Below are 72089 nucleotides of genomic sequence, written 5' to 3' on the forward strand. Positions count from 1 at the left end.
TGCACGTGGAACTATAATATGTGTGAAAGTGTGGTGGAAGGTGTAATGGTACAAAAGTAGCTCCCCGATGTGACCTTCCTCACATTTGGGTGATAACACTTAGCAGATTTTTCGAAGCGCGAATTGCTCCGAAACCCTGATATATGTGGAGGGATGAATATGGAGAGTAATTTTGTATTGCACATTTTTAAGTAACACTAATAAATAGTCATTAAAAAGTAAAACTAATTAAAAAAATAAAGTATTAGATGAAATAAAATAGAAAGAAAAATAAAGAAAATGCCTGTTGGCGCACGGCAAAGAAATAAACGCACGGCAAAGGCAACGTTGCCGTGCAACCTAGCTGCTCGCACGGCAAAGGATGTGCCACGGCAATGCCCATCGCTTTTGCCGTGCAGTATTTCTTTGCCGTGCGGCGTGTTTGGTCGTTGCCGTCGATATTTCTTTGCCGTGCGCTGTCTTCAGTCTATGTCGTGCAGCGTTTCGTTGCCGTGCGCTACCTTCAGAGGTTACCGTGCAAAGTTCCTTTGCCGTGCGTGCTGGTTCCTGCCCACAGCAAAGATCTCTTTGCCGTGCATGCGCTCACGGCAAAGATTTATTCCACGACAACACCATTTTTCCAGTAGTGTTGGTTTAAGAAGCATGTTGCGCAAATTATTATTTTTTACTTGGCAACCAAATAGGCTTAATTTGGCTCTCTAAGGCATGTTTGAAAATCATAGGAAACCAAGCAATCTCCGAAATCTCTAAAAAAAGGCAACTTTCGGGAAGGAAAGGCAACCCTTTTTGCACATCATAAATGGCGCGTTGTGGTGTTAGAGAATTTCTAGGAAGTGGTCTCCCTGCTTATCATGTGTCATAAAGGGAAGCAAGGTGAGGATGAGGGTGGAGAGAGAAGGACAGAGAAGGGTGGGTTGTCTCAGGTTTTCACTTTTTTCTTAGATTTTTTTTTTTCAAAATGAAATATTTTGAGAATTGTAAGTCCAAATTATGAACCGTTTTCATTTTGAGATCCTCGCATCGAGATCTTCAAAACTAGCTCCATGTTGATAAGTTTCGTGAATTTTTTCTTTCGTACTTTCAATACTAGTATGGTTATAATTAGGGGTGTCTATATAAGTGTACTCGTGTTTGCACTGATATAATTTGATTTTTAATGTATTTGGTGCACTTTTGCCGTTTACTCGGCAATTGTACCTGCTCGTGTGTGTATTACAGAGTTTCGGACTCTAGCTTTGCGTTATTGTTTCATGTGTAGTTGTATCATTTGCGACTACTAATGATGCTTTGCTAACTGCAATTCTTGTTACATCACTTTTTTTGTTTCTGTTTTTCGATAGAAGTAGTTACAGAGGTGAAGCATAACTTACCAGCGGTATCGGGCTTGCATTGAAAGTAGGGGGTCATAGTCTCTGATGCCCTGTAAAATGACCATGAATAGGTCTCCTAACATCCAGTAGCGGCGCCGGAACATGTGCTTCTTGTACACCGGATCTGTGAGGTGGAAGTAGTCTTTGTACAGCCGGACATGCCCACCGACTCGGTTGCGCAGGACGTTGGCCCTCCTCCTCTTCATTGAGCCCCGGTGCATCGGTATATGCTTGGCATGGTGCTCATGGAGGATGTAGGCCGCAACAACCATGATCTGCTACATCTCGTAAAACTCCTCATCGAAAGAGGTGTGTCAATGCATTCACCGCGGAGCATCTCGAGCAACCGCCTGATGTGCATCTACAAAACACCAACACTTAATCAACATCAAGTCAAAATTACCGGAAATACGAGCTCCGCAAAAATTGGGGCCACACAAGCTACACTACTTGTGACTCGGTTGGGGAGAGAACCAGAGAATCGGGCTGCTCATTATGGGCTTGAAAAAAATTTATAAGAGGGTAAGATGAGTTAATAAAATAGTACTCCATTCAATTTATCATACTCTTGCTAGGTTTTGTTTTGAATCTAAAAATTCTTGTAACTGGGTCGATGAGCCTCGTACCTGCTGTATAGTGAGCAAAATGGAAGGAAATCCTATAGGACCGGGTCGTATAGGCCAAAGCGCTGGACCACCTTCCCAGAGCGACACGTAGCAAACTGAATCTCATTGCAATCCCAAATCCACTTCTTTCACCGCGATTCTGGTGCCTGCTCTACAGCCACGGGCACCATCGGCCGACGAGTCGTTCATGTTTCTCTCCCCGACGGTAGAAGATCACACTCCATGCCTCGGCAGTTCGCTTCCGGCGAAGGAGAACAAAATCTAGAACAAAAAATAACATAGAAACAACTTCTCATGGAGTGGCATCCAAAGAACGATTTCTCCAGCGAAGCAAGAATTGCGCAGCAAATCCGACGGGGCAAAACAAATCGGCCGGTCGGCCGGCAGTCCTACGAGCGGCGCCGCCGAGGGAGGCTCTAGGAAGAGCGCGATGGTTGCTTCACCCGGGCGAGATGCCAGGTCTCCTTGACCGAGGATGACCGGGGGAGAAGCAGGGTGGAGTGGAGCGCTTGGGACTTTGGGGGGTGATCTACATCCTCGCTGGTGGACTGTTATTGCGGGGACAGAACATGCCGACAGGGGAGTCCTTCGCAATGAGAGATGAGGATTTTTTTGACATGAAGAATTAGGGGCCGTTGCATTGAGATTCGGCGTGCTAGGTGTCGCTCGGGAAAGGTGGTCCAGCGCTTTGCCCTATATGACCCGGTCGTATAGGATTTTCTTCCGAGCAAACTACTAGACGATGTAATTGTGGCTTAATTTCTAATAAAATTGTCGTGGTGGCTTTGACTAAAAAAAGTTTCGCCGTTTTAACATAGACCAAATTAGTTTGGCACACATACCTTTTATGTTTTTGAGGGATTTGGCACACATACTAGGTGTAGTATGGATGGCATGTGGGCACCCACCAGCAAATTCCATCACGGCGAGCCCACAACCCACTTGTCAGTTTCGATATCGCTGGATTTGAACAACCCAAGCTAAGCTAATGATGACCTTCTCTTTCCCCACACAAAAGAAGCTGATCGGTCAGAAAAAGGTGAGATCAAGCCAAGTCCAAGAAAGCGCAAGTGCAGAACAGCAAGGGAGGCCGAGAAACCTCTCGAACATTCCAGATTCCCTCAAACCCTAGCTAGCTTGAACCCCTAGCATCCTCGCCCAATTAGCGCTGAACTCTTCCCGCTCGCTGCCCCCTCCACTGAACCCATTCCCGCCCATGGCTGAGGCGGCGGCGGCGGCGGCGGCGGAGGAGGGGGAGTACGTGAGCGACGTCGACGACTCGCCCGTCCTGGCGTTGAGGCGTCGCGCGGAGGCGAGCGACGACGACGACGACGACGACGACGACGACGACGACGACGACAGCGGCGGCGGCGGCGGCGGCGGCGGCGGCGGCGGCGGCGGCGGAAGTGGCTCGCCGCCGCCGTCGACGGTGGTCGTCTGCTCCGATTCCGACTCCGACGGGCAGGGCGCCGCCGAGTTGTACGGCGAAGACGAGGGTTCTGAGAAATGCCAGGGGTCGCAAGAGGATTTCGGCGCAGGGCGTAGTGGTGGTGGTGGAGATGCCAAGGAAGTGGCGGATGAGGGGAAGTACGACGACGAGGAGGAGGAGGAGGAGGCCCAGGCGAAGGGGGGAGCCGCAGCGGACGGAGAGGACAAGGCGAAGAAGGAGCCCTACGCCGAGCCGAGGATTGGTGCCTTCTTCATGCACGATGATCGCTTCCACGACAAGGAAAACCACAGCCGACCCCGCCACAGGTTCCAGCCTTTCACATCTTCCACTGGCTTGCTTCCTCTTCCGCGCGCTGTTCATCTGAATTCTCTGACAGTGCCGCTAGTTAGAAGCCTCTTCTGTACAGATCTGGCGTTTAGTTTCAGCCACGATTTTCAATCAAATTGACCCTCTTGAGTGAAAAAACACTGTGAAACATCCTAATGGGACCGCCTGCATATTTAGAGTGAGTGAATTGTTTCATCGCAAAAAATGGAGTTATTTCACGATTGTAGAGTAAGGTAAAGGGAAAATCATGTAATACTGTCTAGGTGGAACACGTATGCCGCAAAGTGCTGCTTGTTGTAAGAGCTTGAACATACTCCCTGTCATTGGCTGCTTGGCATACATGCTTGTCATGAAAAAATCAGTACAACCTTGTATCTAATTGCATTGTACAGCCTTGTATGTAATTGCATTTGTTACTCATTGCCATCGACTGCTTGGCACAGGTTCCTGGGCATTGGTAGTCTGAATTTGTCTCCCTTCTCCAATAGATATCTCCATCTATACTCACTACATATTTTGGCCCATAATGTCTGCCTAATATATACCTGTTATTAATTCAGGGAGTTTTTCGGTGGCCAAAAGTTAAGGCATCCGAAAGATGACAGTGTGTGGGTGCATGATCTGTTTGATGAGATAAATATCCATGATGTTCAGCATGACAATGTGCGTATTACGCCTTTCCCCCCTATCTATCTATTGTACAGTATTCTTACTGACTCTGTTGTTTTGGTGTGTACTGATGTTATACTTTTAGATAAGGAGGCCAACAATTCCTTTTGGACCATGGGCTGGTGATAGAACTCATGGTGTTAACCATGGTTATCTTGAAGGAACCAAATCACCATCATACTATCATGGTAACAGGGCAGACTACAAGTATATCCCAAAGAGCTCCCTTACTCGCTACGAAAGCAGCAACAACTATAACAGGTTTCCAAATGAAGCCCACACTTCCTATGACAATTCCAAGAACTACAGAAGTATTCCAAGAAAACTCCACTCCTACTATGACGATAACAACTTTGATAATGCCCGAAGAGAACCTCCTACCTATCATCTGAAAGGTATAGGTTATGCACCAAATGTTTACAGAGGGAAACCATCTAGGCCCTACCAACCTCACTGGAAGAGTACTTTTGGAATCTCTTCGGTGCAAAGAAATAGGTATATGGAAATTTATTTTCTCCTTCTGTTGCTATTACTTGCAGAATTTAGAACTAATGATACTGTCGTCTATGTCTGATAGGACATATTCCAGATCACAGAATGAAGAGGCTTGTTCCAGTGCAGGTGAGGGGAAGTGCTATTATCGGACTTCAGACTTGCAGAATGAGCAAGATATTCCTTTGAAGGAAAAACTCCCCTTGATTCAAAGAAGAAAAGCGCCGCCTGCAATTTTTAGTAAACTCTTCACAACCTCCGTTCATATGGCACATAGTTCTCTGAAAACACAATATCGTCCTGTTTTGGGGGTGAAGCCTTTTGTTCCATCTGGTGGGCATGAAAATGCTGTTGATTCTGGTAGTACAGTTTCCATAAAAGCCATGCCCAGCCTTGGTTCTCATTCATCTGTATCAACATCAAACAACTACAGCCAATATTCAAAATCCAGGGACCAAGGAGGTGGTTTGAACAATGGTGAGTCTGCAAAGAACAGATTTTCTTCAACTAGTCAAGCAACTGGATATGATACTGAATTCAGTGATGCAGTCTATCAGCAAAGGTCAGTTCAGCAACTCCAACCGAGACAAAGGGCATCTACTCAGATATTTCATCAAAACATTGTCAACAAAAACAACATTCAGTCTCATCCACAAGCTACATCGACAAGTTCAACTGAAGATGCAGAGACCAGTCCGCCTCCTGGATCAAAGAATTCTGAAGCACCTGCTGTGGTAATAGGGCAAACTGATAAGGAGGAACCAGTGAGTGCTTCTTTTTCGCATGACGGTGGTCAAGCTCTTCGTGACCAAGGGTTCCCTGGTACTCCAGCATCATTGCCAGGTGTGTATTGTTTTTTTAAAACATAAAGTGTAAATTGTTGGGATATATGAATTTAATCCTAAAGACGCAACCAATAGAACTTTGTTTTTACTCTGTATAATAATGAGATTAGTTCAATTTTCTCGATGGATGAATTAGTTTTAAACATCCTAGTGTGAATTTGACAACTCAAATGATTTCTTCTTTAATATTTGGAGCTCCAGAAGTGGATTAGTCTAGTTTTTCAATCCTAGCCTGGATGCTAGAGAACTTTAGGGGATATATTGTTTGGTCATTCCAGAATAAGGATTAGGTCTAGGTGTCATCGTACTTGCGGAGTTGTAGCCTTGTAGGTTCATACAGAGTCTTGGTTGGTATCATCTTTTTCTTGTGAGTATCATGCTATTGTTACCCTACGGGTTATGTTCTCATTGTCTGCACTGTTATATGATATATATAACGAGGTACTCTCTTGTTTGTTTTCTTCTGAAGTTCTGAAGTGTGCTTATTTGAGGCTATGGACTTGCACATCCTCAGTTATCCTAACTTTTCATTGCATTCTTTCTGTAGCTATGCAGTTCAGCGGCCAGCATCCTAACAGACCTGATATTCCTTCAATTGGTATGGCTTTGCCAGGAGTTTTGTCGCACCAACTTGGTGGCAATTCTGAGATGAATCACCTGACTTGGTGCGTGGTTTTTAATTTTCTATGAAGCTGTCGGAAGAACTATTGCTTCACTTTCTGATTGGTATCCTTAAATTGAAGCTGAAGCCCATTTCGAAATTTTGTACATAACTACTTAAAAAGTTATTGTCTAATTTCTTCATGAGGACAACAACTAATTGTGATTGGTATTGCTTACTGGTGCACACGAATGGGTTTAAAAACTTGTTGTCTTGTTAGTACTGTTATTTGGGCCAAGGTGCATGTCCTATAAATGGATTTCCTTCCCAGCACAATCCACAGTCAATACTTATTCGTGGAGTGCTGAAGGCTTGTTTGTGCTGGGTATAGTATCCAACATGGGCAATGTGCCTTCCTGTCATGTCCTTTCCTTCACATAGCAGCTGAATATGACAAAGCCAGGGGTCTCTAGGAAGAACATCAGTGTATGGAACTAGTTGGTTCCGAGGTAGTTATTGGCCAGATAGTTGGTCTGAAAATCAGTCTGATTCCATTTTATTGAAAGCTACTATTAAGAGCTGCTGCTACTCACTCTTTGCACTTGGACACACACACTCTCAACTCAAATTGAAAGTGGACACAAGTAGTTTGGTGCAGCTCAAGACTGCTACATTTTCTTCTTTCTTGCTTCCATATAGGGTGCCTCTTATATAGAGGTTTTCAGGTCGGTGCTACAGTGACCGACCTAGTACAGTAACCGACCTGCTACAGTGACCGACCTGCTACAGTGGCCGACCAAGTACAGCTAATGTCTAGATGGCGTTTTGCTGCTACAAGCAAAACCCAAACTGAACTAGTGCTGCTAGCTTAACTACTAAGCAACTACAAGATTATTTCCAACAATCACCCCCTAATCTTGGTGCCTGCACCTTCCTGCCACTTCATCTTGAGACGCGCACTTGGCTGCTTGATCCGCACATACCGGCCGCACGCACAACACGCTCCAACGCGCACAACGCCGCAGGCCTTCAACAGATCACCAACGCTCTCTGACGCACGACAAGCTAGGCACTCCCGCCACGGCCACGTACCACCTAGACGCGCACGAACACGCTGGTCGTCGACACCGCACGAAGTGGCTTATTTCCCCCCCAAGTCACAACCTAGTACAACGCCGGCTCGCAGTCGACGTTGGCGAGAAACGCCTTCTCCTTCCTGGGCTCGGGGCAGTCACGGGAAAAGTGGCCGCGAACGCCACAGTTCCAGCACTTGCCACGCCGTCCCCTCGCGCCTGAGTCCACGCTGCTCCCGCTGTCGTTGTGGTTGTGGCCACGGCCGCGCTGACGTCGTCGTACCTCCCACTGAGCGGCCGTGAGCAGAAGCTGGCCGTCACTCTGTTCGCCGACGCCCTTGGCTTGCGCGCGACGCCGTGAGCGTTCCTCGAACGTCTTGAGCCTGCCCAGCGCCTCCTCGAACGCCATCTCCTCCGGGTCACAGAACTGCTCGATCCCGGCCACCGCGTTGTACAGCCGGTCGGGAACGGTGTCGAGCAGCTTCTTCACCATGTCGGCGTCGCTGAGTGTCGAGCCGAGGCTCGCGTACCTTGCCGCCATGCCGCTGATCTTTCCGGCGTAGTCATCCAGCTGCTCCTCCTCCGCCATGTACAGCCGGTCGAACTCCCCTCGGAGAGTCGAGAGACGAGCAGCCTTGACACGATCGACGCCTATGAACCTTGTCTTGAGGCTATCCCACACCTCCTTCGCCGTCTTCTTCGTCGACACCGACATGAGGATGTCCTCTGACAGCGCGCCAAGAAGTTGTGCCCTCGCCATCTTGTTCTTCGCCGCGTCCACCGCCACGCCATCTGCCGGAGACACCGCCTCCCACACGCCCTGGGCATCAAGGATCGCCTCCACCTTGATAGCCCAGACGGTGTAGTTCGTCGGCGTGAGCACCGGGCAGGTCAGCGTCACCGAGCTCCCCCCGACACCGGCACCGTGCGGAACTAACGCCATGGCTCTGATACCAAATGAAAGCTACTATTAAGAGCTGCTGCTACTCACTCTTTGCACTTGGACACACACACTCTCAACTCAAATTGAAAGTGGACACAAGTAGTTTGGTGCAGCTCAAGACTGCTACATTTTCTTCTTTCTTGCTTCCATATAGGGTGCCTCTTATATAGAGGTTTTCAGGTCGGTGCTACAGTGACCGACCTAGTACAGTAACCGACCTGCTACAGTGACCGACCTGCTACAGTGGCCGACCAAGTACAGCTAATGTCTAGATGGCGTTTTGCTGCTACAAGCAAAACCCAAACTGAACTAGTGCTGCTAGCTTAACTACTAAGCAACTACAAGATTATTTCCAACATTTATAGGATCCTCACATTTGTTATTCAGATAGGTTAATGCGCTTGTTGGCAACTTTATGTAATGGGCTGACCTGACCTGACTATTTCTTTCACACAATTCTCTCTTCGCAGTTGAAAAAGGTTGGAGTATATATAACTGCAGTGTTTGGTTTACAACTTGTTAGCACTAGTTCTGTTCTGCCGGTTGCAGTTGGCCAGTGTTCAGTTCAGGCTAAATCTGTGGCACAAATTTTGAAATTTTAGGCACTTCTCATCCATTCTTGCCAAGATGTGGTTAAACCAGTTCAAAAAAAGATGTGGTTAAATCTTGGGATACTGACATTGAGGACTGTCATATTTTGACGCACCCACATTATTCTTGTGTGTATTACTGGGAGCACCTGTGGGCACACACATGGTGGCGTGACTGTGGTAGGCCGTAGGCATGGTTGTATACATGCTCCTTGTAGTTTCTCAAAATTACAGAATATGCCTGAGCTTTTAATCAATAGGTAGGAATTTAGTTAAGTGTAGCATCCATTTAACTATTGCTGGATTGCACTGTCTTATTCTTTATATTGGACGTAAACCCACATTTGATCTCTATTTGATTTTATATTATTGAAATTAGGCTGCCAACATTGTCTGGTGCTGCTGGGTCTTTTGGGGAAACATATCATCCTTGTTATCTTGGCAGTTATTATCCTCAACCTTCTCAACTTTCATCTTCATCAGTATCCTCAAGGTAAAATTCTAGCTTCATTGTCCTTTATATTACAGGGTTTCAGATTTCATGTTCGCCCCTGTGTAGTTGTATCATTTGCGACAACTAGATGGTGCTTTCCTAGCCGCAATTCCTGTTACATCAGTGGAGTCAGAGTTTAACATCTGAAGTGTGAAGAATAATACGTACCAAGGATAATGGTTTCCTGATCAGATAAATGCTAAGGGCCTCTTTGTTTGGGCTGGCTGTGACTGGCTGCGGCTGGCTGTGCTGCTGTGTAGGAAAGCTGCTGCGCGGAAAAAGCTGCTGTTTTGAGTTTTACTCTTTGGCAACTTAGCTGACTGTCTGGCTGTAAAATAAGAAATCGTTTGAAATAATATTAAATTAATAAGAACTTGTATTTATGTTGATTTATGTGTAATACATAATATATTGATCAATACATTAAAAAATAAATCACTATGAAATACCATGCATATACTGCACAAGAATACGTGCACTTAATAATTCATCCAACAGATCATTTTCCAAACTACATATTCATATCATTTCGCTAAATAATATATCCATCACAGATGTAACATTCTCCAAAAATACAAACACATCACATGTATTAGCATAATTCTACATCAATTAGCAATGATGATGGCGCATTCTAACTTAGGTCCCTCAGATTCCTCATTTAGGACACTCCAATCAGCAATGATGATGGCGCAATCTAAGAATGCTTTTGCCCACTGGCCTACCATTTAACAACTAGCTCCACGATCAATCAACCATCTCGGGAACGAGCTCAGATGGGACCTCACGTCGCGCCGTCGCGGAAATACGCCAGCGGAGCTCGCGAACGAGCTTGGACGGAAGGGATCTCGATGATCTGCGACGAGACGATGGCCGACGGTTGGCGATGTGCTGGACGGGAATGAGCTGAGGCCGCGATCGGGAAGATCTCGTGTAGGATCTGGGACGGCGGGAGGCAGGCGAGATTGGCGCGGGGATGAGGGCCGGCCGAGGGGAAGGCCGATCGCCGGTGGAGGAAGTCTGGTCGCCGGCGGGGAAGGCCAGAGAGGCAGGAGGTCGGGAGTGGCGGCGCGCACGCGAGGTCGGACACTGCCTGTGTCGCTCGTGAAGATTTGGATGGCTAGACATGGGAAAAAACTGTTGGGCATGTAGAAAAGGGAAGGAACGGGTTGACTGCATGGTGGCAGTTCAGCTGTAATTTCTAGAAACAAAAAGGGCAATCAATGATACCGGTTCGGGAGCTGAGGAAAAAAGCTCGGGAAGCACCTCCAACCCGTGCTTTTTCTTCTGTGTGCGAGGGAGATCTGCTTTGGCAAAAGCCTACCGCACAGCTAACCCGTTTGTTTCGTTTGTCCAGCTTTTTTCTATGGAAAGCACCTAAAAGCCCAAACAAAAAAGCCCTAAATAGCTTGGTGTTTTCAGTGTAATTGCAATAACAACATGCTTGATACACCTTAATCTCAGAGCTATTTTTTCCTGTATCATCTTGAGCTCTTTTAAGATGCTCCAGCTTGCCTTCCGGGATTTAAGGGGTGTTTTTAATCTTGACTGTTCATTGATCAGGGTAAATTTGGCCATATAATTTTGCCGTTTATGGCAAGGTTTGACCTGCTTTGTTCAAAATGAAAAGTTTCTATTGCATATAATTGCTCCCTAGTCAATATATGAAGGCACAATTATACTTTTTTTACGTGTATTTTGGTCAAGACTGAACGACCCAAGGGAACATCAGTATGTATGCATGATATATGTGTTACTACTTTGTATCAACGGCTGTACAAGGCTGTATTACTACTTTTGATTCATTTTGTGTTCTGTCAGAAAGGAAAAAAAAAACATTCATGAGTGTGAGGTTAGTCGATTGTGACATTCGTATTTGAATATCAGATCTAGACTATATGGAATGTTGCAAGGTTGTTAAAAATTGGTTCACAAACTCATGCATTACCTGTGTACATATATTTCAAATAAAATTATATGGATGGCGATTTACTAAACCTAGAAACTAATACTACTGTGGTCACTGTCTGGATCAAATGTATTGTGGCATTGCCTGCTTCCTTTTTTACCACGGGTAATTGACCTTTATAGCCCTGGTCAAAAGAACATTTCCTCCTATGAGGAAGATGGATGTGAACTCTTGGATCATGTCAAACGTACGGTCCACCTGTCCGGGAGCATCTTACAATTTTTCTATACTTTCGTGTTCCCTGTGCAAGTTGTACTTTTGTGACCTGCCTTCATGGGAACTCCAGTATACCAGTTTTAAAAATTGTATCGTGCACAGGAAGAGTCAGTATGGTTTCTTGGATATTGTTGGAAAATGGAAACTGGAGGTGGAAAGTCCTCTCCTTGGTTTACCGCTTGTTCCATTCTTTTCTAGGCACCAATGGCAAGCACACAAATTTTGCAAGTTTTTACCTTGTGTCTGGTGTATGTTTCTTTTCTCCATTCTGGCTAGTTTGTTCCAGATTCGAGGTTTTCTATCCATGTAGTACCTGGCAACGGTCTGACTATTTCAAGTCACATTCCATGATGTGTTTTCTTACTTTCTGAACTTTCTGAACTTGCATGTACTTACTCTCTTTTTGACAAATGATAACTAAGTATAGTAGAAGGACGATGAGTATCCATTGCCTGATCTGGGTTTCTTCTCTACGCAGAAACCATAGTGTGACTGGTGTTCCTGTTTCATTGAACTCCCATGAGATATCAGGTGAAACCACTAAATCTCCTTTTATGTTTTGTTTATTCTTTTAGTCTTTCTGATGTTTAAGTGGTTATTAGTACTCTGCTCTTATTCTCAAATTACATGACTTTATGTTTATTTTTACCTTTTTGGCAGAGGTTGTAGATCAAGAACTTCAGCAACGCAAGAACAAACCTCGCAGGTATGTTCAGATCATGAGAATTCATTAGGTCTATGGACCATGTGTTAATACCAAGTATACACGTTGACATCACTTGCAATTTTTCAGATACTCCGAGATGAGCTTTGCATCATGAACATAATGAGTTTGGTGGCAATCGAAGTGAATTGACAGAACCAGCTTTCAGTTGTGTACAACTACAACTAGCACAATCTATTGCCAGACTGCTCAATTAGCACAGCCCAGTACTTTGTCAAGTCCAAGTCCTGAGACCCTTGTTTTCTTCTCTGAAGCACTTCGTTTTACTTGCTGTAACAACATACACCAGGTATGCACATTTCTTTCTTTTGTATCCTTCGAGTAGCTGTGGTCTTGGAGTCCTAATGTGGAGCTGACATCATTATTTAGTGCACTTACTATAATTAAGAAAAGCAAGGGAAAGGCTCCCTAGAATTCCCTTCCCCAGACCCCACAATGTGTGGGAGCTTTCGGCACTGGGTACACCTTTTTTTTTGTGTGAATCTGAATGGTTTTATTATAGTAACACCTAGTAGGCTCTAGATGATGTGTTTACTGTTTAGGCAGTTGGTACTGTAACTTCCAAGGGAAGAAGGTTCTCCCTTTTCCTGTTTTGCACCATTGCATATTCATATTCCATTTTGTTTTTATTAGAACCATCTGTGACAAGTCAGGGAAGTTAGGCCCAAGTGTAGCCCAATAGGGGGTGCATGCATGAGCACATGTGGGAGAATAGTCTCACATTGCTCAGGGAGATAGAGCACCACCAGATGTAAAGCCAAGGGTTCCAAAGCAACTAATCATAGGTTAACCATTTTGCATGAGTTGGGAAAAATGCAAATGATCAGTTGCATGATAGTGTGTGGACAACCAAGGCGGGATTAGGTGTAAGCCTGTTTCGAACCCAGGCTGTCACACAATCAACCTATTTCGTATTGTATTCTGTCATGATTTAAACGGCTGTGTGCACCCTGGTTGTGTAGAGGCTGGATGTAATTGCTTATCAAAAGTAATAAAGCATCCTTTATCGAAAAAAATTCTGTCATGATTTGTCCAGCATATCATCCTTCTTTTTTTAGACCATAGCATCTCATTCTTCTTAAACTGCCCTAGGTTCATCAGTCACTAGGAAAAGCAATCTGTATTCTGAAGCATATGCATTTTGATTTTGCATTGTTGGTTCAGTCATATACTCTCCTATTAGGCCAGGATGCGGCATGCAGGGGCTACATTTAAGGGATATGTTCATTACTGTAAATCTGTAATAACGCTGCTCGTTGCAACCTTGGCAGGTTTGACTGTTTAGGTAAGCAAGTTCTTGTCGTAGCCGTATGCACTGGCCTGCACCTTGTAGATCGTGCTGGTTTTCTGGTACTCAAATTGTTAGGTGAGACCTTCGTGGTATACAATGCGCTATATTTTCCTTTTTTCTTTCTTTCTCATGCCACGGTATTATTGATTGCTAGGACTTTGGCAGGTCTCTCGCCATGATGATCCCGAGGTTGGCAGTTACTATTTGTGAACTCTTTGTCGTGGCCAAGAGTACTAGACTTGCTTCTGCTCTGCTCTTGTCTTGAAATTTCAGCTGTTTTGCTAGCGTGGCCTTTGTTTGAAACTTCTTACATCAATACCTTACAGTGGCAACACAAACCACATCTTCCATTACTGCTGTTCTTAGCATATCATCCGTAGTTAGTGGCACATGTCATGTATTCTTTTGACGGAACACATTTGTTGACGTATTCATGTGCTGATTATGGTCCTCTTTTCTTATGGGCTGCTGGGATATATAACTTGTTACTATGCGCTCCACTACTCTGAGTCTGGTTAGAACTACGGAAATTATCTCAGAACTGCACACAAAACCGGGAAGGGAGGAGGATCCTGCTTTGCCCATGCCAATATGCCATGTCCTCTTGATCCTACATCATTCCAAACAACAGGCACGTCGTCTGGCTTAGGACATGGCAAAGGGGTCCCCTGGCTTGTGAAGTGGGCATAGGCACTCAGGCAGCATCCTATCTGGCTTGAAGAGACAGAACAATGGCTTTTCTCGTGCGTCTGATAGAGATAGACCTCTTCACGAGGAAAATAACCTGCTATGGTGCTCCTATACCTTTTTGGGGTCTCGGTCGCGGGCGCGAAATTGGCCTTCGGGCCAAAACCGCCTGTTTATGTCTAGGGGTGCCCCTAGCGGCAAGATGCATTTTACCGTTCCCACTTTTTTCTTTAAAATAAAATAATTCATGCAGTGTTAAAAAATATAAAACATGAAAACATAAAAAAGCCATGGCATGCTAAAACCCTAGCCCTGGCCTACTCCTCGTTGTCGTTGGGCACCTGGGTTAGGTCGACAACGTCCAGGATCGCCCATGGCAAGTTCGGCAGCGGCGAAGCATATGCCGGTGCGGCCATCATTGGGCACCTGGCTTAGGTCGACAACGTCCAGGATCGCCCATGGCTAGGTCGGCAGCGGCGGAGCATATGCTGGTGCGGCCAGTGGTGAAGGTGGAGGTGGAGGAGCCGCTAGTGCCTAGTACTGGGGTGGAGGAGGCGGCACCGAGTACTGCTGCGCCAGTTGAAGGCCTCTTCCTTTGATAGGACTGGCGGCATGAGGTCGACGGCAATACCAGGGCTTCGACGGCGATGACTGAGGCATCTCCGATTTGAGGATGCCGAGCCACGTCATAGTGTCCTCGTTCAGCTCCTCATTTGTCTACCCTCCTGTTGCGCCATTTGGATCGCATGGAAGACGTTGGCGACGTAGTCCTCCGAGTCGTCTTGTGGCGGAGGCGATGGAGGCTGCGACGTAGGTGGCCGCAACGTCAACTCCCGCCGCGGCCATGGCGGCTGGCTGAAGTTGAAGTCCTTGTCGTTGAGGAACCCCGCCTTCCGCCGCTTGTCGAGCACTACGTGTCGGTGGTGGTAGCTGTCCCACATGGGGGAGCCGACGCTCGATCTCTGCTTCCCGCTACGGGCTGAAAAGCTGCACCAGCGGGATGGGCACCCGCGCCTTGCTGAGGCGCCACCCGCCAGGAAGGTGCACGTCGCCCCAACCATCACATGACGGAACGAAGAGGGACCCTAAACGGCCGCTTCTCCTTCACCGACTGCGACGGTTCTGCCTCGTGGTCGTTCTTCTTCTTGCCCATGTCGCAGCGGTGGCACAGTGTGTTGTCAGTTTGTTTGGGTGCAAGCGTGGCTAGGAAGGTGTGGGTGATGCTAGGATGCTGCCGTGGCCTTTAAGGACGGGCGGGCGCGGGACATAAAGGTTGTGCCATTGTCCCATTGATAGCGACGCAAAAGGCCAGCCGCCGCCCATTAGACCCGCCGCGGCCTCCGAATATGAGGCACCATTGATGGCGAAAGTTGCGGCACGAGCAGTCGCGAAAGCGATGCGCCCCGAAGCGATGCAGCCGAAGCAATGCGGTCTCATGCCCGCTGCTAGGCGGGCCCATGGAGACATAGTTTGAACATGTGGTTCGTCCACGTAGACAGACCGATCATTTAGGGTCGGACCGCACGGTCGCAAACTGGAGATGCCCTTACACTCACACTATTGGTCTGTTGGCTATTGCTGGTCACACATCGTCTCCGTGAAGCCCATACTTCTGGTGAAATGTCTTGCGTTTCATTTCACAGGATTGCATCCACATACAACTAGGGTGGTTGTGGCCCGGACATGCCTGGCGAGGGGCAGAAGATGCTGAAAACATGTCATAGATCGTGTTGGCTTCATAATTCAGGGATGGATCCACGCGAATTTTTTTTAAATAATACACATTTTTTTGTTTATTTCAGAAATAATACTCGGTTTTGAGATATTTCAGAAATAATACACTGTCGGGTTCAGGAAACCCGAAATTTGAAACTCGGGGTAGAGGAACCCGAAATTTCAAAAATCGGGGTAGAGGAACCCGACTAATCCTGTTTCCGCGCGAAAAAGAAGGAATTGGGGTAGAGGAACCCAAAATTTCAGAATTAGGGTAGAGGAACCCGAAATTTCAAAAATCGGGGTAGAGTAACCCGAAATATGTGGGAATCTCGGGGTCGCCTAACCCGATTCACTAATATCGGGTTTCTAAAACCCGATTCTTTCTTTTCCTTTTCTTTTTCCTTTTTCGCCCTCCCGCCAAAAGAATAAGTCGGGTTCCTCTACCCCGATTTTGAAATTTCGGGTTCCTCTACCCCGAGTTTTAAATTTCGGGTTCAACGAACCCGACGGTGTATTATTTCTGAAATATCTCAAAACCGAGTATTATTTCTGAAATAAACAAAAAAAAGTGTATTATTTAAAAAAAATGCGCTGGATCCACAACGGGGCAACGCAGATGGTACACCCCGTCCCTCTCGGGCAAGCGTACGGCCTCACCTGCGCCTCCGGCCAGCCAATAATTTCGTACCGGGCGGGGTCCGCCGGCCATGCATGTCTCTAGCTAGGGCCATTGCCACCCACCCATGAACCTTTCAGATAGAGATCGGCAGCAGAGTACAGTAGATTAGATGCACACACTGGGGCGCCAAACGGTTAAATCATGGAGGCCCGCCGCTGGATTCCCCGCCACGCCACCGTTGATCAAAGCTGGAAGCGATTATGATGCCGCGAATAGCTACAAAAACATGCCTGATTAATCAATCAGTCGAGGGGATGGAGCCCAGTCTGGATCCTGTCAAACCTAGTCGATGCGCATTACGCTAGCTTTCGGCAAGCAGATAGGTGACAACACAAGATGGGAGGAGCAATGGGAGATTCTTCTCTTTTCAGTTCATGCATTAACTAGCCAGCCTCCGGTGAAAGATGTACTTCCTCGTCCCACGAGAGTTCTCCGAAATTTGTTAGGTTTGGATGTACCTACAGTCCTACTACCTCTGGACGGATTTAATTGACGAGGCTCTACTAAGCGTGCAGGCCAATCTTGCTTCAATCCACGTCAATCTATTCCGACCGGAGGGAGTACACACTAAATAATGTCTAGATACATTCAAATTTTTATAAACCTTAGATAAATTTCATGGAACAGATGAATTACACCCGCATAGCAGGCCTACATTTTTGTGTGAACACATACACATATAGAGTGTATCTATATCCACACGGCCGAGAACCAAACCAACCCTCAGACTAAACAGGGCGTTGTCCGAGTGAAAAAAAAAGTTACAGAGGTCTCATCTACTTAACATCATGGAGGGACCCTCCCCCGTTGACCAACGGTTGTATCCACACGGTCAACTTAGTTAGTCGGTCAATTTACAGTTAGACCACGTCGAGGCCGATCTGCGTGAGCGAATCGCCATGGAGTTTGTCAAGTCTGCATAGATATAGTGACAATATGCAAGGCTGAATGGTCGTGCTTCGCATAAGTCGTGGCCTACGACGCGCTGTGGCATACGTCAATGGAGGTGATTGGATCGAAGGGCGTTTTATATCCCCCCGTGTGCCCTTGTTTAAACCCTTGCCCCCTCGGTCGGTGCAAGAGCAAAGCTGGATATGGTTTTCAATGGTAATTGTCGCCGTCTTGCTTCTCTAGCTATATATGTTGCCTTTCGCTGTGCTTACGTGCGTTGCCACATACATATTCCCCACCGAGCGGAAAGAAACAAACATACAGTACTGGTCACCGATGTGCACAAGTGAAAGACACGTATGCGGCAATCTGTGATGTCTAAACTAGCTGCAACTTTTCCATGTTTTTGGTTACTTGCTTCTAAAGGCCAGCCATCCATTGGCACGCATGATTGAGCTGTATTCTATGGTTATGCTTTCAGCTCAATGCGTATGTCCGCATGGGCATGGCGATTTGCGTGTGTGTGTGTGTGCATAATTCCACATTTCCACGAGTGCTAGTGCCAATAAGCAGGCACATTGTCACATGGAGCGCTTACCAGCTAGTCTGTCCCCTTGTCAAACCGGCGCATGACCCTGTCTTGCACCCAAACAAAAGCTATCTCTCTCTCTCTAATTGTATTCATCGGGAGTTGCTTCAGACTTTTGAGCAATAGCCCACTTTAATACCACCGCTGCTTATATATATTCTCCTCCCTTGCTTCATCCCAAGTGCTTTGGTAGGTCTGTTAGCTCAGCGCGCGTACTTGTCTCTTCTCACGCCCTTTTACATACGCACTTCTTCTTGGAGGGGTCTCTGCACTTTGCAGCAGCAGACCTTTTCTTCAGAGTTCAGAGAGAGTTCAGAGCTCAGAGAGTCCAGGGAGAGTTGAAAGAGAGATGGGGAGGAAGCTAAGCCTAGATAAGGTCCTGGATTGCTTCTCACTCTCCCTGTGCGCGAACGCCTGTGTCTGCATACATTCAGTCGAAGATGAGGAGGATGAGGAGAACGAGGGGATGGCCCTGGTGAGTGCTCAGCTCGATGAGATGGTGAAGCTCAAGGATTTCGGTGCTGGGGCCAAGACTCTTGCTTTCCATCTCGAGCCAAAGGTAAAGAATTTTAACACCCTATATGTCTCTGAGATACCTCTGCAGAGCATGTGGAGACTGCTAGTATTCACTAGCATAATATGTTTTTTCTGTTGTATCGGCGATGCAGACAGTGGAGCTCAGGGTGTCCATGCACTGCTATGGATGTGCGAAGAAAGTTCAGAAGCACATCTCCAAGATGGAAGGTACTTTTTAAATCTTTTTTGGGGTAGTGTTCGGATTCTTTTGATAGGCCCTATTGCCGAAAGTGTACGATCATGTTGTGGTACTTGCTATCTTAAAGGTCCTATCCTTTTACTCCCGACACCGAAATTGTAGATTTATACAACTGATGATCAAACCATAAACTTGGCTGATTCTTCACGGAGGGTCAAGTTGCCCAATTGTTCCTTCCTTGATTATCTCGTTGCAATTGCTTGCGAACTCACACAACATAGAGCAGTACTTCTACCTCGCATCTTATTCTAATTTTCTCTATGCCTACTTAATCTGCACGAACAGTGTAAAAATGATAGCTATCTTAGAAAAAGTTAAGGCTGGAATCATACTGGCAGGAATTGCTAATTCTGTCTTCCCTTCAACATCTCCTCATGTATGTTCATGCTTGGCACACATCCAAGTGTGCGTTTCCTATTAGGAGTATTTAGCTATAGAAAAAGGTCGTGTATTTTGTATTAGGATAACAAAGACAAGGATAGATCTCGAAGTAATCAATGACTGTGAAATGGCACGAATCTGTAGAACGGATAATATTTCAACGTACACCACATGGGTGTCTCCTCGGGATGCGAGCGGAGCATCGTGTCTGTAAGTTGAGAAGCATTTGGAGCAGAGATAAGACACGACCTGTCAGACGCAGGAAGAAAAAATGTGCCGGGGCAAGGCAGGCAGGTTGACCTCTGCGCGTCTCCAATCATTTTGAAATTTCAGTATACAGTTGGTTTTTTTTAAACAAATTTGACCCTTAGACGAAACTAGTTCCTTATCAAACCCTTGGCAAAACTATTTTAAAATCCAACCCTTCGTTCGGCGCCAAGGGAAAACAACACAGAAATATCCTTGGTAGTTCGGCGCCATTGCAATTGGCGCTGACCTTACTTCGGTGCCTTGTGTCTTGGCGCCGATGTGCTTCGGCGTCATTTTTCCATGGCGCCGACCTGCACAATTTTAGCTCCATTTTTTATGATGACGAATCTAGAGATTAGGTTTCAAAATAGTTTTGTCAAGAAGTCAGATGGCTAATTAGTTAAAATATACTACTTCCTCCCATCGAGATTCCCCACTCATTCTATCTATATGGAGTTTCAGATAACAAGTGTCCTGGTTCTAGTTCGTTTTAGTTTAAATTAAGGGTGTGAGAAAGACTCAGTACATGTGAAGCTCTACTAAACAGCCAGAGTTCGAGACGCACCACCTCCTATATCAAATATAACGGTGGTCCCTCCCACTGTTGGTTTCATATTTCAGTTTAAATTTAAGGTGTGACTATTTCTCAGTCGACTAAGAACTAACTTCGGTTTCAGTAAGATGATGTTATTAAATCTCAAGTCATGTTGTAACTCATGACTAACTCGAATTACGATGCAAATTAAATGGTGTAAGACTTAACCGAGCACGATGCTAGTTCTCAACTAGCAAATCCCTTAAATTTAAGTTAGAACCAGACACTTGATAGAGGGAGGGTGTACAACCGGCTATCAAAACACCAAAAGGGAGATCTACTCTGCTCTGCTCCTCGCTGCTTGGATCATGGTGAACAGTAAACGCAGCAATGTGTTCCACAAAGTATTTTGGTGATACATGTTCGCCACAGATCATTGGCAGCAGCCAGTGGGCATCCTCTGCTCCTAGTGAGTTGGCTCTCGTGTCGTTTTGGTCGCGCATGTAGGCGACCACGGGCCGATGCATACATCGCATTCGCATTTGCACATGTTGGTACTGTGCACATGTGCAAGTCTGCCTGCCTTTTCTGGGAAAACTTTAGGTGGCAGTGGCACCGCCAGTCGGTGGCCAAGATTTGGTACTGCTGTGGCATAATTGAGTTGGCCTTGTACCAGGTGGTATGCCACCACCTTCATCGTACGGCTCACTGTCGGAGCAACAATAAGAGAAGAAAATAGTTTCTTTGCATAGAAATGACACGGTAGATAGCGTCCATTGTTTTTCAGTAAATCGGACACCGATTTCTTAAACATGATGAAACTTGACAACATGAACTAGAAAAATGCATATGATCTAGCGTGCACGCTAGATTTGCAGCGCAATCGAAACTCAGTACCCCACATCCACACCCCTCTCCTCTATCTTGCTCTATCACTTTTAAGTAGATTAAATAGCTGTACTGCTGTAAGAATCTAGTTCAGTGAAGATCTGTTAATCAGCGAGTCAGGCAGTCAGCTGTGCCAGCTCCTACCATTTTTAACACTTCTTCCTTTCGTTCTTGTGTGTACAGGTGTATCATCATTTGAGGTCGATTTGGAGAGCAAGAAGGTGGTTGTGACGGGGGACATCACGCCCTACGAGGTGCTGGTGAGCGTCTCCAAGGTGATGAAGTTCGCAGAGCTGCTGGTGGCCCCCAACTCTCCAACTCCGAGTAGATAGATGATACTACTAGTATAAGGGGTGTGACATTATCCCATTGATCAAATCCGATGTATGCTCTGGTCGCCATCGATTTCGCGCAAGCTTAAGGCACGCGCAGAAGCAGCACGCAACACAGGCACGGCCGGGAAGAAGATTTGGTAAATTGTGCAGGAAACCAAGGAAGAAGGGCTGGTGGTTGATCGGTCTAACTGGTGTGGTGTTGGTACAATTGATCGAGTATTAATTTGGAGTAACAAACATGGTTGCCTTCGACCCCTTATAGTTAGGACATCTGGCAAAATGTGCCCCCCCCCCCCCCCCCCACACTCCATGGTTCTGAAAAATTGGAGCCGTTTCAGCTTTTTTTTGTTTTGATCCTGGTGGTTGATCGGTCTAACTCGTGTGGTGTTGGTACAATTGATCGAGTATTAATTTGGAGTAACAAACATGGTTGCCTTCGACCCCTTATAGTTAGGACATCTGGCAAAATGTGCCCCCCCCCCCCCCCCCACTCCATGGTTCTGAAAAATTGGAGCCGTTTCAGCTTTTTTTTGTTTTGATCCGTGAAGTTGCTCTTGTTTTTGCTATAAATACGTGTAGTTGCTCCAACTTTTCGTATAAATATGTGGGCTTGGTTCCGCAGAACATAAAAGCATGGATTGGTTGTTTATTTACGATAAGTGACCAAAATGTTACGCACATTTTATCTTTCTCCCCCTCCTCTCTCGGGCATGTTTCCCAATGCTCAGACTCTTCAACGATTTGACTTCACCGCAGCGTGATTCACGCCTGCCGCCACCGAATCAAGGCTGCCGGCAAACGAATCAACTTACATTCGGCCAGAGTCAAACTTGTCTGAATCATTCTTGCTGCCGCCGCGCAAAATCGCAAATCAAGTTGTAGCTTGTTGCCGCCGCCGATAGAAACTTGTTGTGTCCGCCTCAACCAACTTCGTCATGGGTGAGGCGGCGTGAGAGGTAGTGGCGGCGACAACAAGCTCCTGACGGTGGCAACAGCGAGCTACAACTCGATTTGCGCGACGGTGAGAACGAATCGAACAAGTTTAACTTCGGCTGAAGGTACGTCGACTCGTTCGCCGGAGTTCATGATTCAGTGGCGACAAATGTAAATCGCGTTGCGATGAAGTCAAATCAGTAGCAGTCGGATGTAAACAGCACAACTATAAAAGCGATACACTGCAGGACGCATCACAAGAGGCACCCGGTCCAGCACCATCATGTCCTCATCCTCGCCTACAGGCTCCTAACCTCGTCCAGCGCCACGTCCAGCCCTTCAACTCTGCATATAGATAGACATCTTGAAAAGTGCGTCAGCCGGGTTGGCGATTAGGGAGCCTTCAATAGCTAGTTTATTTCTAATATTCCAGAGAGCCCAACATTGGGTTGCAAAGGCAAACTAGGCTATTCTTTAAGATCTCCCGAAAGGCAATGAACACACCAGCCCCTGCCGGGTTCCAGTCCGCAACGGAAAGCCTTCTGTCACTCACAGGAAGACATAGGTAGTGTAACGGGAGCAGGCCTAATTTACAATTCAGGCCATCAGCTATCCTCCTTTTCTCTGGCTCTGTGACCCCTGTCACAATCGCCTCGCTCTTTGCAAAGTTAATCTTAAAACCTGACATATTTTCAAAACAGAGGAGGAGAAATTTGAGATTCGCTACACCCTGAGTAGACGGCTCAGGAAGGATCATGGTGTCGTCCGCGTACTGAAGATGGGGGACCCCCCCCCCCCCCCCCCCGAATCAGTAAGTGTCCTACCTCCTTGGCTCTGGAGATGATGGCAACCAAGGAGTTGACCATGAAGTCGAACAGAATTGGAGACAGCACACCTCGTGCATTTCTGAAGAAGGCCCTGACCTCCCCATTGACATTGACCGCAGTCCGTCCCCCGGACACAAGTTGCATCAAACGATTTACCACCAGTTCAGAGAATCCCTTTCTCAAAAGTACCTCTCTCAGGAATTCCCCAGTTGACTCTATAATATGCATTTTCAAAGTCTAATTTGAGGACCAAACCCTGAAGCTTCTTCACCCGAAGTTAATGGGCAATCTCATGAAGGGCGAGCACCCCTTCATGCAGACTTCTACGTTGGATGAAGTTTGTCTGACTCCTATCAATCGTACACTGAGCTACCGACATGAGGCGAATCGCATACGCTTTAGCTACAAACTTGAATATGACATTTATCAGGGCAACATGCCTCAACTGTTTAATGCAATCAGCCCCTTTAACACTCGGTATCAGCGAGATGATACCGTAATTTAATCTCGTGATATCGACCCTCCCCAGGGCAAAGTCATTCAGGATCTGTAGAATCGGTCCTTTCAAGTCCTCCTAGAACCTCTTGAAGAACAGAACCGGAATACCGTCCGGACCCAGAGCAGAGTTAGGTTGCATACTATCCAGCATCGCATCTAACTCCTTCGGGGTGAAGGTGACCTCGCAAGGTTCTCACCCTCTGAGATCTTTCCATTGCCCACCCAAAGATCGTGGTCTAGGGAAAAGGCCCTCTCTTCCCCAGAGGACCCCATCAGCCCTTGGTAAAAACTATAGACATGTTTCGCCAAGTCTGCTTGGTCAGAAAGCTCCCCGCTTTCTGAGATGAGCCGAGGGATCAGGCATTTCCGTTGATGGCCATTGGCGATGGCGTGGAAGTATGCCATGGAGGCGCTGTAGGATAACGTAGCATAGAAAACAAAAAATTTCCTACCGCGAACACGAAATCCAAGCCAAGATGCAATCTAGAAGACGGTAGCAACGAGGGGATTATCGAGTCTCACCCTTGAAGAGATTCCAAAGCCTACAAGATGAGGCTCTTGTTGCTGCGGTAGACGATCACTTGCCGCTTGCAAAAGCGCGTAGAAGATCTTGATCACGGCGCCACGAACGGGCAGCACCTCCGTACTCGGTCACACGTTCGGTTGTTGATGAAGACGACGTCCACCTCCCCGTTCCAGCGGGCAGCGGAAGTAGTAGCTCCTCTTGAATCCGACAGCACGACGGCGTGGTGTCGGTGGTGGTGGAGAAATCCGGCGGAGCTTCACTAAGCGTGCGGGATGTGGTGGAGGAGAGAGGGCCGCTAGGGTTTGGGAGAGGGGGGCGCCGGCCACTAAGGGGTGCGGCCACCTTGTGGTCTTTGGGTGGCCGGCCCCCTCCCCTTGGCCCCTCATTATATAGGTGGAAGCCCCAAGTGTTGGACTACAAGTCTCCGAATAAGACCCGAACCAAAAACCTTCCATGTGATAGGGAAACCTACCCAAGGTGGGAATCCCACTTGGGTGGGATTCCCCCCTTCCATGTGGGGGGTGGCCGACCCCCATAGGGGAGTCCACTTGGGACTCCTCCCCCTTAGGGTTGGCCGGCCATGGGAGGTTGAGTCCCTCCGGGACTCCGCCTTCCTTAGTGGTTTCTTCCGGACTTTTCTAGAACCTTCTAGAACCTTCCATAGAACCTTCCGGATCATTTTAAATCACATAAAATGACTTCCTATATATGAATCTTATTCTCCGGACCATTCCGGAACTCCTCGTGATGTCCGGGATCTCATCCGGGACTTCGAACAAATATTCGAACTCCATTCCATATTCAAGTTCTACTATTTCAACATCCAACTTTAAGTGTGTCACCCTACGGTTCGCGAACTATGCGGACATGGTTGAGTACTCACTCCGACCAATAACCAATAGCGGGATCTGGAGATCCATAATGGCTCCCACATATTGAACGATGACTTAGTGATCGAATGAACCATTTACATACGATACCAATTCCCTTTGTCACGCGATATTTTACTTGTCCGAGGTTTGATCATCGGTATCACTCTATACCTTGTTCAACCTCGTCTCCTGACAAGTACTCTTTACTCGTACCGTGGTATGTGGTCTCTTATGAACTTATTCATATGCTTGCAAGACATTAGACGACATTCCACCGAGAGGGCCCAGAGTATATCTATCCGTCATCGGGATGGACAAATCCCACTGTTGATCCATATGCCTCAACTCATACTTTCCGGATACTTAATCCCACCTTTATAACCACCCATTTACGCAGTGGCGTTTGATGTAATCAAAGTACCTTTCCAGCATAAGTGATTTACATGATCTCATGGTCATAAGGACTAGGTAACTATGTATCGAAAGCTTATAGCAAATAACTTAATGACGTGATCTTATGCTACGCTTAATTGGGTGTGTCCATTACATCATTCATATAATGATATAACCTTGTCATTAATAACATCCAATGTTCATGATTATGAAACTAATCATCTATTAATCAACAAGCTAGTTAAGAGGCTTACTAGGGACTCATTTGTTTGTTTACATAACACACATGTATCAATGTTTCGGTTAATACAATTATAGCATGGTATATAAACATTTATCATAAACATAAAGATATATAATAACCACTTTTATTATTGCCTCTTGGGCATATCTCCAACAGTCTCCCACTTGCACTAGAGTCAATAATCTAGATTACATTGTAAGGTACCTAACACCCATGGCATTCTGGTGTTGGTCATGCTTTGCCCTAGGGAGAGCTTTAGTCAACGGATCTGCTACATTCAGATCAGTGTGTACTTTGCAAATCTTTACTTCTCCATCTTTGATATACTCGCGAATCGAATGATAACGCAGCTTGATATGCTTTAGCCTCTTGTGTGACCTTGGTTCTTGTGCATTGGCGATGGCACCCATGTTGTCACAGTAGATGACTAGTGGGTCCAATGCACTAGGAACCACACCGAGCTCTACAATGAACCTCTTCATCCATACCGCTTCTGATGAAGCCTCTGAAGCCGCTATGTACTCCGATTCTGTTGAGGATTTCGCCACCGTGCATTGCTTCGAGCTTGCCCACCATCGCAGCACCATTCAATATAAACACGTACCTGCACCGTGACTTAGAGTCATCGGGATCGTTGTTCCAACTTGCATCGGTGTAACTTGTTACAACGAGCTCTTGGTCACCTCCATAACAAAGAAACATATCCTTAGTTCTTTTCAAGTACTTGGGATATTCTTGACCGCTGTCCATGTTCCATTCCCCGGATCACTTTGATATCTGCTAGTCAAACTAACGATGTGCTATATCCGATCTTGTACATAGCATGGCATACATGATAGAGCCCATCGCCGAGGCATAGGGGATTTGACTCATCCTTTCTCTTTCTTCTGCCGTAGCCGGACCTTGAGTCTTACTCAAGACCTTGCCTGGTAACATAGGTAAGAATCCTTTCTTACTTTCGTCCATTCTAAACTTCTTTAGAATCTTGTCCAGGTATGTACTCTGTGATAGCCCTATTAGACGTCTTGATCTATCTCTATAAATCTTGATGCCTAATATATACGATGCTTCACCAAGGTCTTTCATTGAAAAACTATTATTCAAATAGCCCTTTACACTGCTTAATAGTTCTATATCATTCCCAATCAATAATATGTCATCTACATATAATATCAGGAATGCTACAGAGCTCCCACTCACTTTCTTGTAAATACAGGCCTCTCCATGACACTGTATAAACCCGAAGTCTTTGATCACCTTATCAAAACGTCGGTTCCAACTTCTCGATGCTTGCTTCAGTCCATAGATTGAACGCTGAAGTTTGCATACTTTGTCAGCATTTTTAGGATCGACAAAACCTTTGGGTTGTACCATATACAACTCTTCCTCAATGTCTCCATTGAGGAACGCCGTTTTGACATCCATCTACCAAATCTCATAATCGAAAAATGCAGCTATTGCTAACAAAATCCTCACAGATTTTAGCTTCGCTACAGGTGAGAAAGTCTCATCGTAGTCAACACCTTGAATTTGTCGGAAACCCTTTGCGACAAGTCGAGCTTTATAGACAGTAATATTACCATCAGCATCTGTTTTTCTCTTGAAGATCCATTTATTCTCGACAGCCTTTCGGCTATCAGGTAAGTCTACCAAAGTCCATACTTTGTTATCATACATGGATCCCATTTCGGATTTCATGGCTTCTTGCCATTTGTTGGAATTCTGGGCTCATCATCGCTTCTTCATATGTCGCAGGGTCTTCATCATTGTTGTCCACAATCATGACATTTAGACAAGGATCATACCAATCAGGAGTGGCACGTTCCCTTGTCGATCTGCGAGGTTCAGTAGTTGTCTCATTTGAAGTTTCATGATCATTATCATTAGCTTTCTCTGTTGCCGGTGTAGGCGGCACAGGAACATCTTCCGCATCGCGCTACTCTGATCAACGAGCAGAGATTCTTCAATCTCATCGAGTTCTACTTTTCTTCCAGTCACTTCTTTAGTGAGAAATTCTTTCTCAAGAAAGGTTCCGTTCTTAGCAACAAAGATCTTGCCTTCGGATCTGTGATAGAAAGTGTACCCTATAGTTTCCTTAGGGTATCCTATGAAGACGCATTTCTCCGCTTTGGGTTCTAGCTTGTCCGGTTGTAACTTTTTTACATAGGCTTCGCAACCCCAAACTTTCAGGAACGGCAGCTTAGGTTTCTTATTAAACCATAATTCATACGGTGTCGTTTCAACGGATTTTGATGGTGCTCTATTTAAAGTGAATGCGGCTGTCTCTAATGCATAACTCCAAAATGATAACGGCAAATCAGTAAGAGACATCATAGAACGAACCATATCTAAGAGAGTTCGATTACGACGTTCGGACACACCGTTTCGTTGTGGTGTTCCCGGCGGTGTCAATTGTGAAAGTATTCCGCATTTCTTTAAATGCATGCCAAACTCATAACTCAGATATTCACCTCTGCGATCAGATCGTAGAAATTTAATCTTCTTGTTACGTTGATTTTCTACTTCACTTTGGAATTCCTTAAAGTTCTCAAAAGTTTTGGATTTATGTTTCATGAAATAGATATACCCATATCTACTCAGATCATCTGTGAAGGTTAGAACATGACGATAACCACCGCGCGATGCTACACTCATTGGTCCGCACACATCGGTATGTATGATTTCCAATAAGTCAGTAGCTCGCTCCATAATACCAGAGAATGGAGTTTTAGTCATTTTTTCCATTAGACATGCTTCGCATCTATCAAGTGACTCAAAGTCAAGTGATTCAAGTAATCCATCGGTATGGAGTTTCTTCATGCGTTTCACTCCAATATGACCAAGACGACAGTGCCACATATAAGTAGAATTATCATTCAATTTAATTCGTTTAGCATCAATGTTATGTATATGTGTATCACTACTATCGAGATCTAACAGAAATAAGCCATTCTTTTCAGGTGCTCGACCATAAAAGATATTATTCATAAAAATAGAACAACCATTATTCTCAGACTTGAATGAATAACCGTCTTGCATTAAACAAGATCCAGATATAATGTTCATGCTCAACGCGAGTACAAAATAACAATTATTGTGGCTTAAAACTAATCCCGAAGGTAGATGTAGAGGAAGTGTGCCGACAGCGATCACATCGACTTTGGATCCATTTCCAACGCGCATCGTCACTTCATCCTTTAGTAGTCTTCATTTATTCTTTAGTTCCTGTTTCGAGTTACAAATATGAGCAACCGAACCAGTATCAAATACCCAGGTACTAGTACGAGAACCAGTAAGATAAACATCTATAACATGTATATCAGATATACCTTCTTTCTTCTTCTTGACAAGGCCGCTCTTCAGATCCGCCAAATACTTGGAGCAATTACGCTTCCAGTGTCCCTTCTCCTTGCAGTAATAGCACTCAGCATCAGGCTTAGGGCCAGTCTTAGGTTTCACAGGAGGCATGGCAGCTTTCTTGCCACCCTTCTTGAATTTTCCCTTAGACTTGCCCTGTTTCTTGAAACGGGTGGTCTTGTTGACCATCAACACTTGGTGCTCTTTCTTGATCTTAATCTCAGCAGATTTTAGCATGGAGAAGAGTTCAGGTAACTCTTTGTTCATGTTCTGCATATTGTAGTTCATCACAAAGTTCTTGTAACTAGGTGGCAGTGATTGAAGGACACGATTAATCCCCAGTGTGTTAGGAATCACTATTCCCAAGTCACTGAGTTTCTTCGCATGCCCGGTCATGGCAAGCATGTGCTCACTAACGGAGCTGCCTTCTTCCATCATGCAGCTGAAGAAGTGTTTCGATGCTTCATAGCATTCCACGGCCGCATGAGTTTCAAAGATAGTCTTCAACTCATTGATTAACTCATGTGGATCGTGGTGCTCAAAACGTTTTTGAAGATCGGCTTCTGCATCGCATAGGATGGCACACTCGAACTTGAGAGTACCGAGTTTTCCGAGTCGCGTAAACATTCTTTACTTCATCGGTTTCAGTTTCTGCAGGAGGGTCACCTAGCGGTGCATCAAGCACATATTGCAGATTTCCGCCATTGAGGAAGATCCTCACATGACGGAACCAGTCAGTGAAGTTGCTACCGTTGCTCTTAAGCTTTTCTTTCTCTAGGAACTGGTTAAAATTGATTGAGGACGCCATATCTACAACATATTTGCAATAGTTTAGACTAATGTTTATGACAAATTGAGTTCAAATTTTTAATTCAACATAATTAAAAAACTAGGTGAACTCCCACTCAAAACAATATCCCTCGCATTGTCTTAGTGATCACACGAACCAAATCCACCACACCAAGTCCGATCATCACGAGACAAGATGTAACTTCAATGGCGAACACTCAAAGTGTTCATCATATCAATCATATGATTCATGCTCTACCTTTCGGTATCACGTGTTCCGAGACCATGTCTGTACATGCTAGGCTTGTCAAGTCCACCTTAGTATCCGCATGTGCAAAACTGGCTTACACCCGTTGTATGCACTTGTTGAATCTATCACACCCGATCATCACGAGATGCTTCGAAACGACAAGTCTTGGCAACGGTGCTACTAAGGATGAACACTTTATTATCTTGATATTTTAGTGAGAGGGATCATCTTATAATGCTACCGCCGCGATCTAAGCAAAATAAGATGCATAAAAGGATTAACATCACATGCAGTTCATATGTGATATGATATGGCCCTTTTGTCTTTGCGCCTTTGATCTTCATCTCCAAAGCACGGACATGATCTCCATCAACAACGGGCATGATCTCCATCATCGTCGGCGAAGCACCAAGGTCAATGGCGCCGTCTTCATGATTGTCCTCCATGTAGCAACTATTACAACTACTTTGAAATACTACTCAACATGAAATTTAAAGACAACCATAAGGCTCCTGCCGGTTGCCACAATACAATAATGATCATCTCATACATAGTCATCATCACATTATGGCCATATCACATCACCAAACCCTGCAAAAACAAGTTAGACGTTCTCTAATTTGGTTTGCATATTTTATGTGGTTTAGGGTTTTCGAGTAAGATCCAATCTACCTACGAACATGAACCACAACGGTGATACTAGTGTTGTCAATAGAAGAGTAAATTGAATCTTCACTATAGTAGGAGAGACAGACACCCGCAAAGCCACTTATGCAATACAAGTTGCATGTCGAGCGTGGAGCAAATCTCATGAACGCGGTCATGTAAAGTTAGCCCGAGCCGCTTCATCCCACTATGCCACAAAGATGCAAAGTACTCAAACTAAAGATAACAAAAGCATCAACGCCCACAAAACCATTGTGTTCGACTCGTGCAACCATCTATGCATAGACACGGCTCTGATACCACTGTAGGATAACGTAGCATAGAAAACAAAAAATTTCCTACCGCGAACACGAAATCCAAGCCAAGATGCAATCTAGAAGACGGTAGCAACGATGGGATTATCAAGTCTCACCCTTGAAGAGATTCCAAAGCCTACAAGATGAGGCTCTTGTTGCTGCGGTAGACGATCACTTGCCACTTGCAAAAGCGCGTAGAAGATCTTGATCACGGCGCCACGAACGGGCAGCACCTCCGTACTCGGTCACACGTTCGGTTGTTGATGAAGACGACGTCCACCTCCCCGTTCCAGCGGGCAGCGGAAGTAGTAGCTCCTCTTGAATCCGACAACACGACGGCGTGGTGTCGGTGGTGGTGGAGAAATCCGGCGGAGCTTCGCTAAGCGTGCGGGATGTGGTGGAGGAGAGAGGGCCGCTAGGGTTTGGGAGAGGGGGGCGCCGGCCACTAAGGGGTGCGGCCACCTTGTGGTCTTTGGGTGGCCGGCCCCCTCCCCTTGGCCCCTCATTATATAGGTGGAAGCCCCAAGTGTTGGACTACAAGTCTCCGAATAAGACCCGAACCAAAAACCTTCCATGTGATAGGGAAACGTACCCAAGGTGGGAATCCCACTTGGGTGGGATTCCCCCCTTCCATGTGGGGGGGTGGCCGACCCCCATAGGGGAGTCCACTTGGGACTCCTCCCCTTTAGGGTTGGCCGGCCATGGGAGGTGGAGTCCCTCCGGGACTCCGCCTTCCTTAGTGGTTTCTTCCGGACTTTTCTAGAACCTTCTAGAACCTTCCATAGAACCTTCCGGATCATTTTAAATCACATAAAATGACTTCCTATATATGAATCTTATTCTCCGGACCATTCCGGAACTCCTCGTGATGTCCGGGATCTCATCCGGGACTTCGAACAAATATTCGAACTCCATTCCATATTCAAGTTCTACTATTTCAACATCCAACTTTAAGAGTGTCACCCTACGGTTCGCGAACTATGCGGACATGGTTGAGTACTCACTCCGACCAATAACCAATAGCGGGATCTGGAGATCCATAATGGCTCCCACATATTGAACGATGACTTAGTGATCGAATGAACCATTTACATACGATACCAATTCCCTTTGTCACGCGATATTTTACTTGTCCGAGGTTTGATCATCGGTATCACTCTATACCTTGTTCAACCTCGTCTCCTGACAAGTACTCTTTACTCGTACCATGGTATGTGGTCTCTTATGAACTTATTCATATGCTTGCAGGACATTAGACGACATTCCACCGAGAGGGCCCAGAGTATATCTATCCGTCATCGGGATGGACAAATCCCACTGTTGATCCATATGCCTCAACTCATACTTTCCGGATACTTAATCCCACCTTTATAACCACCCATTTATGCAGTGGCGTTTGATGTAATCAAAGTACCTTTCCAGCATAAGTGATTTACATGATCTCATGGTCATAAGGACTAGGTAACTATGTATCGAAAGCTTATAGCAAATAACTTAATGATGTGATCTTATGCTACGCCTAATTGGGTGTGTCCATTACATCATTCATATAATAATATAACCTTGTCATTAATAACATCCAATGTTCATGATTATGAAATTAATCATCTATTAATCAACAAGCTAGTTAAGAGGCTTACTAGGGACTCATTTGTTTGTTTACATAACACACATGTATCAATGTTTCGGTTAATACAATTATAGCATGGTATATAAACATTTATCATAAACATAAAGATATATAATAACCACTTTTATTATTGCCTCTTGGGCATATCTCCAACAGGCGCCCCCTACAGAGTCCACTTTAGGCGAGATCGTTGGCGCCAATATTCCTCCTCCACACCATTAAGGTGAACAATCTGGTCCTCTAGGAAGTATCTCAGCGACCAACCATCCTCATCCAAGCCTGTGGCATTGGCTAAAGCGTCTAGGTCCTGGATCTGGTGCAAAAGGTCCTCCTTGGCCTGGCACTGTTGTTTCCTCATGTTGGCCCCCCAACCCCTAAGGAATTGGCGTAAACCTCGTGAGATACACTGCCAAACCTCAATGCTACATCGATGAGGTCCCTCTCGATGATGAAAGCCTGATCTTTCCAGACACCAGGTCATTGAAGCCAGCAACACCAAGCCACCAGGTTTCAAAGAAGAAACGTGGTTTTTGAATGAGCCCATCCTCACCATTGTCAAGGACCAAAGAGTTGTGCTCCGAGCCAATCCTCGTGATCGCAGTTAGCAAACACAAAGGGAATTTCTGCTCCCAAGCAGGGAGACGAAGACCCTATCCAACACTGAGCGAATAGGATTCAGTTGGTTGTTGGTCCATGTAAACCTAGCCCTTGCTCGGTTTAGCTCCCGAAGTGACATAGCCGCAATGGCGGCGTTGAAGCGGCGCACCCTTGGCCAATTCACGACCTCATTGCTCTTATCTTCCGAACACCTACTGAGCTTGAAGTCACCACCCATCACGACTGGAAGAGGCCAACCCTCAACCTCATGTTGGAGCTCCACCAGGAATTCCCCAGTCCTGGAATGATCAGCCGGCCCATAAACTAGAATAAAGCACCATTTAAACCGATTATTCCTTTGGAAAATGTATGTGTTGATGAAGAAGTTCCCCTTCCTCCAGGTCCCCACCTCAAAGTCATCCCGAAAGCCAAGGAGCATACCCCCAGACTGACCCAACGCTGAGACCCAACTCCAGGCAAATTGTCCCCCACATTCTAAGCTCCTCAGCTCAATAATGAAGAAATATTGTTTAATAGTCTCCTGCAGCCCAAGGATGTCAATCTTTTCCTTCATCATGTAATTACGAAGTTGGGTACGACGCCCTTGTCGTCCCCAACCCGGAGGTTATAAATGAGATCCCTCATTTGGTGGCTGACAGCTTCAATTTTTCCTTACGGACCGCTAGCTGAGGCCTCCTTGACGGTTTGCGTTTGGTTTTTGAAGTGCCCGAGCTCGCTCCGGCGATCAGGTCACCCACCTGGACCAGAACCTCGATGAGGTTGGTGATGCGTGTAGTTGACACGTCCGTTGGGAACCCCAAGAGGAAGGTGTGATGCGCACAGTAGCAAGTTTCCCTCAGTAAGAAACCAAGGTTTAATCGAAGCAGTAGGAGTCAAGAAGCACGTTGAAGGTTGATGGTGGCGGAATGTAGTGCGGCGCAACACCAGGGATTCCGGCGCCAACATGGAACCTGCACAACACAACCAAAGTACTTTGCCCCAACGTAACAGTGAGGTTGTCAATCTCACCGGCTTGCTGTGAAAAAAGGATTAACCGTATTGTGTGGAAGATGATTGTTTGCGAAGAACAGTAAAGAACAAGTATTGCAGTAGATTGTATTTCATATGTAAAGAATAGACCGGGGTCCACAGTTCACTAGCGGTGTCTCTCCCATAAGATAAATAGCATGTTGGGTGAACGAATTACAGTTGGGCAATTGACAAATAAAGAAGGCATAACAATGCACATACATATATCATGATGAGTACTATGAGATTTAATCAGGGCATTACGACAAAGTACATAGACCGCCATCCAGCATGCATCTATGCCTAAAAAGTCCACTTTCAGGTTATCATCCGAACCCCTTCCGGTATTAAGTTGCAAGCAACAGACAATTGCATTAAGTATGGTGCGTAATGTAATCAACACAAATATCCTTAGACAAAGCATCGATGTTTTATCCCTAGTGGCAACAGCACATCCACAACCTTAGAACTTTCTCACATCGTCCTGCATTTAATGGAGGCATGAACCCACTATTGAGCATAAATACTCCCTCTTGGAGTCACAAGTATCAACTTGGCCAGAGCCTCTACTAGCAACGGAGAGCATGCAAGAACATAAACAACTCATATATGATAAATTGATAATCAACTTGACATAGTATTCAATATCCATCGGATCCCAACAAACACAACATGTAGGATTACAAAGAAACGATCTTGATCATGATATGCAGCTCACAAGATCGAGCATGATAGCACAATTAGGAGAAGACGACCATCTAGCTACTGCTATGGACCCATGGTCCAGGGGTGAACTACTCACACATCAATCCGGAGGCGATCATGGCGATGAAGAGTCCTCCGGGAGATGATTCCCCTCTCCGGCAGGGTGCCGTAGGCGATCTCCTGAATCCCCCGAGATGGGATTGGCGGCAGCGGCGTCTCTGGAAGGTTTTCCGTATCGTGGCTCTCGGTACTGGGGGTTTCGCGACGGAGGCTTTAAGTAGGCGGAAGGGCGAAGTCGGGAGAGTCACGGGGGCCCCACACGCTAGGGCCCCCTCTAGGCCGCGCCGCCCTAGTGTGGCGGCACCCCGTGGCCCCACTTCGTCTCCCTTCCGGTCTTCTGGAAGCTTCGTGGAAAAATAGGCCCCTGGGCGTTGATTTCGTCCAATTCCGAGAATATTTCCTTACTAGGATTTCTGAAACCAAAAACAGCAGAAAACAACAACTGGCTCTTCGGCATCTCGTCAATAGGTTAGTGCCGGAAAATGCATAAATATGACATATAATGTGTATAAAACATGTGAGTATCATCATAAAAGTAGCATGGAACATAAGAAATTATAGATACGTTTGGGACGTATCAAGCATCCCCAAGCTTAGTTCCTACTCGCCCTCGAGTAGGTAAACGATAACAAAGATAATTTCTGAAGTGACATGCTATCATAATCTTGATCAATACTATTGTAAAGCACATGAGATGAATGCAGCGATTCGAAGCAATGATGAAGATAATGAGTAAACAAATGAATCATATAGCAAAGAATTTTCATGAATAATACTTTCAAGACAAGCATCAATAAGACTTGCATAACAGTTAACTCATAAGCAATAAATTCTTAGTAGAAAGCTTTGAAACAACACAAAGGAAGATATAAGTTTCAGCGGTTGCTTTCAACTTCAACATGTATATCTCATAGTGTTATCACCAAAATTTGACCGGATCAGAGGTGGGCCGCGATTAAGATGGGCTTGAAGAATATACACGGAAGATATACATGAATCGGCCTTGTATGCAAAGTTTGGGCTAGTTTGCCCGTGTATCTGTAAATATAGTAGGATACGTGTCGGTTAGATAGAATTTGGCTCGTGCACGTTTGGGATTATTCCCACGTTAGAAAGTCTACGGACTATAAATATGTATCTAGGGTTATTGAGAAAAACAACAATCACGTTCATCACAAACCAATCTAGGCGCATCGCCAACCCCTTGTTTCGAGGGTTTCTTCCGGGTAAGCATCATGCTGCCTAGATCGCATCTTGCGATCTAGGCAGTATACGTTTATTCGTTGTTCATGTGTTGCTCGTGCTGAAGCTTTGTTGATGGCGAGCAACGTAGTTATCATAGATGTGTTAGGGTTAGCATTGTTTCATCGTGTCACATGCTTTTGTCCATGCAACCCTTAGACGTCTAGCCGCCCTTACACCTATCTTAGGTGTAAGGGCGGCACCTCGCTTGATCATTGTTTAGTAGATCCGATCCGTTATGATTGCTCCTTGTTCTTCAAGGATTAGTTTAATATCTGCATAGTTAGGCCTTGCAAACGGGTTGAAGGATCCAGTAGCACGTAGGGTGTAGTTTGCTAGCCCTAGATAAGATGTTCCGGGGATCAACTTCATATTGGTTTTTAGGCCTTGTCTAGGGTTGGTTTATTATCACCGTGCGTGGCTGCCAGGCTCAATCACGCGTAGGATGTTCCGATTATGTGGTGAAAACCCTAAATCGTCGTAGGTCGTTTTAGCTTTATATTGATCAAGCAGGACCACCATGTGATCGTAGACCTCATACGAATCATGGGTGGATCGGCTCCTTGAGCCGATTCACAGGACAACCTGAGAGCCGATCGAGGCTCGTATTTAATGTTTACGTGTATGCCATGCAGGAAACTAAGCGAAGCAGATTCATCACCTTCCTGACCAGGTATAGGTCAGGTGGCACGCCCTTGCACCAGCATCGGACGTGCGTGCCGAGGCTTTGCGGGCCGTCGCTCGAGGGACCAGGGCCAGCCGCAGTTCTGGGAGCCTCCCGGCTCTACTGTGTTACCCGTCGTTGCTCGCCGGTGGGTTTCTGACCGCAACACATTCTGGCACGCCCGGTGGGACAGTCATCGACATCAACTGCATCGCCATCTACATCTGAGATGGCAGAAGGTACTCCAGTCACGTACGAAGATCTGACTGAGGAGCTCAAGAAGAAGTATGACGAGGTCAAAGCTGTCCTCGAAGCCGACCTCATCGGCTCTTTCCAGAGGACCCGCTCACACGGCATTAGGTGGAAAGGGTTCTCACCTGAAGGCGCGCTCGATGGAGTGGACCTGTCTACCCCTTCAGAGGAACGCACCAGGTCTCTGCGTCAGGAGATTAATTTCATGGTAGCTCATTCGCTGCACCGCCATTCTGAGAGCCTGGTGAACACTTTGGAGCGTGTCGCCCTTCGGGTGATCCAGGAAATCATGAGACATCAGTACTCTCCGTCAGGACCTGCTCTAGGGACTCACCAAGGAGAGATACCACTCCAGTCCCGACCACCGATGCCGTTCGTGTTGGCAGCACCAGAAGTGCCAAGTTCACCGGCATTCGTCGTCTACAAGATCGGCGGTGACCCTAGTGATTACCAGTTCTTGTATGAGGCGCCTAAGGAGATCCCTCACGGGTACACGTGCACATACGTGCTGCATCGCAGAATCGGGCACTCACGAACCAGACTGCAACGGCAGGGACTTCTGGAACAGCAGGAGGAGCTTCTGGATCAGATCTTGAGAAGCAGACCTGGCTAGCTAAGTATGCCACTCCAACAAACCTCCAAGGCTCAACTCCTGCAGCTAGCTCAGAGCTTGAGAAGCAAGCGTGGCTGGCTAAGTACGCCACTCCAGCGAATCTTCAGAGCTCGACTCCTGCAGCCAGCACTGCGGATCAGATCAGTACAATCTTGAGAGACCAGTTCGGCATGGTGCCGAAAAGGAGGGCAATCGGCTATTCCAAGCCGTACCCCAACGAGTACGATTTGATCCCACTACCACCCAAATATCGGCTCCCTGAATTCTCCAAGTTTAGTGGGTCATATGGCTCCAGTTCAATCGAGCATGTGAGCCGATATTTGGCGCAGCTGGGCACGATCTCAGCATCAGATGAACTACGTGTGAGGTTCTTCGCACAGTCCCTCACAGGATCGGATTTCGGGTGGTACACATCGCTGCCACCAGACTCAATCCGGACTTGGAAGCAGTTGGAAGAACAGTTCCACATGCAGTATCACTCAGAGGCCTCCGAGGCTGGCATTGCCGATCTAGCACAAGTACGACAGAAGCGCGGAGAAACAGTGTCAGAATACATCCAGCGCTTCAGGACCGTTAGGAACCGATGCTATTCGGCTCGTTTGACTGAAAAAGAAGCAGTTGAGTTGGCGGTGGTGGGTCTCGCATCACCGATCAAGGATATGGCTTCCCAAGCAGACTACCCTTCACTGGCGCATATGGTTTAGAAGCTGTCATTATATGAACAGCGCCACCCAGAGTTGTACCAGGATAAATTCAAGCGTGCGGTAGTCCTGGTTGAGGCAGATGAAGATGAAGGCTCTGTGGGAGATCAAGAGGTAGCAGTGGCTGAATGGACTCGGGGGGGGCAAGCCCCGTGTCCTGCAAATGGGTTAAGCCACAAGGTCCTCCAAGAGGGTTTGACTTCGACGTGACCAAAGCTGAGCAAATTTTTGACCTCTTACTTAAGGAGAAGCAGCTAAAGGTACCCGAAGGCCACAAAATCCCCACGGCACAGGAGCTGAACGGAAAGCCATACTGCAAGTGGCATAACACGTTCACCCATACCACCAACGACTGCAGGGTGTGGCGTCAGCAGATCCAAATGGCGATAGAACAAGGACGTCTAATTTTCAGCCAGTACACCATGAAAGTCGACACACACCCTTTCCCCGCCGTTAACATGGTGGAGTGCACTTACCCTGGGAGGTGCCAGCCAGGTTTCTCGTTCAGCATCAACATGGTAGGGCCTGGTCACCACTCTGGTAAGGACAAAGACGAGGGCAGCCGCTCTCATAACAAGGACAAAGAGGAAGCCGTTCCACACGATCGGCTCCGGCACGATGGCAAGCGCTACATCACAGAGAGAGAAGTGAAGAATGTGCGATATCAGCGACCTCTCTCTGATCACCTCCTCAACAAATACGTGAGTCAATACGACCAACGCCGATGATACGACGACGATGACGAAAGAGATCGTCCGGCTAGAAGGGACGCCAGGAGACATCGTCGGCATGATCGCGACGAGGAGAGATATGAGCGCCATGCCAAGGAAAAGTCAAGAGAGCAAGACGACGTGGATAGGCACTGGGACTGTCCCTTCTTCAGACACTGCTGGGATTCAGGAATGAGCCGATTGCCTACAATCGGCAACTGCCCAGAATGTAGACAGAAGAAGAAGGGTGCAGGAGACGTGTCAGTATTCAAACATCTAGGGCCTCTCCAATCTCGGAACAAGCACGCTGAGTCCTCTCGGGTGGAAGATCTCGAGGAGTTAGAAGACGACGATGAAGAAGAAGAAGATAAGTACCACAGGCCAAGGTGGTGCCCTGATGGACTCAGCCGTTCCCAAAAGCGTAGGGTTCAGCGACTACGTGGTTTGGAGGAAGCCGAAAGGTTATACCTGCACACGTTAAGGAAGGCGCGGCCAGATCTGGCCGCGAAAATTCAGCGAACTCTGGACGAAGAAGGTCGACAACAGAAGAAAGAGTGGCGCCCCAAACAAAGGAAAGCCGATGATGAGACATCGGCTGGCACAAACATGGTGTTCATCCTTCCAGCGAAGTTTTGTGCTCCAGGATTAGGCGAAGCACCTGTGGCACAACTTGACTACGGCCCACGGCCAGTTATCTTTGAGAAGCCACGAGAAAGGAGCTACAGACACCTGAAGGCCCTGTACTTACGAGGTTATATCAATGGGCAGCCTGTCAACAAGATGCTGGTGGACACCGGAGCGGCAGTCAACATTATGCCATACTCCATGCTATGTCGGTTGGGACGCTCTAGCTCAGATCTGATCAAGACCAACGTTACACTGAGCGATTTCAACGGCCAAGCATCTGAAGCACAAGGTGTTCTGAACGTGGATCTGACCGTAGGAAGAAAAACCATCCCTACGACGTTCTTTATTGTCGATAGCAAGAGCACCTATGCTGTCCTGCTAGGGAGAGATTGGATCCACGCCAACTGTTGCATTCCATCCACGATGCACCAATGTTTAATGCAGTGGGATGGAGATGAAGTAGAGGTCGTCCACGCAGATGACTCAGCCGAGATTTCAACGGCTGGCATGAACGTTTGGGAGACGGCAGGCCAAGAGCCACTCTCAGGCATCACTTTGGATGACTGCGAGCACATCGACGTGACAAAAAACGGGGTGAGGCTGGTCTTATCCACCGGCCTGACCGTGTAACAAGAGCAAAATCTATCGACGCACGTGGCAAGGCCGATCCTTGTGATCGGCCCCAAAAAATAAAAAGGGATAATCTTGTCTCAAGCATGTCACATAGTTATAGTAAAGCAAGACCAAGATGTAAACCTTCGTTGAGCAATACAATCAAAATGGGGGCCGATTCCAGCAATCGGCCCATATTATCCTTACCATACGTTTTCCCTGTATTCAGTGTCGATCTCACAGGTGACGGAAAGCTAGGGTATGGGTTTACATCGGCTGATGAGCTAGAAAAAGTCGACATTGGTCCTGGGGATAAGCCACGACCAACTTTTATCAGCAAGAAGTTAGATCCACATCTCAGGAGCCAGATGATAGCTCTGTTAAAAGAGTACCCAGATTGCTTTGCATGGGATTACACAGAGATGCCCGGGTTAGACAGGAGCATCATTGAGCATCAGCTCCCTCTTAAGAAAGGATTTCGGCCATTCCAACAACGAGCACGTCAGATGAAGGCCGAAATTCTGGAAGAGGTCAAGAAAGAGATCGAGAAGATGTTGGCCGCCGGGTTCATCAGGCCATGCAGGTATGCTGAATGGATCTCCAGTATCGTACCTGTAGAGAAGAAGGACGGCCGATGGCGTGTGGCCATAGATTTCCGAGATCTCAACAGAGCCACTCCAAAGGATGAATATCCAATGCCTGTGGCAGAAACGTTGATCAATGCAGCTGCTGGCCACAAGGTGTTGAGCTTCATGGATGGCAATGCCGGCTATAACCAAATCTTCATGGCTCCAGAAGATATACACAAGACTGCATTCAGAGTACCGGGGTCAGTGGGCTTGTTTGAATATGTAGTCATGACCTTTGGGTTGAAGAATGCTGGTGCAACGTACCAAAGAGCCATGAATTATATTTTTCATGATCTGATCGGCAAGTTGGTGGAAATCTACATCGATGACGTGGTGGTCAAGTCTGTCTCCATGGAGGGACACTTGGATGATTTGCGACGCATCCTAGACCGAACTCGGAAATTCGGACTTAGAATGAATCCAAAGAAGTGTGCTTTTGGTGTGACGGCCGGTCAGTTCCTAGGTTTTCTGGTTCATGAACGAGGAATTGAGATCGGCCTGAAAAGTCAAGAGGCAGTGCGTACCATGCAGCCGCCTACCACGAAGAAGGAGCTCCAACGTCTTATCGGCAAGATCAACTTCGTCCGACGATTCATCTCTAACCTGTCAGGACGAATTGAGCCGTTCATGGCGTTGGTGAAGATTAAATCTGATGACGAGATTCACTGGGGGGCAGAACAGCAGCAGGCGTTTGATGAGATTAAGCGGTACCTAACAACGCCGCCTGTGCTAGTTCCACCCCAACAAGATAGGCCGTTCTATATCTACTTATCAGTAGCTGACACGTCCATCGCTTCGGTAGTGGTGCAACTCTATGAGGGTGTTGAAAAGGTCGTTTTCTACCTCAGCAGAAGGATGTTGGATGCAGAGACAAGGTATCCTGAGGTCGAGAAGCTATGCCTCTGCCTGTTCTTCACCTGCACCAAGCTTCATCATATCCTTTTGACGGCAGAGATCATCGTCATATGCAAGTCAGACGTTGTCAAGCACATGCTGTCGGCTCCTGTTTTGAAATGCCGACTTGGTAAGTGGATGTTTGCGTTGTCGGAGTTCGATCTTCGGTATCAGCCTGCGAAAGCAGTCAAGGGACAAGCGTTGGCCGATCTTATAGCTGAACGGATTAATACTAATATAGCAGCACTATCTGTACGTGCATGGGCTATGTTCTTCGATGGATCGGCTTGTGATGATGGTTGTGGCATCGGCATTCTGCTCGTGTTGCCTCGGGGGGCAACATATTCCTTCGCCATCAGGCTACCTACCCCTTGCACCAACAATGTCGCTGAGTATGAGGCAGTGCGCAAGGGAATGGAGTTGCTTTTGGAAGCCGGGGCAGAGGCGGTGGAGCTTTTTGAAGACTCGAAGTTGGTGATCTCCCAGCTCACGGACGAATACAAGTGCGAGAGTGAGTCACTCTTCCCATATTGGATGGAATGTCGTGAGCTGATGACACATTTTTGGTACATCAATTTCAATTGGGTCCCAAGGTCTCAGAATACCGAAGCCAATGATCTCACACAGATGGCGTCAGGATACAAGGACATACCAGACGGGTCAGAAGTTCAGGTGCAGTTCCTGGAACAGGATGACTGGAGAGCCGATATCTTCAATTACTTGAAGGATTCGGCTCGGGGGGCACCTAAACGGATAAGATACAAGGCTATGAAATATGTCCTTATAGGAGATGACATGTTCTACAGGACGTTGGAAGGGTTACTACTCAAATGCCTGGAACCAACTGAGTCTAATCGGCTCTTACATGAGGTGCATGAAGGCGCCTGTGGAACTCACCAATCGGCTCATAAGATGAAGTGGCTGATTAGGCGATCAGGGTTTTATTTGCCCACCATGCTTGAGGACTGCTTCAAGTACTACAAGGGATGCCAAGCGTGTCAGATGTTCGGGAAGGTTCAGATGGTACCCGCATCAGCGATGAACCCCATCATCAAGCCTTGGCCATTTCGAGGTTGGGGCATGGATATGATCGGCAAAATCCATCCTGCGTCGAGCAAAGGCCACGAGTGGATTCTGGCCATTACAGATTACTTCACCAAATGGGTGGAGGCCGTTCCTATGAAGAAGGTAAAATCGGAAGATGTTATCAAATTTGTCAAAGAACACGTCATTCATAGGTTCGAGATTCCCCAAACCATCACGACCGATGGAGGTTCGGTCTTTATTTCTAAAGAATTTAGAAAGTTCTGCGATGACATGGGGATTAAGCTGATCCGATCGTCTCCATACTATGCTCAAGCCAACGGGCAAGCTGAAGCGTCCAATCAAAGCCTGATCAAGCTGATTAAGAGGAAGATTGACGAGAACCCTAGGGTGTGGCATGAGACATTGTCAGAATCTTTGTAGGCCTATCGCATGTCATGCCATGGAGCTATAAAGACTTCGCCATACCAGCTTGTCTATGGGCAGGAAGCCGTATTACCTTGGGAAATTACGGCTGGATCGAGACGTGTCACGTTTCAGAATGACCTGACAGCTGAAGAATATATGCAGCCCTGATGAGTGACACTATTGAGGATGCAACGGAACTTAGACTTTGGTCGTTGGAGAAGATTAAAGAGAACAAAGCCAGGGTAGCTCGTGCATACAATAGGAAGGTGAGACCAAAGAAGTTTCAAGTTGGTGATCTAGTGTGGGAAGCCGTGTTGCCACTAGGAACCAAGGATAAAGCATATGGCAAATGGTCTCCTAATTGGCACGGTCCTTACAAAGTCGTCCAGGTTTTGAAGGGTAATGCATACATGCTGGAGCAGCTGGACGGTGCTAAGTTCCCAGCAGCTGTTAATGGTCAACATCTCAAGGAATATTTCCCAAGCATGTGGGATGACGAACAGTGAAATGTGGGGGCCGATTCATGAAATCGGCCAGTAAAAAAAAAATTATACAAATCACTGCCGATGCGCAGACATCGACTTGAGAAATAAGTATACTAGTACAGCCGATGCACGGACATCGACTTCAGAAGAATAAAAAAGCCGATGCATTGCCATTAACTCTAGAGGAACAAGCTCAATTGAGCAGGTTAACAGATCGATTTCAGGCCAGAGATCATGACATCTGAGATGAATCTCCCAGTGGATTTGCTGAGGAGTTGAATCTGCGCGTTTGAGGTTGGAGGATGGTTTGGACATGGACTGGATCTGTTTGACCGTGTGAATAGGCAACTGTTTGGCCTCAAATCGTGTTTATAGTGCAGGCCGATGCCCTGCCATCGGCTCTTTGTGCAGCGACTTCGTTTGACAATCGGCAAAATTGACAAGAAAGCAAAATTAATAGGGGAATATTTTCTTCATTAATAATAGGATTTCTTACAAAGAAAGAGCCGATTGCTCAAGGGAGGAAGAACAAAAGAAAGGTCTATTGACCAATATGCTACTACTACTAGGCCTGTACTAGTAGATCCTAGTCTACGGGCCGTCGCTGCCCTCGTCGTCGTCATCGGAGCTCTCGTCGGCGCTGCTGCCGGCGGGCTCCTCGTCGCTGCTCCAGTGGCCCTCATTGGGGGCCTCCTCATCTTCATCATCGTCGTCGTCGTCGTCGTCGGACCCGGCGCGGAAGCGCTTCGCCGGCGGGTAATCCTCGAGGGAGTCGTTGTCGTCTTCCTCCTCCTCTTCCTCGGAGGAGGTGTAATCGTCCCAGGAGAACGAGTCGTCCTCGCTCTCCGATTCCAGTTCCCCATCAGCGAGGAACTGGAGGTCTTCATCTCCGCTGGTCAAGGACTTGTCGTCCTCGGACCAGACGGAGGAGGCGTGGTCCTCCTGGTCCCACTCCTCTGGGGCGCGCTCGTCGTGCGCCGCCATCAGAGCCGCCATCGGATCCCACTCTGGCGTGGGTTCGCGGGAGGAGGAGGAGGAGGAGGAGAAGGACTGGGAGGAGAGATCCGATGAGGCGGAGGAGGAAGAGGAGGAAGACATTGCTCTGAGATTGGGGTTTCTTGGTGCCGATGGCCAGAACAGAGCAAGGGGATGAAGTGGCGAACTGTTTGGAGCGGTTAAATAAAAAGGGGATATAGTGGAGATTCAATGCCACAACAGTTTCCGAGGAGGTGGTGCCCAAAGAAAAAAAAAATTTGCCAGGTCACGCGGAGAAGTTGAGAAGGCAAGGCATCATGATGAAGGGTACTGCGACGGTTCTGCTTTGCCACGACATGACCCGACGAAGAAAAAGCAGAGTGATTTTGGAATTATCATTTCCAAAACCAGGGGGGCATGTGTTATCACCAGAATTTGACCGGATCAGAGGTGGGCCGCGATTAAGATGGGCTTGAAGAATATACACGGAAGATATACATGAATCGGCCTTGTATGCAAAGTTTGGGCTAGTTTGCCCGTGTATCTGTAAATATAGTAGGATACGTGTCGGTTAGATAGAATTTCGCTCGTGCACGTTTGGGATTATTCCCACGTTAGAAAGTCTACGGACTATAAATATGTATCTAGGGTTATTGAGAAAAACAACAATCACGTTCATCACAAACCAATCTAGGCGCATCGCGAACCCCTTGTTTCGAGGGTTTCTTCCGGGTAAGCATCATGCTGCCTTGATCGCATCTTGCGATCTAGGCAGTATACGTTTATTCATTGTTCATGCGTTGCTCGTCCTGAAGCTTTGTTGATGGCGAGCAACGTAGTTATCATAGATGTGTTAGGGTTAGCATTGTTTCATCGTGTCACATGCTTTTGTCCATGCAACCCTTAGACGTCTAGCCGCCCTTACACCTATCTTAGGTGTAAGGGCGGCACCTCGCTTGATCATTGTTTAGTAGATCCGATCCGTTATGATTGCTCCTTGTTCTTCAAGGATTAGTTTAATATCTGCATAGTTAGGCCTTGCAAACGGGTTGAAGGATCCAGTAGCACGTAGGGTGTAGTTTGCTAGCCCTAGATAAGATGTTCCGGGGATCAACTTCATGTTGATTTTTAGGCCTTGTCTAGGGTTGGTTTATTATCACCGTGCGTGGCTGCCAGGCTCAATCACGCGTAGGATGTTCCGATTATGTGGTGAAAACCCTAAATCGTCGTAGGTCGTTTTAGCTTTATATTGATCAAGCAGGACCACCATGTGATCGTAGACCTCATACGAATCATGGGTGGATCGGCTCCTTGAGCCGATTCACAGGACAACCTGAGAGCCGATCGAGGCTCGTATTTAATGTTTACGTGTATGCCATGCAGGAAACTAAGCGAAGCAGATTCATCACCTTCCTGACCAGGTATAGGTCAGGTGGCACGCCCTTGCACCAGCATCGGACGTGCGTGCCGAGGCTTTGCGGGCCGTCGCTCGAGGGACCAGGGCCAGCCGCAGTTCTGGGAGCCTCCCGGCTCTACTGTGTTGCCCGTCGTTGCTCGCCGGTGGGTTTCTGACCGCAACACATGGATAATTGTCAACACAAAGTAATATAACAAACGCAATAGGTAAACATGTAAGAATCAATGCACACAGTTTACACAAGTGTTTGCTTCTAAGATAGAGAGAATAGGCAAACTGACTCAACAATAAAGTAGAAGAAAGGCCCTTCGCAGAGGGAAGCATTGATTACTATATTTGTGCTAGAGCTTTCATTTTGAAAACAAGAAACAATTTTGTCAACGGTAGTAATAAATCATATGAGTTATGTATAAGATATCTTATAAGTTGCAAGCCTCATGCATAGTATACTAATAGTGCCCGCACCTTGTCCTAATTAGCTTGGATTAACACGGATAATCATTGCATAACATATGTTTCAACCAAGTGTCACAAAGGGGTACCTCTATGCCGCCTGTACAAGGGTCTAAGGAGAAGGTTCGCATTGGATTTCTCGCTTTTGATCATTCTCAACTTAGACACCCATACCGGGACAACATAGACAACAGATAATGGACTCCTCTTTTAATGCTTAAGCATTCAACAACAGTTAATATTTCTCATAAGAGATTGAGGTTTTATGTCCAAACTGAAACTTCCACCATGATTCATGGCTTTAGTTAGCGGCCCAATGTTCTTCTCTAACAATATGCATACTCAAACCATTTGATCATGAAAATCTCCCTTACTTCAGACAAGACGAACATGCATAGCAACTCACGTGATATTCAACAAAGGTAAAAGAGTTGATGGCGTCCCCAGAAAACATGGTTACCGCTCAACAAGCAACTTACTAAGAAATAAGACACATAAGTACATATTCTTCACCACGATAGTTTTTAAGCTATTTTGTCCCATGAGCTATATATTGTAAAGGTAAAGAATAGAAATTTTAAAGGTAGCACTCAAGTAATGTACTTTGGAATGGCGGAGAAATACCATGTGGTAGGTAGGTATGGTGGACACAAATGGCATGGTTATTGGCTCAAGAATTTGGATGCACGAGAAGAATCCCTCTCAATACAAGGCTAGGCTAGCAAGGTTGTTTGAAGCAAACTCAAGTATAAATGGTGCAGCCAGACTCACATATAAACATATTGTAAGCATTATAAGACTTTACATCGTCTCCTTGTTGTTCAAACACCTTAACCAGAAAATATCTCGACTTAGAGAGAACAATCATGCAAACCAAATTTTAACATGCTCTATGTAGTTATTCATTAATGGGTACAAGGTACATGATGCAAGAGCTTGAACAAGATCTATATGAGCACAACAATTGCCAAGTATCACATTATTCAAGACATTATACCATTTACCACATGCGGCATTTTCCGTTTCCAACCATATATCAATGAATGAGGTAGTTCAACTTTCGCAATGAACATTAAAGATAAAGCTAAGAACACATGTGTTCATACGAAACAGGGGAGCGTAATATCTCCAATATAAAGAATGCTAGGATCCGACTTTATTCAAACAAAACAAAACTAAAGCAAACAGACGCTCCAAGCAAAGCACATAAGATGTGACTGAATAAAAATATAGTTTCATTAGTGGAACCTGATAATGTTGTCGATGAAGAAGGGGATGCCTTGGGCATCCCCAAGCTTAGACGCTTGGGTCTTCTTAAAATATGCATGGATGAACCACGGGGGCATCTGATGGCGTGTAACACACACGTTCGTTGGGAACCCCAAGAGGAAGGTGTGATGCAGACAGTAGCAAGTTTTCCCTCAGAAAGAAACCAAGGTTTATCGAACCAGGAGGAGCCAAGAAGCATGTTGAAGGTTGATGGCAGCGGGATGTAGTGCGGCGCAACACCAGGGATTCCGGCGCCAACGTGGAACCTGCACAACACAACCAAAGTACTTTGCCCCAACGTAACAGTGAGGTTGTCAATCTCACCGGCTTGCTGTGAACAAAGGATTAACCGTATTGTGTGGAAGATGATTGTTTGCAGAAAACAGTAAAGAACAAGTATTGCAGTAGATTGTATGCGATGTAAAGAATAGGACCGGGGTCCACAGTTCACTAGAGGTGTCTCTCCCATAAGATAAATAGCATGTTGGGTGAACAAATTACAGTCGGGGGGGGGGGGCATGACAATGCACATACATGATATGATAAATATAGTGAGATTTAATTGGGCATTACGACAAAGTACATAGACCGCTATCCAGCATGCATCTATGCCTAAAAAGTCCACCTTCAGGTTATCATCCGAACCCCTTCCAGTATTAAGTTGCAAACAACAGATAATTGCATTAAGTATGGTGCGTAATGTAATCAATAACTACATCCTCGGACATAGCATCAATGTTTTATCCCTAGTGGCAACAGCACATCCACAACCTTAGAACTTTCTGTCACTGTCCCAGATTTAATGGAGGCATGAACCCACTATCGAGCATAAATACTCCCTCTTGGAGTTAAGAGCAAAAACTTGGCCAGAGCCTCTACTAATAACGGAGAGCATGCAAGATCATAAACAACACATAGGTAATAGATTGATAATCACCATAACATAGTATTCTCTATCCATCGGATCCCGACAAACACAACATATAGCATTACAGATAGATGATCTTGATCATGTTAGGCAGCTCACAAGATCCGACAATGAAGCACATGAGGAGAAGACAACCATCTAGCTACTGCTATGGACCCATAGTCCAGGGGTGAACTACTCACTAATCACTACGGAGGCGATCATGGCGGTGAAGAGTCCTCCGGGAGATGATTCCCCTCTCCGGCAGGGTGCCGGAGGCGATCTCCTGAATCCCCCGAGATGGGATTGGCGGCGGCGGCGTCTTTGGAAGGTTTTCCGTATCGTGGCTCTCGGTACTGGGGGTTTCGCGACGGAGGCTTTAAGTAGGCGGAAGGGCAACACAGGGGGCCACACGAGGGCCCCACACGCTAGGGCCGCGCGGCCAAGGCCTGGGCCGCGCCGCCCTAGTGTGGCGGCGCCTCGTGGCCCCACTTCCTTTCCCCCTCGGTCTTCTGGAAGCTTCGTGCAAAAATAGGACCCTGGGCGTTGATTTCGTCCAATTCCGAGAATATTTCCTTACTAGGATTTCTGAAACCAAAAACAGCAGAAAACAGCAACTGGCTCTTCGGCATCTTGTTAATAGGTTAGTGCCGGAAAATGCATAAATACGACATATAATGTGTATAAAACATGTAGATATCATCAATAATGTAGGATGGAACATAAGAAATTATCGATACGTCGGAGACGTATCAGCATCCCCAAGCTTAGTTCCTGCTCGTCCCGAGCAGGTAAACGATAACAAAGATAATTTCTGGAGTGACATGCCATCATAACCTTGATCATACTATTGTAAGCATATGTAATGAATGCAGCGATCAAAAACAATGGTAATGACATGAGTAAACAAATAAATCATAAAGCAAAGACTTTTCATGAATAGTACTTCAAGACAAGCATCAATAAGTCTTGCATAAGAGTTAACTCATAAAGCAATAAATCAAAGTAAAGGTATTGAAGCAACACAAAGGAAGATTAAGTTTCAGCGGTTGCTTTCAACTTATAACATGTATATCTCATGGATAGTGTCAATGTAAAGTAATATAACAAGTGCAATATGCAAGTATGTAGGAATCAATGCACAGTTCACACAAGTGTTTGCTTCTTGAGGTGGAGAGAAATAGGTGAACTGACTCAACATAAAAGTAAAAGAAAGGTCCTTCAAAGAGGAAAGCATCGATTGCTATATTTGTGCTAGAGCTTTTATTTTGAAAACATGAAACAATTTTGTCAACGGTAGTAATAAAGCATATGTAAATTATATCTTACAAGTTGCAAGCCTCATGCATAGTATACTAATAGTGCCCGCACCTTGTCCTAATTAGCTCGGATTACCAAGATTATCATCGCAATACACATGTTTTAACCAAGTGTCACAAAGGGGTACCTCTATGCCACCTGTACAAGGGTCTAAGGAGAAAGTTCGCATTGGATTTCTCGCTTTTGATCATTCTTCAACTTAGACACCCATATCGGGACAATATAGACAACAGATAATGGACTCCTCTTTTAATGCTTAAGCATTCAACAACAGTTAATATTCTCATAAGAGATTGAGGTTTTATGTCCAAACTAAAACTTCCACCATGATTCATGGCTTTAGTTAGCGGCCCAATGTTCTTCTCTAACAGTATGCATACTCAAACCATTTGATTGTGAAAACCGCCCTTACTTTAGACAAGACGAACATGCATAGCAACTCACATGATATTCAACAAAGAGTTGATGGCGTCCCCAGGAACATGGTTATCGCACAACAAACAACTTAATAAGAGATAAAGTGCATAAGTACATATTCAATACCACAATAGTTTTTAAGGCTATTTTGTCCCATGAGCTATATATTGCAAATGCGAATGATGGAATTTTAAAGGTAGCACTCAAGCAATTTACTTTGGAATGGCGGAGAAATACCATGTAGTAGGTAGGTATGGTGGACACAAATGGCATAGTGGTTGGCTCAAGGATTTTGGATGCATGAGAAGTATTCCCTCTCGATACAAGGTTTAGGCTAGCAAGGTTTATTTGAAACAAACACAAGGATGAACCGGTGCAGCAAAACTCACATAAAAGACATATTGTAAACATTATAAGACTCTACACCGTCTTCCTTGTTGTTCAAAACTCAATACTAGAAATTATCTAGACTTTAGAGAGACCAAATATGCAAACCAAATTTTAGCAAGCTCTATGTATTTCTTCATTAATGGGTGCAAAGTATATGATGCAAGAGCTTAAACATGAGCACAACAATTGCCAAGTATCAAATTATTCAAGACATTTTAGAATTACTACATGTAGCATTTCCCGATTCCAACCATATAACAATTTAACGAAGAAGATTCAACCTTCGCCATGAATAATATGAGTAAAGCCTAAGGACATATTTGTCCATATGCAACAGCGGAGCGTGTCTCTCTCCCACACAATGAATGCTAGGATCCATTTTATTCAAACAAAAACAAAAACAAACAGACGCTCCAAGCAAAGCACATAAGATGTGACTGAATAAAAATATAGTTTCAGGGGAGGAACCTGATGATGTTGTCGATGAAGAAGGGGATGCCTTGGGCATCCCCAAGCTTAGACGCTTGAGTCTTCTTAAAATATGCAAGGGTGAACCACCGAGGCATCCCCAAGCTTAGAGCTTTCACTCCTCTTGATCATAGTATATCATACTCCTCTCTTGACCCTTGAAAACTTCCTTCACACCAAACTTCAAGCAAACTCATTAGAGGGTTAGTGCACAATAAAAATCCACATGTTCAGAGGTGACACATCATTTTTAACACTTCTGGACATTGCACAAAGCTACTGGACATTAATGGAACAAAGAAATTCATCCAACATAGCAAAAGAGGCAATGCGAAATAAAATGCAGAATCTGTCAAAAACAGAACAGTCCGTAAAGACGAACCTGGAAGGGGCACTTAACTTGCTCAAACGGAAAAACTCAAAACTAATGAAAGTTGCGTACATATCTGAGGATCACGCACGTAAATTTGCAGATTTTTTTTGATTTTTTGACAGAGACTTCTGCGCGAATTCGTGACAGATAGCAATGCTGTTTCTGTGCAGCAATCCAAATCTAGCATCAACTTTACCATAGAGACTTTACTTGGCACAAAAACATGATAAGGAGAGGTTGCTACAGTAGTAAACAACTTCCAAGACTCAAATATAAAACAAATTACTGTAGTAAAAACATGGGTTGTCTCCCATAAGCGCTTTTCTTTAACGCCTTTCAGCTAGGCGCAGAAAGTGTATATCAAGTATTATCAAGAAATGAAGCATCGACATCATTACCAGGAGTGTTGGGAGTTTTCTCAACTATGCATTTTACCTCATCTATGTGAGTTTCAGAGGCTCCCTTTTCATTATTCTTAGGTTTGCTATCCTCGTCAAACAAATTTTCAGGGACAAGCCAACCATAATTAGTTTCTAGAGCATCGCTCATTCCTAGGAGCTTACAAGGTATTGTTGTCTTAATCTCCCCACCATCATTAATATTATTAGTGTACCTTACTCTCTCCATGTCCATCTTTTCAAGGATACTAACAAAATTGGTATAAGAGCCAAGCATATTGTATTTAATAAAGACCTTTCTAGCCTCTCTTGCTACACCACCAAATTCTTTAAGAAGGGTTTCTAAAACAAAATATTTCTTTTCCCCTTCCTCCATATCACCGAGTGTGAGAAACATGTGTTGGATTATAGGATTGAGATTAACAAATTTAGTTTCCAACATGCGAACTAAAGATGCAGCAGCAATTTCATAAGTAGGAGCAAGTTCTGCCAAGTGTCTATCTTCAAAATCTTCAGCGGTACTAACATGAGTGAAAAAATCTTCTATATTATCTCTTCCAATTAAAGAACCTCGGCCTACCGGTATGTCTTTTAGAGTGTAGTTAGGAGGAAACATGATGAAATAAACAAAAGGTAAATAAAGTAAATGCAAGTAACTAATTTTTTTGTGTTTTTGATATAGAGAGCAAGACAATAAATAAAGTAAAGCTAGCAACTAATTTTTTTGTGTTTTGTTTAAGTGCAGCAAACAAAATAGTAAATAAAATAAAGCAAGACAAAAACAAAGTAAAGAGATTGGATTGTGGAGACTCCCCTTGCAGCGTGTGTTGATCTCCCCGGCAACGGCGCCAGAAAAAATGCTTGATGGCGTGTAACACACACGTTCGTTGGGAACCCCAAGAGGAAGGTGTGATGCAGACAGTAGCAAGTTTTCCCTCAGAAAGAAACCAAGGTTTATCGAACCAGGAGGAGCGAAGAAGCACGTTGAAGGTTGATGGCGGCGGGATGTAGTGCGGCGCAACACCAGGGATTCCGGCGCCAACGTGGAACCTGCACAACACAACCAAAGTACTTTGCCCCAACGTAACAGTGAGGTTGTCAATCTCACCGGCTTGCTGTGAATAAAGGATTAACCGTATTGTGTGGAAGATGATTGTTTGCAGAAAACAGTAAAGAACAAGTATTGCAGTAGATTGTATGCGATGTAAAGAATAGGACCGGGGTCCACAGTTCACTAGAGGTGTCTCTCCCATAAGATAAATAGCATGTTGGGTGAACAAATTACAGTCGGGCAATTGACATATAGAGAGGGCATGACAATGCACATACATGATATGATAAATATAGTGAGATTTAATTGGGCATTACGACAAAGTACATAGACCGCTATCCAGCATGCATCTATGCCTAAAAAGTCCACCTTCAGGTTATCATCCGAACCCCTTCCAGTATTAAGTTGCAAACAACAGACAATTGCATTAAGTATGGTGTGTAATGTAATCAATAACTACATCCTCGGACATAGCATCAATGTTTTATCCCTAGTGGCAACAGCACATCCACAACCTTAGAACTTTCATCCTTGTCCCAGATTTAATGGAGGCATGAACCCACTATCGAGCATAAATACTCCCTCTTGGAGTTAAGAGAAAAAACTTGGCCAGAGCCTCTACTAATAACGGAGAGCATGCAAGATCATAAACAACACATAGGTAATAGATTGATAATCACCATAACATAGTATTCTCTATCCATCGGATCCCGACAAACACAACATATAGCATTACAGATAGATGATCTTGATCATGTTAGGCAGCTCACAAGATCCGACAATGAAGCACATGAGGAGAAGACAACCATCTAGCTACTGCTATGGACCCATAGTCCAGGGGTGAACTACTCACTCATCACTCCGGAGGCGATCATGGCGGTGAAGAGTCCTCCGGGAGATGATTCCCCTCTCCGGTAGGGTGCCGGAGGCGATCTCCTGAATCCCCCGAGATGGGATTAGCGGCGGCAGCGTCTCTGGAAGGTTTTCCGTATCGTGGCTCTCGGTACTGGGGGTTTCGCGACGGAGGCTTCAAGTAGGCGGAAGGGCAACGCAGGGGGCCACACAAGGGCCCCACACGCTAGGGCCGCGCGGCCAAGGCCTGGGCCGCGCCGCCCTAGTGTGGCGGCGCCTCGTGGCCCCACTTCCTTTCCCCCTCGGTCTTCTGGAAGCTTCGTGCAAAAATAGGACCCTGGGCGTTGATTTCGTCCAATTCCGAGAATATTTCCTTACTAGGATTTCTGAAACCAAAAACAGAAAACAAAGAAGCGACTCTTCGGCATCTTGTTAATAGGTTAGTGCCGGAAAATGCATAAATACGACATATAATGTGTATAAAACATGTAGATATCATCAATAATGTAGCATGGAACATAAGAAATTATCGATACGTCGGAGACGTATCAGCATCCCCAAGCTTTGACTTTTCACACTTCTTGATCATATTGTATCATCCTCCTCTCTTGATCCTTGAAAACTTCCTCCACACCAAACTCGAAACAAACTCATTAGAGGGTCAGTGCATAATTCATATATTCAGAGGTGACATAATCATTCTTAATACTTCTGAACATTGCACAAAGCTACTGAAAGTTAATGGAACAAAGAAATCCATCAAACATAGCAAAACAGGCAATGCGAAATAAAAGGCAGAATCTGTCAAAACAGAACAGTCCATAAAGACGAATTTTAAAGTGGCACCAGACTTGCTCAGATGAAAATGCCCAAATTGAATGAAAGTTGCGTACATATCTTAGGATCACGCACGTAAATTGGCAAATTTTTCTGAGTTACCTACGGAGAACCATGCCCAAATTCGTGACAGCAAGAAATCTGTTTCTGCGCAGTAATCCAAATCTAGTATTGACTTTACTATCAAAGACTTTACTTGGCACAACAATGCAATAAAATAAAGATAAGGAGAGGTTGCTACAGTAGTAACAACTTCCAAGACACAACAAAACAGTAGCAAAATAAAAACATGGGTTATCTCCCAAGAAGTTCTTTCTTTATAGCCATTAAGATGGGCTCAGCAATTTTAATGATGCTCACATAAGGATGAGAGTTGAAGCAAAAAGAGAGCATCAAAAAGAAAGTATGAAACAAATTTAAGCCTAACCCACTTCCTATGACAAGGAATCTTGTAAATAAATAAATTCATGAAGCATAATGCAACAAGCATAGAAAGATAAAACAAGTGTAACTTCAAGATTTTCAGCAAAAAGAGAGGTGTTTTAGTAACATGAAAATTTCTACAACCATATTTTCCTCTCTCATAATAACTTTCAGTGGCATCATGAACAAACTCAACAATATAAGTATCACATAAAGCATTCTTATTCACATGCATAAAAGTATCATTACTCTCCACATAAGCATAATCAATTTTATTAGTTGTAGTGGGAGCAAATTCAACAAAGTAGCTACCATTATTATTCTCATCACCATAATCATCAAATGTAGGAGGCATAGTATAATCATAATAAACTTTATCCTCAATAGTAGGTGGCACCAAAATACCACTATCATCATAAATGGGAGGAGAAGTGTCATCAAAGTAAATTCTCTCCTCCATGCTTGGGGGACTAAAAATATCATGCTCATCAAAACCAGCTTCCCCAAGCTTAAATTCTTCCATAGCATTAGCAATAATAGTGTTCAAAGAGTTCATGCTAATAACATTGCTACAACTATTTTGCAAACAAAGTTCCATGGGTTTCTTAATTTTCTCTTCAAACACCTCATGTCCTAACTCAAGATAAATACTATAAAGATCTCTAATATTTTTGTTGTTTTCCATTAAGCCTAACTAGTGAAATCACACAACTTAGTGTTCTCAGGAGTATTCATTTTAGCAGTAGTAAATAAAGCAAACTAAATAAAGTAAATACAAGTAACTAATTTTTTTGTGTTTTTAATATAGAGAACAAGACAGTAAATAAAGTAAACTAGCAACTAATTTTTTTTGTGTTTTGTTTTAGTGCAGCAAACAAAGTAGTAAATAAAATAAAGCAAGACAAAAACAAAGTAAAGAGATTGGAAGTGGAGACTCCCCTTGCAGCGTGTCTTGATCTCCCCGGCAACGGCGCTAGAAATTTGCTTGATGCGTGTAGTTGACACGTCCGTTGGGAACCCCAAGAGGAAGGTGTGATGCGCACAGTAGCAAGTTTCCCTCAGTAAGAAATCAAGGTTTAATTGAACCAGTAGGAGTCAAGAAGCACGTTGAAGGTTGATGGTGGCGGAATGTAGTGCGGCGCAACACCAGGGATTCCGGCGCCAACGTGGAACCTGCACAACACAACCAAAGTACTTTGCCCCAACGTAACAGTGAGGTTGTCAATCTCACCGGCTTGCTGTGAACAAAGGATTAACCGTATTGTGTGGAAGATGATTGTTTGCGAAGAACAGTAAAGAACAAGTATTGCAGTAGATTGTATTTCAGATGTAAAGAATAGACCGGGGTCCATAGTTCACTAGCGGTTTCTCTCCCATAAGATAAATAGCATGTTGGGTGAACGAATTACAGTTGGGCAATTGACAAATAAAGAAGGCATAACAATGCACATACATATATCATGATGAGTACTATGAGATTTAATCAGGGCATTACGACAAAGTACATAGACCGCCATCCAGCATGCATCTATGCCTAAAAAGTCCACTTTCGGGTTATCATCCGAACCCCTTCCGGTATTAAGTTGCAAGCAACAGACAATTGCATTAAGTATGGTGTGTAATGTAATCAACACAAATATCCTTAGACAAAGCATCGATGTATTATCCCTAGTGGCAACAGCACATCCACAACCTTAGAACTTTCTGTCACTGTCCCAGATTTAATGGAGGCATGAACCCACTATCGAGCATAAATACTCCCTCTTGGAGTCACAAGTATCAACTTGGCCAGAGCCTCTACTAGCAACGGAGAGCATGCAAGAACATAAACAACTCATATATGATAGATTGATAATCAACTTGACATAGTATTCAATATCCATCGGATCCCAACAAACACAACATGTAGGATTACAAAGAAACGATCTTGATCATGATAGGCAGCTCACAAGATCGAGCATGATAGCACAATTAGGAGAAGACGACCATCTAGCTACTGCTATGGACCCATGGTCCAGGGGTGAACTACTCACACATCAATCCGGAGGCGATCATGGCGATGAAGAGTCCTCCGGGAGATGATTCCCCTCTCCGGCAGGGTGCCGGAGGCGATCTCCTGAATCCCCCGAGATGGTATTGGCGGCGGCGGCATCTCTGGAAGGTTTTCCGTATCGTGGCTCTCGGTACTGGGGGTTTCGCGACGGAGGCTTTAAGTAGGCGGAAGGGCGGAGTCGGGAGAGTCACGGGGGCCCCACACGCTAGGGCCGCGCGGGCCCCCTCTAGGCCGCGCCGCCCTAGTGTGGCGGCGCCCCGTGGCCCCACTTCGTCTCCCTTCCGGTCTTCTGGAAGCTTCGTGGAAAAATAGGCCCCTGGGCGTTGATTTCGTCCAATTCCGAGAATATTTCCTAACTAGGATTTCTGAAACCAAAAACAGCAGAAAACAGCAACTGGCTCTTCGGCATCTCGTCAATAGTTTAGTGCCGGAAAATGCATAAATATGACATATAATGTGTATAAAACATGTGAGTATCATCATAAAAGTAGCATGGAACATAAGAAATTATAGATACGTTTGGGACGTATCAGTTGGCCTCCCCTGAGCCCAAACCATCCGCCAGTGGTGGGGGAACAACAAACTCTTGCGCATGTTCCCCGCTTTGGCTCATGGCCGCCTCTGCCATGGCCACAGTCACGGCCGCCGCTTCCGCCTGAAGCCGGCGAGCCTTTTCCGCTAGCGCCCCTTGCGCTAGCTCCTTGGCCCTTATCATGGAGATAGCCTCCAATGGCGAACCTGCCCTTCGGTTGAAAACCAGACAACTATCCCTAAATAGACGAGATATGGGAGTACGAAAGCACATCAAGAACTGAAAAATCGTTACCTTGCTCGACGGTCTTGTTGCATTCGCCATCCAGGTCCTTCGCCTCTGCCCGCCGCATGGCCTTCTCCATGGTCGGTGTGCCCGCCTGCACACCGGTGAACCTCGCGCTCTTACGGACCGGCATCCCCGTAGTCGTCGGCTTTTTCCTGGCGTACGCGATGGTCCTAGTGCGGCATCCCTGGGCCACCAGTGTTGCCTCCGTCATCACCCTCTGCAGGTCTTCCCTTGGCCGTTCCACAGCGCTATCCACCGACAACGAGTCATCCTCCATCACCACAGTTTCACTTGATTGTTCATCCCGTCCCTCGGTCTTGGCCAGTTTTGCCGGCGGCTCGCCTCCCACTTGGCTTTCCGCAACCCATGAGGGTAGAGGATCTGTGATCTGTGAGATAGTGTCAGTAGACACTATCGAACCTCCTGCCCCCACATTGAGCACCCTCGCCCCTGCTGGGTGTGAAAGCAACTCCTTCCCAATCGCCTTGTCCTACTCGATCATGTCAAGCTACAGCGGAAGAGTCTCCATGGCCACTCCCAAGTTGGAGCCGTATTGGTTCAACCCCCGGGGGAGCAAGCCCGCCTTGCGCGCGACCACGGACTGGGGCACTTCAGGAGCCCATCATCCCTACTCCAACCGTCTTGGCGTCCGACTGCCTGGTCCCGTCCGCCAGCCCTGCCCCGAGTGACAAGGTATTAACTTGTCAATGCCTACGGATTGTAGACTAGGGTTTAGTTGGATGTAGAGGGCAAGTAGATCTCGAAGGTTTCAGCCGAAAAGTACTCGACGAATATGAAAACTAGGGTTTGAGAAACAATGATTCGATCCTTTCTGCGTCCCTCGACTCCCCCTTATATAGGAGGCGGAGCCGAAGGTTTCGTATTGTACAAGTTACAGAGTCCGGGTAGGTTTCTAACTCCTCCCGCAAGATTACAAATAATGCTTCCTATTACAACTCTAGCTTTCCTTAACAATATCTTGGGCTTCCGAACCTTCTTATTCTTCAGGTAGTTGGCCTTCAGTAAAACCCCGGGTACCATCATCAGCAGGCCCATTGGGGATGCCTATGTCAGTAGCCCCCGAGATTTTGCTTGAATCGTAGAGTCAGGGAAAATCTCCACTGTTTATTTTTACTCGACAATTCAAAAACCTTTCTATATTTCTTCACATAAGTTTCTATATTGTGCAGGGATAATGGTAGTTGGGGCTAGTTCATCTGACGGATCAGGTACTAGTTAACTGCTCTAGTGGCAATCCGCATAAACCTACTTCAAAATCACGTCCCTGGACATGATCTCGGGATACTGGTGTAAACTTCGACAGGTGCCGCTTAAGGTCTTACCGTTCTGTCGAGTCCCAGTTATATTTATCGGGTACCTAACGCGTCCGTTAGGATTTTTCTTCGTATCTGTTGATACGGATAAAAGTAGCAAACTGACGTCAGAGACGGCGCCACGCCTCACAGAACGGATCTGGGGTCTTACCTTCGCAAAGTTCTGCGGCATTCAGAAATTGATCGCAACTTTGGCGTTCTGAGAATATATTGTCGAGTGCTTATTCGGCTGTTGGAATGGCACATTTTATTGAGTCAAAGATGACTTATATTTTTCTCCCGATGGGAGTATATGCAGAGTTATTTATAACTCGAAATATACTCCTTGGCCCTTCTATCTTTTCTTCTTTGCATTCTTTCTTTCTCTTTCTCTTTTTTTTTTATAATTTCATCGGGCACGCGAACAGCGTTCCCGATGGGAGTAGCCCCCGAGGCTACAGCCAAGGACTTGTGCTTGGTTGTAGGCTCCATGCTTTTATGCCGCTATATTTTCTTTCTCTCCCGAAGTTTTATAATTTCTCGGGTGCGCGAACAGCGCTCCCGATGGGAGTAGCCCCCGAGGCTATGAACAAATATTTGTATTTGATCATAGGCTCAGCATTATTTTTCCATGTCGTCTTTTATGAAGCTGTTGAGTTGAATTTTTCCTTCTGCCAAGGTGACGTTATTGCTGACGATAGCCATGATTGCTAGTCAAAAAATTTCGAGAAGTCTTCTCCTGCTGCCTTGCGGGCCCAATTGATCCACTATCTTGACACGTCGTGCAAGTGGGGGACACACGTCCTCCGCTTTTTCTGGCGCACGTACCGTAACTTCTTTAATGTTGAATTACTTTTTTACCCTCGTGTCCATGTGGCTACCATCTGCCACACATTTTTCTTATCCAACGGTCCGCCGCTTGACCGCACCTCTATATAAGATCTTCTTCTTCCTCCTCGAGCACTTTTCGCTCGCGCCGTTCTCCTGCTCTCATCTGCAAATTTGCTCCTGCGACCCACAACCACCTAAGCTCCTCGTCTCCAAGCTGTAAACCCTGCGCCATTGTTGATGCCACCGCGTCGATTGACAAGGCACAGCACGCCGGAGTCCTCCATGGCCGCCGTGGATCTGGGGACGGCGGAGTGGGAAAGATCGAAGATTTCCACCCAGGACATCAACATGCTGAAGAAACTGGGGATCAGCAAGAAGCCCAAAGCGCTGTGCTTCCCCAGTGAGGAGAGCTACCCGACCCCTCCAATGGGGTACCGGGTAAGTTTTGTCGACCACCTCATCCGCGGTCTTTCCGCCCCCATTCATCCTTTTCTCCGCGGACTGCTCTTTATCTATGGTTTGCAACTCCACCACCTCACGCCAAATTCAATCCTCCATATCTCCATTTTCATCACCCTTTGCGAGGCCTTCCTTGGCGTCCAGCCTAACTGGGCGTTATGGAAGCGCATTTTCTTCTGTCGCCGTAATGGCTCGCCCAATGTCGCCTATAATATAGGCGGCGTTGTAATTTCCGTTCGGCCCACTGTCGACTACTTCGACGTCAAACTTCCTGACTCAGTTCAAGGGTGGCGCAAGAAGTGGCTGTATATTCAGGAGGAGAACCACGGATGTGCTGAAGACAACATCCCTCCTTTTGATGGCGCCGAAAAAATCCTTCGCCGCCGCTCCTGGGACGCAGAAGCTACCGAAGAAGAAAAGGCGGCGACAGAAACCTTGATGGCTCGTATCCACGAGTTGCAAAATACTCGCGGCAAAGAGCTGTCGGGTATCCAAATCACGGCTTATTTTCTTAGGACTAGAGTGCAGCCGCTTCAGGCTCGCAAAAATCCTCTCTGGAAGTATGCTGGCGACGAGGACGTAGATCGGCTGTCGGTGGATTTGGAGGTCAAGGATTTAGAAAAGCTTGTCCGAAAAATCTCTTCTCTCAGCAAAAAAAAGATTACGTAAACCGTCTGTCGTGTAAAACCGTACAGCGCCACCAATGCGCTTCCCGAGGTAATTTTTGTCGGTTGATTTGTTATTGCCTTGCTATTTTCCTGTAATTCCTTTTTATTGACATCTTCCCCTGTTTTATATAGAACCATCCAAATCTTGTCTCGCTTCCTCCCCTTCCTGAAGGTGGAGAAGTCGAGGAAAGGGCCGTTGTTACCGACGACAACCAAGATGCCCCCTCTTTTTTGAATGAACCTGCAGATTCTCGAAAATCTGCGGGATCTGTTGAAAAGGAAGCTGCCTCTGAAGGCACTGCATCAGCACAATCTCCTCCTCCTGCTGTTTCTCCAAAGAACAAAATGAAAAGGAATGATGTCGAAGATTCCGGCACCTCCAAAGCCGAAGAAGCTGTTCCTCCACATCAGAAGGCAGCTTATGATCCATACCTTGAGGCCCTCATCAGTTCGTAAGTCACTTCTTTCTCTCCCTTTTTTTTTATTTTTTTTATTTTTGCACTCGAAGATTTTTTCCTATCTTGCTTTTTATGCTGCCAACATTTAATCGCAGTGATGATGAGGAAGAAATACCAACTGTTGATGTGGCTGCTCGAACGAGTACGTCACATACTCTAGTTGTTTCGGAGATGCCAGTTGAAGGAGAGGAATCTTCGCCTCCTCAACAAAACTTCGGCGCTTCTACTGCTCCTTCAAGCCCCCTTGTCCCTTCACCGAAAAGGGCAAGGGTTGAAACAATCCCGGAGCCTACTCTTCAATTGAGTAACTCCTCTAACCCTCTCTTGGATGATGTAAGTTCTTAATTTTCTTGTCACTGTCTATATTTCCTCCATTTGCTTCTTTATGCCATCATATTTTTCCCATACCGATATTTTCTTTCTTTGTCCTTCTTTGACAGCCTATGATCAAAGAGCTTATTCGTATCGGTGCCCAATTCATTGGGTATCGTGAGTATGCGAGTAAGACTGAAGGTAAGGCCTTGCTGCTTCTTTTTGCCCTTGCTTTCTTACTCCTTTGTTGTCGATGTTTTTAACTATATTTAACTTTCTTGGCAGAAAAACTGGCGGAGGTCAACGAACGTGCCAATACACTTGCTCAACAATTAGAGCAAAGTGAAGAGGCTCGTAAGAAGGCCGAATCAGATGCTATCCAAGCTAGAATAGAGGCCGACAAGGCTAAGGCCGATGCCACTGGTGTCGAAGATCTTAGGAAGAGGCTTCACGATGCCGAGACCTCGCTGAGCGAGCATATAGCCGCACAATCTGCTCGCGAGGAAGCGATCATTAAGCGCATAAAGTTGCAAAACCGTCGCTTTGTCAGGAAGTATCTGAACCACTTCATCTCCTTTGGACTTTCTTTCCTTCACTTGTTTGTTGATTAATAAGTTTTTTACCTTGACAGATAAAACTTCCCAGGAATTTGAGCTTGAAGATCCCGACAATGATCCTCTTCTTGACGCCATTTCATTCCTTGAGTTTCATGGAACAGAAGCACGCGAGGGCATTGATGAAGCTAAAGCCGGGTTGTCGCGACTCTTCTCCTATTTCTTCCCGAAGAAAGAGGAACCCGCGACTTTCCTTACTCTTGCCAAGTGCTTTAATCCTCCTGAAGATCTTGGGCTGAAGATGCGCCAGGAAAATATGAAGGTCGCTGTTGAAAGCACTGTTGCCTTAGTTGCTGACAGCCAACAAACCATCGACTGGGCGAAAGTAGGCGACACGTAAGCAGATAGAAGCGAGAAAAAATGGCGATCGTTGATCAAGGCGGCAAAGCCCAACACGAAGAAAATCCTTTCCTATCTCGGGATCAAGCCATCTTCGACTCCTAGCTCATCAAAGCCGGAGGTCTAGTTGAATGCCCCTTCTTTTTATTTTTCTTGTTTCTTTAGCTATTGTCGCCATATTAGCTTTGGCGACAATTTCCTTAGTATTTTTGAAGAACTCCTTATGTAATATCCATGTAAATTTCTTGAAGATCAATGGAATTCTGTCTTGTGCAATCCTTTGATATTGGAATTTTATTTTCCAGTTGATATTTGATAACTACTCTGCCGATCCTCGTTCTGCCGATACTTCTCCTGCTTCCTCATTCTCGAAGAAAACGCTGGTCAATGACAACTTTGTCGACGGTTCTTCTGGGCAATATCTGTCGCAAGATTTGCAAGAGTTGCGCCAACAACTCCAATCCATGAAAAAACAAACTCTTGCAATGATGGAACAATCTCGACAAGCATCCGAGAGAGAAAAAATTGCTCTTCAACAGGCACAAGAAGCCATTGCTGCAAGGGATGCTGCTGTTGCTGAGGCTACCGAAGCTTCCTCTCGAGAAAATTATATGCTTGACTAATGACCGACGCCTTGACTTGGACATGACAGGTATGTTTCTTGTTTATAACCATGCTGGACGTTATTTTTGCTAGTTTTCCTTCCTTATCAATTTCTTCGATGTACCAGGCTCATTTTTGGATACTGCTGCCGAAGATCAACGTGTTGAAGCTCGATCCAATGCTTTGCTCAAACTGGCTGCACAACATGGTTCAAACTTTTGGGTTACTCCCGAGCGTACCCGTCAAATTGTCAGATTCCAAGATGGCGCGGGTCAGGTCCGTGATTTCCTTGATTTTTGTACGAAGACCTTATTTTTAGTTTACGGAACCATGTTCCCTCGCAACAAAATGCCAGAAACTCTTCCTGCATTAATGGAAAAATTTCGAGATGCTCCTCGAATCCATGGCTTTGTGCGGGCTCAACTCTCTGCTGGCGCAAGATTTGCTATGATGATGATAAAGATTTGCCATCCAAAATTGCCCATGGATCAAATTGTTCCCACGTGCCTGGCTAAGATGTTGAAGAAAAAGAGAAATATGAGCAAGATTGATGATCTGGTGACTCCTGTAGCCGAAGATATGATGGATGAACTTCTTCGGATGGACGCTGAATTCTTCGTGAAGGGTAGCTATGCCGAACATAGTACTCGTCCTTCCAATGAACAAGTAACCATAGACCATGTGCTAGGTATCCATTGAGGGTTTTTCCTTTTTTCTTGCTGTAGTTTCACCATTGATACACCTTTGTAAACATGATCTACATTGTAAAGCTGTCGACTCTGTAAGTATGTATTGTTTTTATTTTTGATCGTCCAGCCCCCGAGCCTTTGGCTGGGGTTTGTACTATTTTGTTATCTCGAAGATTTTTCTCTTATTGCGAGAAGGTATATATATTTTACTATCAATGGTCATGAGCCCCCGAGTGTCTTGGTGGTCACATTCTATATTTTTGTTGCGAGGTTTTCAGACCAAAGCAATAATATTTTGACGAGTACGCTATATTTAGCTTCCGATATTCTATTTGGCGAGGTAATCTTGTACCAAGGCGAAATATTTCGGTAAGTCTATATTGTATATATTTTGTGACTTGAAGGCATTGAGCCCCCGAGCGTGTCGAAGAATAAGAAGTATATCTCCACTATCTTTATTATATTGCAGCATCGCGAGCCCGCCTCATTAAAAACCTTTCCGGCCCCACTCGGGGCCCCGAAAAGGAAAAGAGTACGTCTGAAAACTCGCGGGCGTTTCAGTACATTGTATTTTTACAGAGGAGGACTATATTTCGACTCTAAGCGTAGAACCACCTGAGCTGTGCCACGTTCCAGGGGTTTTTCTCGGGAACCCCTGTCTTCTTGTCTTTTATCCTGTACGCTCCTCCTTCAATTACTTCCGTGATGACATAGGGGCCAAGCCATGGCGACTCGAGTTTTTCAGTGCGCTCTTGATTGAGTCGCAGAACTAAGTCTCCGACTTGAAAAGATCTTGGTCGCAAACGTCGACTGTGGTAATTTTTCAGGTCCTGCTGATATTTGGTTACCCTTGATAATACTTCGTCTCGAGCTTCGTCGAGTGCGTCGATGTCGTCTTCCAATGCTTTCTTGGAAGCTTCTTCATTATACTCTGTGACTCTGGGGGAGTCGTGCTCTATTTCTATCGGCAGTACTGCCTCTGCTCCATGGACAAGGAAGAACGGGGTCTCCTGTGTTGCTGTATTTGGTGTTGTTCGGATGCTCCATAACACACTTGGTAATTCTTCTGGCCAGGTATGTCGGGCTTTTTCCAGTGGTCCTAGCAAGCGTTTCTTGATGCCATTGCAGATGATGCCATTGGCTTTCTCGACTTGACCATTGGTTTGAGGATGTGCAACTGATGCGAAGTGTAATTTGATGCCTACCTGTGCACAGTACGCCTTGAACTCCTTTGACGTAAAGTTACTGCCATTGTCTGTGACGATGCTGTGAGGTACTCCAAATCGAAAAATGATGTCCTTCACGAACTTTATTGCTGATGCTGCATCTGGAGAATTTATCGGCTTTGCTTCTATCCACTTGGTGAATTTGTCGACAGCAACCAACATATACTTGTATCCTCCTGGCGAAGCTTTGTGTAATTTTCCCACCATATCGAGACCCCATTGAGCGAAAGGCCAAGATAAGGGTATTGGCATTAATTCTGCTGCCGGAGAGTGAGGTTTTGAGGCAAATCTCTGACATGCGTCACAAGTTCGTACTATCTCCTTCGCATCCTCAATTGCTGTCAACCAGTAGAATCCTGCTCGAAAAACTTTGGCTGCAATAGCTCAACTGCTCGCGTGGTGGCCACATACTCCTTCGTGTACGTCCTTCAGAATTATCCTTCCTTCTTCGGGTGTGACGCATCGTTGTAACACACACCCGAGATACTGCGTTTGTACAACTCTCCTTTGACCACCGTGAAAGCTTTGGATCGCCTAATAACTCGCCTTGCTTCAACTGGATCATCGGGTATTGTCTTTCTTAGGATGTATGATATGTACGCTTGCATCCATGGGATTTGTACCATCAGTACTAGATCCTGTTCCTCGTCTTCTTCTTCCAATGCTTCTTTCACAGCCCCCGAGGGTTTCTCGCTCTTCTCCTTCTTTGATGATTTCTTCGGCTTCGTGGATCTTTTTGTTATCTCTTCCCAGAACACCCCTGGGGGAATTGCGAGGCACTGCGACCCGATGTTTGCGAGAACATCGGCTTCATCATTGCTCAACCTGCTGATATGGTTTACCTCGCATCCATCGAACAGTTTCTCCAGCTCATTATACATCTCTTTGTACGCCACCATGCCATCATTGACCGCATCACATTGGTTCATGACTTGCTGAGCTACCAATTGTGAGTCGCCAAATATTTTTAGTCGAGTTGCTTGTGCTTTCGCCATCTTCATCCCATGTATAAGGGCTTCATATTCTGTCTCATTATTAGATGCGTTTGGGAACGTCATCCGCAGGACGTACTTCAATTTGTCGCCTTCGGGTGATATGAGTATTACCCCTGCTCCAGCTCCTTCTAACCTTTTGGACCCGTCGAAGTTCATAGTCCAGGTTCTCGATAAATCCGGAGGTCCTGTATTTTGCAACTCCATCCACTCTGCGATGAAGTCTGGTAGAATTTGTGACTTTATTGCCTTTCTTTTTTCATACGTGATGTCCCGAGGAGAAAGTTCTATTCCCCAAAGGGAGACACGGCCTGTGGCTTCTGGATTGTTGAGTATGTTGGATAAAGGCGCCTCATTGACCACTATTATCGGATGCGCCGAAAAATAGTGGCGCAACTTTCTTGCGGTTGTGAATACTCCATATGCTAGCTTTTGGTACTGCGGGTACCTCTGTTTTGAAGGCGATAATACTTCGCTGATGAAATATACTGGCCTCTGCACTCCATGGAGTTTTCCTTCTTCTTCTCTTTCGACAACTAGCGCTGTGCTGACCACCTGAGGTGTAGCCGCAATATATAACAGGAGCGGTTCTTTCTCTTTTGGCGCTACTAGAATTGGTGGTGTCGAAATTTTCCGCTTGAGGTCCTCGAAGGCCCTATCTGCATCTTCGTTCCATTGGAACTTCTCTCCTTGTTTGATTAAGGCGTAGAATGGTAACGCCTTTTCTCCCAGCCTGGCGACGAATCTTCTTAAAGCTGCGACTCGCCCAGTTAGCTGTTGTATTTCCTTCAACTTTGTTGGCTTCCTCATTGTTACGATAGCTTGGATTTTTTCAGGATTTGCTTCAATTCCCCTCGCTGAAACTAGGAAACCGAGAAGTTCTCCTGCAGGGACGCCGAAAGAACATTTCGTCGGGTTCAACTTGAGACAAAATTTGTCGAGGTTGTCGAAAGTTTTCTTCAAGTCCTCGATTAATGTTGCCCCCTTTTTTGATGTGATGACGACGTCGTCGATGTACACTTGTACATTTTTTCCGATCTGTGTTGCTAGGCACTTCTGCATCATCCGTTGATATGTTGCTCCCGCGTTTTTCAACCCGAAGGGCATTGTTTTGTAACAAAATACGCCGTACGGTGTGATGAACGCTGTTTTAGCTTCGTCGTCTTCTTTTAATCTGATCTGATTGTAACCAGAATATGCGTCCAAGAAGGAAAGACGTTCACATCCTACCGTGGAGTCGATAATCTGATCGATCCTTGGGAGGGGAAATGATCCTTTGGACAATGTTTATTGAGGCACGTAAAGTCGACACACATGCGAAGGACTTTCGTGTTTTTCTTCGGCACCATCACTGGGTTAGCTACCCAAGTGGCCTCAGTAGATATCTCTTTGATGAAACCAGCTTCTCTAAGTCGATCAATTTCTGATAGCATGGCTTTGCGGTTTGGTTCCGAAAAACGCCGCAAAGGTTGCTTGATTGGTCTCGCAATAGGATCCAAGTTTAGGTGGTGCTCGGCAAGTTCCCTGGGTACTCCTGGCATGTCTGCTGGATACCATGCGAAGATTTTCCAGTGCTCACGGAGGAACTCGATGAGCGCGCTTTCCTATGTCAGGTCCATGTTCGTTGCGATGGACGTCGTTTTCTTCGGATCTGTCGGGTGAATCTGCACTTCCTTAGAATCTTTTGCTGTATTGAAAGTTGATTCCTTGTTGGGCCTCTCTACGTCTGGCAGCACATCATAATCAGTCATGAGCCTTGACGCTGCGTACTCTGCCTGCATCTCGAAAGTTTCTGATAGTCGATGGAAATCTTTGTCGCATTTATCGGCTAGCGCGAAGCTTCCTTTAACTGTGATTGGTCCCTTGGGTCCAGGTAACCTCCAAAGCAAGTACGTGTAATGTGGTACTGCCATAAATCTGGCGTATGCTGGTCGCCCCAACAAAGCGTGATATTGCTACTGGAAATCCACAACTTCGAATTCCAACCTCTCTATCCTGTAGTTTTCTCGGGTCCCAAACTGAACGTCGAGATTGATCTTCCCCAGTGGGTAACTTGGCTTCTCTGGTGTGATGCCGTGGAAACGTGTGTCGGTTGGTTTCAAATTTGCGAGGGAAATATTCATCTTTCTTAGCGTATCTGCGTACATAAGGTTTAGACTGCTGCCGCCATCTATGAATACTCGAGATACATCGAATCCTGCAATTATCGCTGGTAAGATCGATCTTGACTGCCCTGGTCGAGGAACTTCTTGTGGATGATCAGCTATTGTGAAGCCAATATCTTGCCACGACCGATTAAGGTACTTTCATTTGTTGGTGGTGGCATCTTTTCTGCCATAAACACCTGTCGCGAGATTACTTTCTGTGCTCTATTGGATGGCCTGCCTTTCTGAATCATCGAGACCGCTCCGTTAGAGTTAGGATCGACGTAGGGTGGTGGGGCAGGTGCTGCCGCTATTCTGAGCTGATGTCGATTTTCATCCGTAACTGCGGGAGGAGGTGGCAAGTGAATCTCACTCCTAGGTCCTTGAGGATTTCTGTGTGCTGCCTGAGCATTTGCATGTCCTGCCCATCTTAACATTGCATGAAAATTTCGGCAATCCTTTTGCAAGTGCCCTGACTGTCTTTTTCCATTGCTATCGAGAAAGAAATGCATCTGACACGGCCCGTTCATCATCTCTTCGGAGACACAAAAGGTCTTTGGAACCTTGGCCCGCTATTTTGCCTGTTATCTCTATTGTCGCCTTGATGTGCATTACTTCTCTCGTAGTCATCTCTACTGTTTCCTCCATTGTTTCCCCGAAAGCCAGTCGATATTTGGCCAGGTGCATCGTAACTTGAAAATTGACGAGGGAATCGACGTCTATTTTGAAAATTTCGACTGCGATCTTCCTCTGGGGACCTATGTCATTTGTTATGTACCGCATCTTCGCCATCTGCCCATCTGTTTGCTATCTCCATTAAAGCTGATACTGTTCTTGGATTTGTCCTCCCCAAGTCCTCCACGAAATCTCCTCGTCGTACTCCTACAACAAATGCATCTATCGCTCTTTCGTCAGATATATTTTCTGCCGAGTTTTTGATGATGTTCCACCTTTGAATGTACTTCCTCATTGATTCATCATGCTTTTGTCGACATGACCTCAACTCCTCTAGTGTCGCAGGTTTCTTGCAGGTTGATCGGAAATTCTTGATAAACACGTCCTCGAAACTTTCCCAGCTGTCGATGGAACCTGGGGGAAGCTTTTTTATCCATGATCTGGCGGCTCCGCTCGGATGTATCTGGATGCTCTGCATGGCTGTCGCTCTGGTCCCGCCTATCAATTTCTTGTCTCGAGATAATCCACAAGCCAATCCTCGGGGTCTTAGGCCATCGAATTTCTTGAAACTATCGGGTAGCTTGAATCCTAATGGAACTCGAGTTTTTCGGACCCGTCGTGTGAAGCATGGGAGTCCACACATGTCCTCTTCAAAGAAGTTCTGGTGAATGCCGACGTTCCCTTCTTTCTTGTCGCGCTCTATCAACTCTGGCTTGAGTTGTTGTGTCCCCGGCTCCACTTGCTCTTGGTGGATCTTGCAGCTGCTGCGGTAGGTCTCGGACTATTTTGCCTTGCAGTTCCTTCGGGAGGTGTAGCTGTGAACGCTGCTCCCATGGCTCCACATCCTGCCATGGCCATGTTGTACAGCGCTTCCCTTGGATCTCCGGGAGGTGGCCTAGACGCTAAGATGAAGGCTTGTGTCGCCATGTACCCTGCTTCCGGTGTTTTTGGGATAATATTCCCCCTCGTGTCGATTGACATAAAGGACATGTCGAGGTTTTGGATTAGAGTTTCTCTTTCAGCTTCCGATATATTTTGCAACCGAGATCTTGCTCTCCTCCGAGCTTCTCTATGACTATCTCCCGAAGTTTCTGAATGTCGACTTAATTCCGCTCGTCGCCTGCTTGATGCGGAAGCTGCCTCCCTTCTTCTGTTCAGAGCAGCTGTCTGTTTTTCTAACTCTCTTCCAGCTCTGGAGAGTCTATATTGATAAGCTTGCAGTTCTTCGACTGTAGCAGTTGTCTCCATTGGTTCAGAGCCATCCAAAGCTTTCGCAGCTCTATCCTAGGCTGCTTGTGGAAGTTGAACTCTAGCACGCGGTGTGGGCCCCACATATTTAGTGCCCAAACCTCTCCTTAGATCTGAGGATCGACATAGGGGTTTCCCAAATCGTCGAAAGCCTCTGATGTTTCCTCTTGATCGCGACTTGCTTCTCCAATGGCATAAACTTGGTGATATTTTGGAGTTTTCGCTTTGCTTGGTTCGGTGACACCATCATAGAGATTGGTGAAGACCTTCCCAATAGAGATGGATTTGTCGATGAAGTCGAAGCTATCGGTGTCGCTTGAATCATCGCTTATATAGGAGTCCGCCGATGACTCGAAGGACATGTCGCTGAAGATTTTGGCGAGTTTTTCACTTGCCCTGCTGCCGATGAAGCGTGGCGACGAAATCTCCTTGTCGTTTGACTCGACGGATGATACTGAGTTTGAGAGGTCAAGACCATCCGCCGATAATCCCGACGAAATCGGAACTTCGAGACGATACGATCCATCTTTCTCGACGTGGAAGTGGAATTTTCCAAACGTCATCTTCATGGGCTCCTCCAGATACGCATATGCATCCAAACGGGAGGGCGGGTGAGGAATAAAATCAACGAGACCAGTTTCGATCTGTTTACCTCTCTCCATGATGTTGCTTGCTATTGATGAAGTCGACGATCTTGAACGTGCCATCGAGATCAGCTCCTTGTCGTCTCTAGATCCCACGGATGGCGCCAATTGACAAGGTATTAACTTGTCAATGCCTACGGATTGTAGACTAGGGTTTAGTTGGATGTAGAGGGCAAGTAGATCTCGAAGGTTTCAGCCGAAAAGTACTCGAAGAATATGAAAACTAGGGTTTGAGAAACAATGATTCGATCCTTTCTGCGTCCCTCGACTCCCCCTTATATAGGAGGCGGAGCCGAAGGTTTCGTATTGTACAAGTTACAGAGTCCGGGTAGGTTTCTAACTCCTCCCGCAAGATTACAAATAATGCTTCCTATTACAACTCTAGCTTTCCTTAACAATATCTTGGGCTTCCGAACCTTCTTATTCTTCGGGTAGTGGGCCTTCAGTAAAACCCCGGGTACCATCATCAGCAGGCCCATTGGGGATGCCTATGT

General features: G+C 45.9%; 2 protein-coding genes across 2 annotated transcripts; both read left to right on the top strand.

Moving 5' to 3' along the window:
- The first annotated feature begins 3212 nt into the window (after nt 1–3212).
- LOC127343618 (protein MLN51 homolog) lies at nt 3213–14140 on the top strand. Its single transcript, XM_051369774.2, has 12 exons — nt 3213–3751; nt 4334–4436; nt 4528–4937; nt 5020–5411; nt 5484–5777; nt 6327–6444; nt 9366–9479; nt 12143–12195; nt 12325–12370; nt 12458–12677; nt 13660–13754; nt 13845–14140. Exons 1-10 carry the CDS (start codon nt 3213–3215, stop codon nt 12483–12485), a joined length of 2097 nt encoding a protein of 698 aa, XP_051225734.1. The 3' UTR covers nt 12486–12677; nt 13660–13754; nt 13845–14140.
- Nucleotides 14141–18196: 4056 nt separating this feature from the next.
- On the top strand, nt 18197–21641 carry LOC127343619 (protein SODIUM POTASSIUM ROOT DEFECTIVE 2). Its single transcript, XM_051369775.2, has 3 exons — nt 18197–18800; nt 18910–18985; nt 21253–21641. The coding sequence occupies exons 1-3, from the start codon at nt 18591–18593 to the stop codon at nt 21399–21401; spliced, it is 435 nt and encodes a 144-aa protein (XP_051225735.1). The 5' UTR covers nt 18197–18590; the 3' UTR covers nt 21402–21641.
- Nucleotides 21642–72089: the final 50448 nt, after the last annotated feature.

Source organism: Lolium perenne, chromosome 3 (assembly GCF_019359855.2).
Source record: "Lolium perenne isolate Kyuss_39 chromosome 3, Kyuss_2.0, whole genome shotgun sequence".
Taxonomy (NCBI): domain Eukaryota; kingdom Viridiplantae; phylum Streptophyta; class Magnoliopsida; order Poales; family Poaceae; genus Lolium; species Lolium perenne.

Bases quoted from the DNA above. Each gene is read 5' to 3' on its own strand.
- LOC127343618 (XM_051369774.2), top strand. From the start codon at position 3,213: ATGGCTGAGGCGGCGGCGGCGGCGGCGGCGGAGGAGGGGGAGTACGTG. The intron at 3,752-4,333 runs GTTCCAGCCTTT...TTATTAATTCAG, and splicing joins CACAGCCGACCCCGCCACAG to GGAGTTTTTCGGTGGCCAAA. The intron at 9,480-12,142 runs GTAAAATTCTAG...TTCTCTACGCAG, and splicing joins TCTTCATCAGTATCCTCAAG to AAACCATAGTGTGACTGGTG.
- LOC127343619 (XM_051369775.2), top strand. From the start codon at position 18,591: ATGGGGAGGAAGCTAAGCCTAGATAAGGTCCTGGATTGCTTCTCACTC. The intron at 18,801-18,909 runs GTAAAGAATTTT...TCGGCGATGCAG, and splicing joins CTTTCCATCTCGAGCCAAAG to ACAGTGGAGCTCAGGGTGTC. The intron at 18,986-21,252 runs GTACTTTTTAAA...TTGTGTGTACAG, and splicing joins GCACATCTCCAAGATGGAAG to GTGTATCATCATTTGAGGTC.